General features: G+C 41.6%; 6 protein-coding genes across 6 annotated transcripts in view; 5 read left to right on the top strand and 1 right to left on the bottom strand.

Annotated features, from left to right (window-relative positions):
- Positions 1-3,033, bottom strand: part of mks1 (MKS transition zone complex subunit 1) — a gene marked incomplete at its 5' end in the record, with an annotated part of 8,822 nt that extends 5,789 nt beyond the window's left edge. Inside the window, 2 exons of the mRNA XM_079214120.1 lie at positions 125-246; positions 2,957-3,033. Coding sequence (XP_079070246.1) covers positions 125-246; positions 2,957-3,033 — 199 coding nt within the window. The remainder of the gene's footprint in view (positions 1-124; positions 247-2,956) is intronic.
- Positions 3,034-6,266: 3,233 nt separating this feature from the next.
- On the top strand, positions 6,267-13,637 carry zw10 (zw10 kinetochore protein). Its single transcript, XM_079237637.1, has 16 exons — positions 6,267-6,380; positions 7,598-7,732; positions 7,857-7,958; positions 8,279-8,356; positions 8,652-8,811; positions 9,288-9,440; positions 9,762-9,959; positions 10,053-10,189; positions 10,281-10,463; positions 10,774-10,997; positions 11,151-11,222; positions 11,314-11,483; positions 11,730-11,860; positions 12,041-12,172; positions 12,313-12,515; positions 12,948-13,637. The coding sequence occupies exons 1-16, from the start codon at positions 6,276-6,278 to the stop codon at positions 13,066-13,068; spliced, it is 2,304 nt and encodes a 767-aa protein (XP_079093763.1). The 5' UTR covers positions 6,267-6,275; the 3' UTR covers positions 13,069-13,637.
- Positions 13,638-16,812: 3,175 nt separating this feature from the next.
- LOC306753301 (G protein-activated inward rectifier potassium channel 3-like) lies at positions 16,813-20,043 on the top strand (the record flags this gene model as incomplete). Its single annotated transcript, XM_079237173.1, has 3 exons — positions 16,813-17,007; positions 17,570-18,767; positions 19,841-20,043. The coding sequence occupies 3 exons, from the start codon at positions 16,813-16,815 to the stop codon at positions 20,041-20,043; spliced, it is 1,596 nt and encodes a 531-aa protein (XP_079093299.1).
- Positions 20,044-22,986: 2,943 nt separating this feature from the next.
- Positions 22,987-31,634, top strand: pom121 (POM121 transmembrane nucleoporin; the record flags this gene model as incomplete). The annotated part of the gene is made up of 13 exons (XM_079235108.1): positions 22,987-23,555; positions 23,926-24,135; positions 24,421-24,570; positions 25,279-25,359; positions 25,468-25,639; positions 25,729-25,817; positions 25,894-25,973; positions 26,880-27,001; positions 27,110-27,209; positions 27,568-27,840; positions 28,131-29,936; positions 30,603-30,710; positions 31,520-31,634. The coding sequence occupies 13 exons, from the start codon at positions 22,987-22,989 to the stop codon at positions 31,618-31,620; spliced, it is 3,861 nt and encodes a 1,286-aa protein (XP_079091234.1). The 3' UTR covers positions 31,621-31,634.
- A 4,276-nt stretch (positions 31,635-35,910) lies between these two features.
- tbl2 (transducin beta like 2) lies at positions 35,911-38,810 on the top strand. Its single transcript, XM_079214052.1, has 5 exons — positions 35,911-36,026; positions 36,402-36,553; positions 37,284-37,410; positions 37,838-37,990; positions 38,234-38,810. The coding sequence occupies exons 2-5, from the start codon at positions 36,451-36,453 to the stop codon at positions 38,691-38,693; spliced, it is 843 nt and encodes a 280-aa protein (XP_079070178.1). The 5' UTR covers positions 35,911-36,026; positions 36,402-36,450; the 3' UTR covers positions 38,694-38,810.
- Positions 38,811-40,027: 1,217 nt separating this feature from the next.
- mybbp1a (MYB binding protein (P160) 1a) lies at positions 40,028-55,327 on the top strand (the record flags this gene model as incomplete). The annotated part of the gene is made up of 27 exons (XM_079237061.1): positions 40,028-40,204; positions 40,966-41,061; positions 42,263-42,346; positions 42,435-42,509; positions 42,640-42,747; positions 42,947-43,137; positions 43,255-43,422; positions 43,561-43,678; positions 44,353-44,642; positions 44,721-44,831; positions 44,915-45,040; positions 45,577-45,777; positions 45,923-46,031; positions 46,157-46,250; positions 46,556-46,716; positions 46,944-47,048; positions 47,330-47,503; positions 47,821-47,994; positions 48,196-48,353; positions 48,621-48,755; positions 49,078-49,168; positions 49,906-50,037; positions 50,118-50,186; positions 50,280-50,393; positions 53,051-53,152; positions 53,242-53,366; positions 54,753-55,327. 27 exons carry the CDS (start codon positions 40,028-40,030, stop codon positions 55,078-55,080), a joined length of 3,816 nt encoding a protein of 1,271 aa, XP_079093187.1. The 3' UTR covers positions 55,081-55,327.
- Positions 55,328-71,196: the final 15,869 nt, after the last annotated feature.

The following is a 71,196-nucleotide window of genomic DNA, read 5'->3' on the forward strand; positions in this document are numbered from 1 at the left end:
GGTTTTGAATAAGATCAAGCAAAGGAGGCGAGACAAAATAATGTGTTAATGTGGACAAGTGGACTGTCCAGACAGACCATCAATTTCACCATCAGTCCTTCTACCAGAATAAAAATATTTGTACCCATCTGGCCTTGTGAGGTGAGGGTTTCCAGTTCAATGGCTCCTCTGTCTTGCTGGGACAGAACTTGCTGCTGCAGGTGCTTAGAGAGGGCTGATGTGGAGGTCACCCTCTCTAGACGCACTCTAAAAGGGGGGAGGGAGACAAATAGATACCATGTTGAAAACCAGTGTCTTGAAGCTGGGAAAACTCACCAACATTATAACATTATATATGTGTTTTTTTTGGATTACTACTACTGCTGCATTAATGTGGATGTTGCATGTTATTGCTGAAGGTTGTGCTAAATATGAACTACTAAAGATACTGCTGGGTAGTTTAATCTACAGCAATGCATAGTCTATAAGATAATCATTTGTGTGAAGCGTCACTGTCCTGTGAGGACCATGTATCTCTCAAATGTCAACTTTTCACGAGATCTGAAAAACATAAATAGTTTATTTATTATTATTATGTATTTATTTACAACACATTTAGTCACAATACCAGAGTATTAAGGTTACACATCATGCACACAGTATTACAGGTGTTTCGGTTTTTTAAGCGACCCTGTCTCCAGGTAGGAGATTTTCAGCCGAGCGCGTCTGTGGTTGTCAGTTACTACAGCTGTTGAAAGTTAGCTGTCCTTTAGCTCTCGTAACTATGACAACCACAGACGCGTTCGCCTGAAAGGTCTCCAGGGAACATGGTCGCTTGATAAACCAAAACACCGGTGTTACGGTTTAACAGGCGACCATGTTAACTGGCGACTTTCGGCCGAAAGCGTCTCCTGTTGTCGTCGTTACAGCAGATGTTGAGAATAGCAAGAGAACACGTAGCTGTCCTCGTGAATGCCGCATTGTTTAATTCTGCAGTTCAATGTCTAACCTTCTCGTCTAAAGTCTCTGGTCAAAACATACCGGACTAGACGTTGTTGAGTCTTTTCAGGGAAATAATCCACGCGAGTGGAAACGTCGCTTGTTGTTTATGTGTTGAAACAGGAAGTCAGCAAATTGCCTTTCCTTTGAAATAAAGTTGTTACAAATAACACATAATGACTGTTGAGTCTGTTTTGTGAAAATATCTGTCACGTAAATTAGCTCTATAGTACACGAAAAAAAAGAAGAGAAAAAAGATATACGTTTAATTAACGGGATTCGAACTCATATCATTGGGTAGAAAAGGATCACAGGTCAGTGGCATTACCACTACACCAGGATAGACATAGTACATTTTCTTGTGGAGTTACAATCAAATCATCTACAACACAGTCAGCAGTCACATTTAAACGGCAGAGAGCCACCAGATCAACTTGCGACCAACTGCGACTCCATGGAGCATGTTGACGTGACCTGCGGAGCGCTTTACAATATCGCTGCTTTCTCAAACTAATAGACAGCTGTTTAATATCAGACCATTCAAAACGTCTTTGTAGAACTAAAAATTAATGAGGCAGATCTTTGTGGTGTTGTTATGAGGTGAAAATACACAATGTGGACAATAACGCAAAGGAGGGAACAAGAAAAGCAGAGCCATAAAATTAAGAATTCAACCAGCCAAGAACACAGATGTAAAACAGTTGAGTTCACTTGAATTTAATAAGGGACACCTAAACCATGTGAATATATGACAAAGTCAATGTGGTCAAACACATTATGATGTGTATCATAAATTATATATGGTCATAAGTGTATGAATACCCAAACATTACACCCATATGTGATCGTTTACCATCTGTTCAAAGATGGGCATTGGCCATATTAAGTTTGTCATATTCACATATTAAGTGGTATAAATCACAGCCTTACAACTAACAAGAATGAAAAAAAAATGAACTATTTGTATTAAATATTATTCGTTCACCTTGAGTGTGCACCATGTTTACATATTGTGTTGTGATAATGTATTTCTCTTCAATTCAAGTGAACTCAACTGTTTCACTTCTGTGTTCTTGGCTGGTTGAATTCTTAGTTTTATGGCTCTGCTTTTCTTGTTCCCTCCTTTGCGTTATTGTCCACATTGTGTATTTTCACCTCATAACAACACCACAAAGATCTGCCTCATTAATTTTTAGTTCTACAAAGACGTTTTGAATGGTCTGATATTAAACAGCTGTCTATTAGTTTGAGAAAGCAGCGATATTGTAAAGCGCTCCGCAGGTCACGTCAACATGCTCCATGGAGTCGCAGTTGGTCGCAAGTTGATCTGGTGGCTCTCTGCCGTTTAAATGTGACTGCTGACTGTGTTGTAGATGATTTGATTGTAACTCCACCAGAAAATATACTATGTCTATCCTGGTGTAGTGGTAATGCCACTGACCTGTGATCCTTTTCTACCCAATGATATGAGTTCGAATCCCGTTAATTAAACGTATATCTTTTTTCTCTTCTTTTTTCGTGTACTATAGAGCTAATTTACGTGACAGATATTTGCGCAAAACAGACTCCACAGTCATTATGTGTTATTTCTAACAACTTTATTTCAAAGGAAAGGCAATTTGCTGACTTCCTGTCTCAACACATAAACAACAAGCGACGTTTCCACTCGCGTGGATTATTTCCCTGAAAAGACTCAACAACGTCTAGTCCGGTATGTTTTGACCAGATACTTTAGACGAGAAGGTTAGACATTGAAGTGCAGAATTAAACAATGCGGCATTCACGAGGACAGCTACGTGTTCTCTTGCTATTCTCAACATCTGCTGTAACGACGACAACAGGAGACGCTTTCGGCCGAAAGTCGCCAGTTAACATGGTCGCCTGTTAAACCGTAACACCGGCTTCCACTTGATAGCAGCGACCATCAACATGAAGATTGACACATCAGAGTTTTTGCAGGTAAACCAAAGTTTCTTACCGTATTCTCAAGTTCTTGACAGCATCCCGGGACCTATACACAGCTTCACCGGTATCTGTGTTCCAACTGTCTGCCATTAAGCTGATATTTAGCCCGTAAACATTAGAGAAACGCGACTGGTTTGATTTTAGCGAAGCAGGTTGCTCAACTACAATGTTTGTTTAAGCACACAACTACTTTTTGTTTTGTGTTGTCCGTACACACAACCACATACTATATATTAGCTTACTTGCAGAGTTTGCACATGTAAACGACAAGAACAACGGTTAAGAAACCCTTTTCTTCTTCTTCTTCTTTAACTTAATGGCGGACTATAAACCAACATTTAAGGTGCATGCTGCCACCTACTGCATGCTGCCACCCACTGCACCTCTTTCTATCATCATGGCTTCATAACATTTTTGTATATTTAAATTGCTTATAATATTAAGCATGCTTTAAATACTAGTGACTAAGGATGTTCCATAACTTAAGTTGGGAGAATAAAGAACACACTTCCTTTCAAAAGGCAATTTCCTGTCCAAGCCTACTGTGTATGTGTGTCAACCCTTTCTCCTTTGTCTTTTTCTCCCCCTCTCCCTGTCTCTCTCTTTCCAAGAACCATTCAAATGAGACAACTCTCTTACCCTGCACCCTGAGTCTCAACACCCTGGATTTTGCAAGCTTTTCCCAGTAACTTTTCTAAAGAAATAAACGCAATAATTATCATCCCATTGGTGTTATCTGTTTATGTTTTTAATCATAACTTTATGTTGTGGCCAGTAACCTTTGAGTCTCGTTAATATTTTTCTTAGAGTCCTAAGGTACATATGAACCTATCCTAAGTCACATCCAGTTGCTTCATTTACTCAGAAACATTAAGGATTTAATATGGAACAGAAAAACACGTGGAATTAGAGGAATTGAAGCAAAAACTATATAACACAGATTTATTCATCAAACATTCCATTGTTGCCATTGAAGCTGGTTTTGACAAAAACGAGTAAATAGATTATTTGAAATGACCTCTCAGAGCTTGAAATACGTTTTAATAAAGGAGTAAAACGTAAAAATAAATACCCACAATTGTGTATATATATTATGTATATATGTAATATATCTTGTTTTACTTCATGGTGAAGCGATAGTTACAGCAAAGCACTGTCCCACAATTGCACATGTACAATTTCATAAATTGTCAATAAGAAATGCCAAAGTACATTTAAATACATATAAACTAGCATGTCAGGAGGGCAACTGCAGAGAATAAAAAATAGACAGAAAAACAGCATTACATACAATTTTAAAAAGGGGACACTAAAGCACAAGCTCTGATTCTATAATTACAAACACATATAATAGGCAATGCATGCCATTCATATTAGGCTCGTTCGTTAGAGCTGCGCCTCGCCTGGAATCCAGACGAGAGCAGGCGGCCGCAGCAGGAGGCGTTGACAATTAACTGCGATCAAGTCGAACAGTTTTCAGCTGCCTTCAAAGTAGACACAGGAAGTCACAGAAAAAATGACTTCCTGTTAGTTCCGAACTTTTGTCTACTTGTAGTTTACAGATCACGTTTGGATTCATTCATGTGTTTGTAAATATATATTTATGTAGAAATGTGTGTGTTGCTGCATCCTTTGGTCTTTTGATGTCTGCCTGTGAAATACATTACTAGTAGTTTTGATGTGTGTTGTATAAATACGATTTTGTATTAACAACCACACAATAAATGTTTTTAGATCAAACATGAGACTAATAGTCAATACTCCAGTGTTAAGTATTCCAACTACACATAAAATAAGGATTTTCTACAACACGTGGTGTTTGCTGTCAGATCTAAGAGCCAATCAGCTCTCTGATGTGGCGACAACCAGGCGTTACCCATCATGCACTGGGCCACGCAGTCGTTGGAAAGCAACTGGGCGGCTGACTCTGAAATCGACGGCGACTTGATCTTGTGAGAGTATCGTTGACCACGTGTGCATGACATCAGAGCAAGTCGGGAGCAAGTCGGACACAAATCTAACCGGCATGCATTGCGCGCCGATCAACGGCGATCGATTCTGCGCAGAACTGGCTCATCTCGAACGAGCCTATTTACACCAAGGCCATTTCTCAATACCTAAGTACACAAGTCCTGACTTGATACGCATATCACTGTATATATATTGTGTTTATAAATATGTATTTTATATAAATACTTATATAGATACACATATAATTGTAGATATAATATGTTTATAAATGTGTTTTATATATATATATATATATATATATATATATATATATATATATGTATATATATACTTATATATTTATATAGATACACATATAATTGTATATATTATGTCTATAAATATGTATTATATATATATTTATATACACATATAATTGCAAACAATTCGGTCAAAAGTAATAAGACACCGCTGTAGTTCAAAGTACAAGTTAAATTAAAATCTTAAGTTATAAACCTTAACCTTTCCCTCAGTCAAACTGATTTAATGTGACTGTGAATAAATAATAATGATTGCTTGTTAAATCCTCGAAACTGAATTATAACTCATGTTTAATCGATACGGAGACATCGGAGCCAGCGGATCATTTCAAAAAGTCCAGCCGAGATCAGGCTGCTGTCGGCGGGCAGCAGAGCGCGGACGGCCCGGTGCTGCGGGGCTCACGGTCCCGCGAGCAGGACCTCAACTCGTCGGCGTATCTTTTTAAGTCGGCCGATTCTTGAGAAAGCGACCACAGATTTGATGCTTAAACAACTAACTTCTCGCCTGAAAACATCCTAAAATTAAATTGTGTGACTCAACAATGGTAGTATTCATAGAATGTCAACTTTCAGTTATGAGTTTTCTCATCCGCCATTGTTCCCCGTTTGCTGGTCCGAAATGCATTCTGGGATATTGGCTCTCTCAAGTACGCTCAAGTCTGCTCTGATGCATCCCCGGTAAAATGGGCGGATCAAGTCACATCCGGGCATTTTCACCGTTCTTGGCGAGAAGCGGACTTTTGAATTGGAACAGTACTTGGGCCGCGACTGATGACGTTTCACGAGTCCACGAGAACACAAGTACAGAGAAGAACGCTGATTGAGAAACGGCCCATGTATCTCACACACTTTACCAGGTGACGAGGTTTTTATATTGGACCTGGAATTGGTCCTACGTGAATCACGTGACAATCAACTTCCGCTGACTCGACTCTGGGCGGAGGAGAATCCGGTCACCGTCACCTCGGAACCAATCAGGCCACCTGGCGGGTTTTGGCTTGTTGTGGTGCCAATCTGTCTCACTTTCGTCTGCCGTTAATAACGGTACCGCGTTGTCGCAGTATGGCGTCGTTTGTGACCGAGGTGCTCGCCAGCTCCGGCAAACTGGAGAAGGAGGACCTGTCCAGTAAAATTAGCAAAATGTCGCGCAAGGTGGAAGATACGAAGGTAATCTACAAGCTAGCATAGCGTTAGCTGCGTCAAGCTAAAGGAAAGTTTTGAACCAACGTCAGCAGTTGCTTCAAAACTTCTCTGATGTTTAGACCATCGGTTACTCCGTGAAAATAACACGCAGCTGCAAGTGAATATTGACGCCAGTAAGTGAATATTGACGCCAGTTCTCCCCAGATTTAATTACCTGCTACTATTCAGCTAGTTTAATTTAGTGCATTTTCATGAGCACGCCTGTTAGCATATGCGGTGGAGACGTCGGACTACGTGGCTCTATTATGTTCAGCAAAACTTTGTGATTTGAATCCATGAGAAAATAACATGTACTCGTTACTCGTGTAACGTTATTGTACTGAAGTACATATTAGAGGTTAGTTACTTGTAACCTTAGTTTGTTTAGGTTAAGTCATGCTTCAACTTCTGACTTACTTTACTAAATCTCAAAGGGAAGTAAGTATTGTGGGGAAGAAATCATGTTTTATGATTTATCTGGCAACTTTAATTACTTAACAAACTAAGATTTTTAAACACAAAACACCCGGGGAGCGTATACAACGAAAGTGTTTTACATTGTGTTATTAGTACTTTTGCGTAAATAATAGGTTGGAGTACTTTCCCCAGCGTTTTGTACACAAATGCACGTTGTCAAAGTGAACTTTTGTTTAGGGTCTTTATGAATTTTATAATAATTATGTACCGGAGTTGTAGTGCTGAAGTGACCCATCAATCTCTAATCTCAAATGCAATGTTGTGTTGCTTTTCTTACAAAAAAATATTATTATTACATTATTGTAAATGGAATATCCTGATCCTGGAATCCACCTAATTTAGCTGTGGTTTATCGTTGTTAAAATTATATTTTGCCTCTGTTTTCTGTTGTTGAGGCTGTTCCATAAACTGAATCAGTCATAATATTTAGCATGAAAGCATGTATTCATTTATAATAAAGACAGTATATGAGTATAATGACTGTATGTTCTCATAATTATTATTCAGGCTTTTTTAAGCGATTGTGTGTAAAGACCACTTTTTCAGTTATATTTACATCATATACTGTTTTATTGGTTGTTGAGAGTCCTGCTATGCTTTCAGCTATTCACTAATGGTTGGAAACAAACTGCAAACACGAATGCTCTCAGCTTGAAGGAAAATGTCTATCTTGCTACTATTTATCTTTTAACTTTGTTTGCTTCATGTTTTTTTATTTTTTATAGGAAGAAGTATGTGACATGATGAACAAGCGGTATAGTGAATTCCTCCCGAGTCTTCAAGGATCTGAGGAGCTAATGGTACAGGTTGATGAGGTCTCCAAAGAAATGGATGGCCTTAAAAACTGCATTGAGACTGAGGTATGTCAGAAACTGTTTTACATTATAGCCAGATTCAATTGAAGAGCAGAACAAGCCCACTTCTTCTCAATGTGGATTTACAGGAGCCATGGCTTTCAACCGCTGTTTGTTTATGTGGACACAGGTGCAGCAGAACGTCCACGTGGCTGTGGCTGAGTATGCAAAGCTGAAGCAGCAGCTAGAGAAAAATACTATCGTCATAACAATGCTTGGACATCTAAAAGAGGTACAACAATGCATGACAATTTGTAAAATATGATTTAATATGCAGTCAATTTAATGTGATTAAATTAATATTATTTAGAATAGAGTTTCCATATGCTCCATTAGCCAGGTTGTGGCTATCATTTTCTATTAATTTATTTCTCTAATGAGCTCATAATAAGTTATTAAATGCATTGTCCCGGTAGGGCTTTTTGTTAGCTATTCATTCATTACAAGTCTAGCTCTCAGAATTACATGAGCAGAGAAATAGTGGTGTGTTGAGCATCTATCATTTACCTGTTTGAATGTTTCTGTGGCTGTAATATCTTCTGTGTGTTTCAGTTTCACAGTGCAATGGAGGAGTTCAACAAAGCTTTGCTGGAAAAGAAGTATGTTGATGCAGCAAACCAGTTGGAAAGGGTAAGAGCTGCTTATTTCTGAAAAGAAAACATTGTGACAGCACTTTTTCACCCTGCAGTTATATTGTGATATAAATTATCAGGAGTGGCCAGTCTAAAGCCCAGGTGAGCCTGAAACGTGGTTTTAGTGCCTAGTTCACAATATCATTTTAGCCTTGATTTTTCAACTTTTTGGAGCAGCTGCTCGACATATGAATTCCAGATATCTAGCATGCTAAATATCTATTTATTTGTGATATTGGGCTATATAAATATCATTACCGTGACTATCCTGATTGATACTGATATTTTTTTAGGCAAGGGCCAGTGTGGATTCACTGAAGGGCTGGAAGACTTCCCAGCTGCTGCTGCTCAGTGCTCTCGGCTCTGAGTTGACGGTGCAGAGAGAGAACTTAATTTACCACCTGGGAGACGAATGGAAGCGCCTCGTCATCTGGAGATTACCATCCTCAAAAGGTCAGACTTTTCTCAGAAACCCCTTTCAATACGTGTCTCAGATATGGGTCTCATGCAACAATATTAAGTATGCTCTGTTCCATACTTGGCTGAGTTTTAACTTTTGGCTATAAAAGGTAGTTTCATCAAACAAAAATTAGCCAAACTTTACAAATGTAGCAGAATTTAGTGTTGTCTTAAATTTGCAGGAATTTTTTCTTCGATGCAATGGCTACATGTCGGCATATATTCAGTTTTTTGCATGTTACTGGTCATTCAGGGGATTGTGTAGACTGCAAAACAATACTCACTGGCTCTAACTCAATTACTACACATATTGTCTCAAACAATCTCCCAATCAGCTTGTACAAAAGTGATACATTTTTTAAATGACTCTTTTACTTGTTAGCATTTCTTGTTCCGCTCATTTAAAAAACATTACATCAAACCCATCTGAGCATGATGCATTAGTAGTGACAGTTGGATGTGTACACCAGAGCATGCAGGTCTGAAGTCCTTCCTGAAGGTGGAGCTGAACCTGAGCCATGCGTGCAATAAGGACAGTGAAGCGAAGCCACCGGCTCTGCTGTGTTGCGTCCTGCAAGCTCTGGCTATCCAGGGAGACCTTCAGCACAAGATCAAACTCTTCAGTAAGAGCATTGTTAAATATGCAGTCCTGTAATAATCTATTAAAATTATGTTTTCATACCTTCTAGACACTTTTTTCCAGTTCATTTTATATTTGCACCACGTCAACATATGTACAGAGTGGGATATGTTAAAGTTATAACTGTAACTCGTCAGTAGTCTCTGGTGAACAGTGTTTCTGAGCATATCTTTGGCATTTCTGCACTTTAGATAGTGTAATTTAACAGCTGATGTGGCCCAGCTAATCCATTGATCTAGCTCTGAAGCACAATGTATCCAGGGTCAGAACCTACCCAGTGCTGATTACTGTTGTTGTTGATCAGGTCAGGTGCTGTTGAAGACCATGTTGAAGCCTTTGGTGATGTACCCTTCGCTGTCGGTGGTGGTGACAGAGCAGCAGGGTGAGGGAACCATCATGGCCTTACAGTGTTTGAAGGAGAACCAGGATGAGAAATCCACTCCCTCACAAGTCTACAGCAAACTGCTCCTGGTGCTCAGGACGCTGCACTCACACCTACTAGGTACAGTATGGCTGGGTCCATGTAGAAATGTAGAAAATATATTAATGATATATATTGCTTAATGTCACTGTTTTAATTATTGTTATTTTCCAGATGTGTCCATTGGCGATAAAACGCTCTCGGCTATCTTGGGGGAGTTGATTTGGGAGGAAATTTCCCAGTGCATCATCCATGAGTGTCTGCTATACTCCATCCCCACCAACAACAGTCAGCTGGAGAAATACAGCACTGTATGGACCTAACAGACGTTTGTTTAGTACAATGATGTTGTAACATACAGTGATTACATTTTTTTGTTTTTTTGCATGCATGCATTTTAAGGTGATTAAGGAAACGGAGGAGTTTGAGAAGTCTCTGAAGGAGATGGAGTATCTGCATGGCGATTCCACCGAGCTGCTCAAATATGCCAGGGATGTCAATTGCCACTTTGCCAGCAAGAAGTGCAAGGATGTCATTGTGGCGGCCCGCAAACTCATGACCTCCAAGATGCACAACACAGTCAAAGTATGCATGAGCGAGGGCTTAATGTCAACATTAATTAACTGGTGACTGTATATAGATTATGTTGCTGTAGCCTGAAATGAAAAACAGGAGCAATTATACATTCATGTAGTTTTCTTAACAAGTTTTCGAGGCGATTGTATGTGGGTAATTTGTGTAGTTACACGTTTCAACTTGTTTAGATTGCATTTTTGTTATTTGGTGGTTCATGCTCTTGCATAGTCTGACAAGCTATTGCACTCTTTTGTACTTCCGTTGCTAAACTTTTCTTTGTCTTATCAGATGCATATTTTTTCGAATCTTCCTCCGTTAGATCACACCAGACTACAAGCTGCGTCTGCCCAAGCTGCCTGCTCCAGCTTCAGAGCTGAAGGTGAAGCAAGAGACCACAAAGGATGAGATGACAATGGAGAACACAAAGCAGCTGTCTGCGTGGAGTCTGTCCCTGCCGTCCTGTCGCATCAGCGAGTCAGTGCAGCAGCTGATGGAGCTGGCCCTCAACACCCTGTGTGAAGCTGTTGGAAGTTCCACACAATGGTATGTTTCAATGCTTGGAGACCTGACTGTCTTCTGTAGTAGTCCAATGTTTCTAAATGGAAACAAACAGGTACCCCCTGAGTAATTTAATTTCCTGTAAAGTATTGCCATCTTGTAGAGCGGCTCATATCAAGTGTTCCTGTTTCTTTTCAGTGCATTACAACTCTTCTTTACCGTGAGAAACATCTTCCAGCTGTTCTACGACGTCGTACCGACATACCACAAGTAAGGATGTTTCCATCATTTAACATAAAGCATGAAATCCAACACATTTCTCCTGAAGGTGTGAATGGTTGCCTGCTTTTACTCCACCCAGGGAGAACCTGCTCAAGTTCCCTCACCTGGCTGCCATCCAGCACAACAACTGCATGTACTTGGCCCACCACCTGCTCACCCTGGGCCACCATTTCAGAGCTCGCCTGCCACAGCCCCTCAGCGAGGGCGTTGCAACATTTGTTGACATGGTGCCCGGATTCAGGAAACTTGGTAAACAAATAGTTTGACAACTGTTGACCAAATTGCCATGGAATTTAATGCATAAATTCATCTCCAAAACCATTGTTCTCGGACATTGGTGGTCCACGAACAACAAGACACCATTTCGTTTGTTGGCCACCATCGGGCCAAAATTCGCACTTTTGCATACAAGATATCAACAACTAATGTGCAGATTTGTATATATACTGTATATATTAGAAATATGCTGAGCTCCCTTTCCTAATTTTCCTCCAGGTGCCCAGTGCTTCTTGGCACAGATGAATGTCCAGAGAGCCGAGCTGTTGGAGAGACTTTCCACCGCTCACAATTTCAGCAACCTGGATGATGAAGACAACTACATTGCAGCCAGCAAAGCAGTAAGACAGGTGAGAGGAAAGGCCTTGAAAATGAAATGTAGCTGTGTTTTAATGTGTATCACAAGTGTTTCAGCTCTTGAATTTGTGAGGCTGCATTGTATTTCAACGTTCAGGCTTTGATGGGCTCAATTCATACTTCCATCTATGCACTGCTTCTCACTCACACAGTGATCATCTGCTTGATTGTAGGTCATCCATCAGTTGAGGCAGTTGGGCACAGTGTGGCAGGATGTCCTTCCAGTCAGCATCTATTGTAAGGCCATGGGCAACCTCCTCAACACAGCCATCACAGAAGTCATCGCCAAAATCATGATGCTGGAGGTTTGTTCATAAAATACATTTTTTTTAAAAATGCTAGTCCCAGCGACGGCTGACTCCATCGCTGGTTGTGGGTTCGCATGATCAACTGTATAATCACAGCGTTACACAATTGATGATCAACAAGGATTTTATTTCTGCAGGATATTTCCTCCGAGGATGGGGAGCACCTCCACACTCTGTGCCAAACTATTATCGAGGAGGGGCCGCTGGTCTTCATCCCTCTGGCCGAGGAGAACAAGAACAAGAAGTATCAGGAGGAAGTGCCTCTGTATGTGAGGAAGTGGAGTACCTTCAAGGAGCTCCTCATTGTGCTGCGGGCCAACCTGCAGGAGATAGTCGACAGGTCGGAGGGAAACTTCACAATTAATTTTTAATGGGGTTAAAGTGAATGAAAGCAAGTTATTTGATTGGTTATTTAATTTTTTTTTCAGTTTATATTTGGCCTTTTTTTCTACTCAATTGCCTCCAGATTCAGGACCTTAATTAACTATTGTCTGTGAGTAATCTCCCGGTATGCCACTTGTTCTGTTTTATAGTTACATTAGCTTTTATATTTTTCCCCCTCGAGCCTTAAAGTTGCACTGTGCAACTGTACAATATTGCAATCAGCAATCAGTCAAACCCCAAAAAGCACTGCCATAGAGGACGTGATGTTTTTTCATGCTTTGTGCGAGTGCCTCTTCAGTGTTGGACGAAGTGCTTCTGGTTACCATATACTGTATTTTTCTTCTAATGTGTGTGATTGTGCTGACTGTTCTGTGATTCCTCTCCACAGGTGGACTGACGCTAAAGGTCCGCTGGCGTTGGAGTTTTCCAGTTCGGAGGTGAAGAATCTCATCCGAGCCTTGTTTCAGAATACAGAGAGGAGAGCTGCAGCTTTGACCAAAATCAAATAGACACTTGGAGCAAAAGAAGATACTACAGCACTTTTTCCTGTGAGGAAAATATGATTCATGCCTTCCTTTATTAATTTCCGTTGTCTGTTGCATTAACATGTGCATTTCCATGTGAGGTTGAACAGTTTGTCAGAGTCACAGTTGCCCTGTCTGATGGAGGTCTAAGCTTTATTTAATCAATCTGTGGGATATGTTCCTTCTCAGAATTCAGACTGCAATTAGTCCTGTGGAGATTAGACATAGGCTTCTTTACATCAGCGACCTCAGTCATATAGCTTTGGGGGTTTACCATAACAAAGCCAACTGATGTTGCGTAACCAGCGATCTACCATCTGTTAACATGTGGTGTCGTATCCAGCATTAACTTTGCCGCACATTGTTAATCAAACCCCATCTGTAGGTCGTCTCAGTTTTTCTGTACTGATGTCAATTCAGGAGAAAGTTTGTTTGAACCTTAACGCCTCTAAACAGCCACTTGGTTCTGACAAAGATGCCCTTGACCTCGCATCTCTAGCCATTAAACTGAACACTTCTGTTGTGTATTTATTACTTGTCCAAATAAACCAAAAAGAAACCAAAAGAATCTTTTCCAAACTTTGTTTTTAATGAATGTGCTGTTGTTATTCGGAAGAAGTTGTAACTGCCTATACTTTTTTCAGTAGCCGTGTAATCGTCTTGCTAGCAAGTTATGAATCTTTATGTTTTTAAGGGACTTTTAACCTTGTCTTTGCACCAGTAAGCCAATATTTCCCCTTAAACAAAAGGGACACAAATGTAATGGGGAGAGCACAGTCATGCTCCTGAGAGGATGAACAGTTTCCACTTTGGACACCTCTTGAGGATAAGAAACTTTCGTGCTTCCCAGGAGGAACGTCAACTTATACACAAGTTTGGGATCATACACGGAGAATGATGATTTAAAACGTGTGTGCTGTTTTAGTAAAGTTTTTTTTTTTACACTTTATAAAAGTAATTGTACTGTCTGGAGCTGCAGCCGCCCCAACATGCATCATTTTGGGTTGTTCTTTGTCAGTATTTGCTTTGTGAATGACGCTGGGGGAGGAGACAAACAACTGGACGTCGCAGCAGCACCTCCTCACTCACTCATGCCTCCTTCATCGGATCAAACCTGATGACTCCAACAAGGAGGTTGAGTTCTGGCAGCAGCTGCGGTCCTCTTAAGCTATACACTACAGGTATGTTGTTTTTCTCTATTTTTGTAGGCATCTATTTGGCAGATTAATCAGGAAAAAAACATGGATATTGGAAGAGTGTGTATGTAAATATGTTTATTTCCAGTGTACATCTGTTAACAGTTACATAACCAACACTTTTAATATGGACATACTAGATTTTCTTTTGCAATGTAAACTTCTGTATAGATCAGGAGTGTAGTTTTCTGATCTTTCAACATTTATTTAATTGTAACCTTTTACGTATTAAGTATCTAAATTAAGTTCTGTATATGTTGTAATTAAGATAATGATTCACTGCGGTATTTAATGTATTTTTGGTATTGCTTTATTTTACGGGTTTGTAATTTCTGAATAATAATTGTTAGGCTTTGAGTCACATTTTGTTTCCATTATTTTATTTATTTTCTCCATCAGTTGATTTATTGTTTAGTTTATATAACATCAGAAAATAGTTAAAAGGAAATTCCAACTTCCCACCTTGCATGGGTGTTAATGGATGAAGGACATGTTGTGTGAAAGCGATTTGAGTGGTCGACTAGAACACTAGAAAGTGGAAGACTAGAAAATAGCTATACAAGTTTACGAATTTCCATTATTACGCCAGCAGTTATTTTTTCTCAGTTTGTCTTTTGCATAGTAATATGAATAACTGTTGATGTGTGTCTTTTAAGCCTGTGTAATTAAAGGTAATTTTAGTTGTACAGAGGAGCCTGTTGTGTGTTTTACGTCTTCTGTCTGTGTTTGTTTTGATTTTTGAAAGTTTACACCGGTATTTAAAAGCATGTAAATTACTGTAAGTATATTTGTACATCATAGCATTAAAAGTATAGCATTTTTCATTTTTCTTATAAATTATTTTTGAATAATTAGGAAGGATGTCTGATGTTTCTGTAGACTTCTGTAGAAGTTTTTCTTTCTTGCCAGTTGTGTTTATGTATGGATAAAACATATTCCATCATCCATACGTCAGGAGATACACAATCAAAAAGAATCACAGCACCTGGACATGATCCAGGAATTTGTAGCTAAAAGCAGTCCAGCAACTAGATTTAGAAAATACTTTTCTATGTCTTTTTCTGTCTGTTTGAGAGGATAGATTCTCCAGCAGCAAATCCAGGCCAGCTGATTGGCTGCACCGATTCAGAAACTTGACAATTTGTGTATGTTTGTTATTGTTGTGATAATCGCAGCACTGTTAAAACAGAGACAAGCAAATTTACCGCAGTACAACACAGCTAGGCAATTCTTTCTCTGCGCCTTCTGGCAAATTCTTGTAATCTTTTTCAAATCCGTGATGTTCCTTGGAGTTTCTCAGATTAATTTTGAGGATTAGTGATAATCCCTGCCCACTTCAGACAGATGAGACCTCATGTTATGGTGATGAGGAAGTAAAGCAACACTTGCTTTTGGCACGTCATCATACATCATCACAGCAAAGGCTCATGTATAAGTGTATCTAGGGTGATCTCAGGGATTTGTTGGACAGCAAAAAAAAGTTTAATTAAAGATAATGAATTGGAGGTTGAAGAATGATTGACATCTCAAAAGCTCTTGAGTGCTGTCACCAATGTCTGAATGATCATTATTGTATTCTATACATTTCCACAAAACCGTTGTTATTCATAGAACTATGAGAAAAAAAGACAGACTAAGACTGAGAAAGAATAACTGCTGGAGTTATAATGGTAATTGGTAAACTTGTGGGCGTCGCGGACCCGTTTTCAGTGGGTCGCAGGCCTTTGCCGAAAAAAAAAAAAGATTAGATATTCTTTTATTTTTTAGTTAGTTTTAGTTAGGTCATTTGAGTCTTTTTGAAACTTCTTAGTTGCTGGAACTTTTTGTTTGTGCATGAAAGCTGTTGAGTCTGTTTAAAAATGGCTGAAGATTCTGAATTGTTATGTATGGTGTAATACCTCGTGTCCTGAAGATGCACTTTTTGGTTTTTAATTAAAATGCAGCTAATTGAGTGTAAAAGGGAATAGTTCCCTCTCTAGCATTGCCACCAGCTGCTCGTTTTAGTTTATCATTAAACTTGTTTTTGTGTTGGCATACTCTGTACTATCTCAGGTTAAAACGGCACGATCTTTTCATTAAATTAATTTGAGAAGTTGAAAATGTTCCTCGATTTGGGTCGCGGCTTGTCATTGAGGTGTGATGGTGGGACCCGGAGCCAGACCAGTTGAGAACCACTGTTCTAGTCATCACTCAAATCGCTTTTACACAACATCTCATTCATCCATTCACACCCATGCAAGGTTAGAAATTGGAGTTTGCTTTTTTCTCCTCACTATTTTCAGATTTTTATAAACTAAAAATCAATTAGTTAATGTAGAACATTCAATAATGACAACAAAATGTGGCACAAAGCGTTAAAATTATTATTCCGAAATTACAAACCCGTAAAATAAATGAAGCAATACGAAAAATACATATAGAAGCAGCACTGACAAGAGAGTTTTTAAAAACTGACGATTGACGTTATTCGCTTTAATTTTATTGCCCAAACGGACGAAAAACCTGAAGATAAATCAACATCTGGACCTCAGCAATGATCTCCACTGTGATGTGCAGCAGAGAGACGCTACAGAACTTCCAGTGCAACAGTCACATCAGGAGCCCGGTCAGGACCGAGCCTCGCAGGAACTCCATCCCCCCAACGCAGACTCTCACTGCGAAACATCTGATGGCATACCTGCCCCGACCACTGTCAGAATCTATCCGTTACACTCCTTGCACTAACAAAGTACAGCTTTCTATAGTTATATGATGTCCCACTCCCAACACAAAATTGTGTTTGACTTACTTTTACTTTACTTGCCCTTTACTGTGCAGAAAGACGTATCTGCTGATTTCACATTCATCTGCTAAAGATTACACTTTTTTGTTGTGCTCACCTCAAACCTGTTTAATGCACAAGATGGTTTTGAACTAGTTTGTAAACCACACACTGTGGTCCAGTAGCAGCTTAAGAAAAGAGGAGTTTGTGTGATTTGTTATATTTTATATGTTAATTAAACTTTTATTTGTGAAATATCATATCAGACATAGATTCTTATGGCACCAGTCCTCACTTTTAGATCAGATCATGGCCCCCGGCCTCACAGACTCCAGAGCAAGTGAATTTTTGGATCCATAAAAGATACACTTGGGGTGTCTTCCAGTTTCATCACCAGTGTTTACAGCCACATTTCCCTACTGCGTTCTGAGGACGCTTTAGAATAGGACAATAGGACAAATCTTATAAATCTACTGCTTTTGTACTTTTTTATTTTGTGAATATTCTGCATTGTCTTCCTTCCTTTCAGGCTACAGCTAAGTCCACTGTTGCTTCCATGATGAGCACTAAAAGAACCTCTCTCATCCACAACTTGAACTATGCTAAGTGCTCATCACTCCCACCATCCCAGGAGGCCTCCCCCTCCCTGAGTTCCTGCAGCCAGTCGTCTCATGTTCTGACTTCGCCTGAGCAAGAGCCCCAACCACATGCTATCCAAGCAGCTCCTCTGGAACCAGTAGAGGAGACGTCAAAAACTCAGCGTTTTCATCGCAGTAAAGGCCTCAAGCGTTTCAGCTCTAGGTGGCAATCAAGAGGCTCCACAGGCAGCGGCAACTTCCCTGTGTCTGCAATCGATAAGCTGCATGGTGCAAAGAGTCACAAGAAGCGCTGCAAGCTCCTGGGTGATGAGCACTCACTGCAGGTCACTGCCAGCAATCTACGCCAACGTTACGTCACCAAGGATGGCAAGTGCAGGGTCAATCTGGGACCCTGTGACAAGAGTCGCTTTATCTCGGATATCTTCACCACATTAGTTGACCTCAAGTTTTGCTGGTTCCTTCTCGTTTTCACTATGTGCTACATTCTCACATGGGTGGCCTTTGGTGGAATCTACTTCTTCGGTGCCTGGTTGCGTGACGACATTGCACATGTTCATGACCCACAATGGAAGGCATGTTTCCAAAATGTTGACAGTTTCCTTGCCGCCCTGCTGCTGTCATTGGAGAGCCAGAGGACTATTGGGTACGGCTCCAGAATGGTGACAGCCAACTGTTCCGAGGGTACGGTGATCCTGATGGTCCAGTCCCTCCTTGGCTCCATTATCGATGCTCTGATGGTGGGCTGCATGTTTGTTAAAATCTCCCGGCCACAGCAAAGAGCCCAGACGCTGATCTTCAGCAAGCACTGCGTCATATGTGAACGTGACGAGAAGCTGTGCATGCTCTTCCGCATTGGTGATCTGAGAGTGAGCCACATGGTGGATGCCAAAATCCGAGCCAAGCTGATCAAATCCAGACAGACCAAGGAGGGCGAGTTCATCCCACTGGAGCAGTCGGAAATCAACCTGGGCTACGACACCGGGGGGGACAGGTTGCTCCTGGTGGAACCCCAGACCATCACCCATGTCATCAATGAAAGCAGCCCCTTCTGGGAGTTTGGGTCTGAGCGTTTGAAGAGGGAGACCTTTGAGATCATTGTCATCCTGGAGGGTATCGTGGAAGCATCAGGTTTGTAGAAGTGTTTTAAGTCTCATGCTGTCTTCTCCAACTAAGGTCATGTCCATCCAGCAGGTACATTTCAGAACTTTGCATTTTTAGATCTTTTTCAGCCTGGAAAGAAGAGTTTTCGAAAAGTTAAACCAACCACATCGACTAGATGCGGTTGGATGGGAAGACCATGGCCTGTTGCTTGAACTTCAAGATACAGATGTGTTCTGTCTACTCTGACTCTCTCTGATCACTGATGTGTTTCAGTATCACTGAACACACAACACGCCTGCTGTCCTTCACATAGCTTTGTTTCTGCATGACTTGCTGCTATATGTAACTGAGGATAATTTGTGCGACGCTATGAGTCAGATCCTCTATTGAATGACTACTTTATACGCAGGCAATGGTCTGAAAAGCACAAGCAGTTTAAAAAAAAGTGTAATTTACATCAGTGTAAATAGTTAGTTTTGATCCTGGGCAACTGAAATGTCCTTTATCTCGTGCAGAAATGAGGAATAGCTATGGCGCAGAGAGATGTCAATTTATTGCATACTTTGTATTCTGAGCAATCAATCACCGGGAAGCTTGACAGCAGAAGGCGTCTTAACATTGCTGCAAGCGGAAGTACTTTGGCATGTTTGACTGGTTGAGAACCTGAAAACAGTTGAGGGGCTGTCAGACAGCGAGTGGTTTCCACCTACAATGTTTTCAACTTGAACCATGTAAACCAATGTAAGCCAGAGCTAACGGGACAGGGATCCGGTATTAACTGGTATCTTATGTCATAAACAAAACATTCTACACCATATCATATTGCTGACTACTTCCTACATTACATTGTGTGTAGGATCTCATATAGACATTAGCTATGGTGGTGGAGTTGTAGTGCCAGACAGCAAACCCAGTGGTTACTGCTCACCATACCTTAAATTATTTCTTCTTTTTAAAATGACTATGTGATGATATGTGCAGACTCCACGCATATGTGTTACATAATGTCCTGATGCAAATACTGTTCTTAATTTATTTGTCAGGTCTCATTCCAATAAAGTGACATTTAGCTTACCCTCTGATGCTTTCTTGTGTTGCAGGTATGACATGCCAGGCGAGGACCTCCTACACGGAGGACGAGGTCCTCTGGGGCCACCGCTTTGAGTCGTGCATTTCCTTGGAGAAAGGGGCTTTTCGTGTTGACTGCAGTGCATTTGACAAAACCTTTGAAGTCCAAATGTCCTCACTCAGCGCAAGAGACAGCAAACCAGCAGGAGGTTGTGTTTTAGAAAATGTTGGCTAAAATAATAGTTCTTGAGTTTGTACATTAAAGTGGCAATCTCAAAGATTTTCCTTTAGATTAATGTCTGTTAAATCAGTAAGTGATTGAGCTTATGGTTAACTGATGAAAGTATTGCAATATTTACTGTATATATCTGCAGTATTATCTGTGGCTATATTCCCCGAAAACAAGAAGTTTATACAGTATATAAATGCTCCAGACTGTTGCACTCTGAGCACAGTTTAATTGCTTTTATGTTGATAAAAATTCTAAATCAACAAGGATTGAAATCTTTAGGATTTCCCATTTAGCAAAGCATATAATGAGTGACTTCAAGTGATATTCCCTGATAAATATTATAACAATCATACTACATGAGTATTAATCTCAGGTCAGCCATACATTTATGTTGCTTTGTCATGTGTATAATACAGTTTGCACTGTGTTTTTTTTTTTAACTATGAGATATATTTATGTTGTGTTTAATTCAAAATAAACATCCTGTTGAACCCAATTGTCTGTGATCATTTCTGGGCAAATAAAAACAAATTGAAATAAAAAGATCTAAACTAAAACGTTCACATACATCTTGGCTTTTTCTGGACCTTTCAACAACAGTTTGTTCAACTCCATGGTCTTTATTCAGCAAATGGAACGGTGGTTAAACTCAGCAAAATTGTCCCCATCACTGCTTTTTTAAGTCATGTTTCATAATTTAATGATTACTACTGAAATGCAGAATTGCATTGCTGGACGAGGTATAGCTCATTTAATGTTTATCGATCACATATCAGATAATCAGCTTGATCATGTGTTGTTGTTTTTTTGCAAATAACTAAAGCTGTTAGATAAATGTAGATGAGTCGACGTATAAAGTAGCATAAAATGAAAACTCTCAAATAAATTACAAATACTTTAAGACCCCCCATAATAATAAAATGTGTTGATACCAAATGAGCTCTCGCCGTGAGAAGTGAGCAAACTCCATATGGGGACTAAAACTCTCAAAAAAAGATGAATATGCTCAGAAAAAAGTCAGCAGTGCCTTCTTTGTCTGAAGAAGTTAAGTTTGATGTTGACTTTGTTTTATAGATAAACCCTCTAATTTTTCTTCGAAATTACAATAGAAAATACTATCAGCTTGACCACCCAACCAAGTTGTATCTTGTTTTCAACTCATAACTTGATAACTCATAACTACTCTATGTTTTCCCTTTTTGTTGTATGTTGCATGTCTTATGTCATTACTGTTTTCACTGCCACACAACTGATGACCTCTCTGAGGACTAATGCAGTTCTACTGTTAATATGTTTGTTCAGTAAATGGCATAAAAATAATATACCATTGTTATTAATGCTTTTTTTTTCATGCACAATGGCAGATGCTCAACCATTTTGCAATAACATATCAAACATATAACTGCCTGTGAACTAATAAATCTCAAACAAATATTATGATTAAGTTTGGCAGACTTTATTCTCCATCCATCCATCCATTATCAGCCGCTTATCCGGGGTCGGGTCGCGGTGGCAGCAGGTTCAGCAGGCCGACCCAGGCTTCCCTCTCACCCTTTCCAGCTCATTCGGGGGGATCCCGAGGCGTTCCAAGGCCAGCCAGGAGATATAATCCCTCCAGCGTGTCCTTGGTCTTCCCCGGGGTCTCCTACCAGTTGGACGTGCCTGGAAAACCTCTAATGGGAGGCGTCCAGGAGGCATCCTGACTAGATGCCCGAACCACCTCAGCTGACTCCTTTCGACACGAAGGAGCAGCGACTCGACTCCAAGCTCCCCCCTGATGTCCGAGCTCCTTACCCTATCTCTAAGGGTGAGCCCGGCCACCCTGCGGAGGAAGCTCATTTCGGCCGCTTGTATCCGAGATCTCGTTCTTTCGGTCACGACCCAGAGTTCGTGACCATAGGTGAGGGTTGGAACGTAGGCCGACCAGTAAATGGAGAGCTTTGCCTTCCGGCTCAGCTCCCTCTTCACCAGGACGGACCGGTACAGCGCCTGTTTTACTGCTGCAGCCGCACCGATCCGCCTGTCGATCTCCCGCTCCACCTTCCTAACTCTCATCCCTGCCGCTTCACACTCGGCTGCAAAACGCCCCAGTGAATGCTGGAGGTCACGGTCCGAGGAGGCAAACAGGACCACATCATCCGCGAACAGCAGAGAGACGATCCCGAGACTCCCGAACCGGATCCTCTCCGCCCCCTGACTGCGCCTAGATATCCTGTCCGTGAAGGTCACGAACAGAACTGGTGATAAAGGGCAGCCCTGGCGGAGGCCAACACCCACCGGGAACGTGTCTGACTTATTACCGAGGATACGAACACAGCTCCTACTGCAGGCGTACAGAGACCGGATGGCCCGTGCCAACGAGTCCGGCACCCCATACTCCCGCAGCACCCCCCACAAAAAACCCCGAGGGACCCGGTCGAAAGCCTTCTCCAAGTCTACAAAGCACATGTAGACTGGTTGGGTAAACTCCAAGGACCCCTCCAGTAATCTTGCGAGGGTAAAGAGCTGGTCCACTGTTCCACGACCGGGACGGAATCCGCACTGCTCGTCTTGAATCTGAGGTTCGACAAGCGGTCGGAGCCTCCTTTCCAGCACTCTGGCATAAGCTTTTCCCGGGAGGCTGAGCAGTGTGATGCCACGATAGTTCGAGCACACTCTCCTGTCCCCCTTCTTGAAGATGGGAACCACCACCTCGGTCTGCCAGTCCATGAGCACTGTGGTAATGAGAATTTATTTTCATGAGAATTTATTCTCATTACCACTTATATTAAAGCAATTATCGCATTAAAACAAATCTCATTCCAATCAGTCTCACTGTCTTTTTTTAATAATGTATCTTAACTGTGATTCAACTCCAGCTCGGTATGTGGCGCCGCAGCAGCAACCCGTCCATCGCCCGTAAAACCACAGAAGAAGAAGTAGAGTCAGAAGAGCACATGATGGGATATGAGAATCCTCCGGCGGCGCGGTGCCGCCATGTCACCTAGAGAGAAGCATTTAGCGATTCTCCTAGCTCTAGGCGTAGTTATTATCGGTCTTTGTTTTATTCCTACATTTTTTTTTGTGACTTTAATTCTCGTAGTGTTTTGTATTGTGTGTTACTATCTCAGCGGAGAACGGTTTCCCGCCAGGTTAGGCCTCAAGCCGCGAGCTGGGGTGAGCCTCCCGTCCGTACTCCGGCGCTGGTTGGGGGGTTGGAGGGTGACCGGCGTGCCGTTGGCCGCACGAGGGGGAACGAAGAGCGGCAGGAACAAAACCGAGCTCCGGGACGCAGGGGGCAACTTCAGAGAAAGGCTCGTTGAAACTGGGATTTATCGGAGGGAACCCTTGGCAAGTGACTCTTTTTTCAGTCCTCGGGATTTACTCATGGGGAGCTACATCGGGAAACCCGAGAGTCCAACCGCCGACTCGGCGAGGCCGAGAGCCGTGAGAAATCCCCGAGAACAGCTGCGGGAAAAACTGGCCCGACCCAACTATGCTGTCTATACCCCAAACAGGAGGCTGTCTTTCGCTGGGTAAGTCCATAACCAAACCACGCTACCGTCCGGAGGTGGTGGCGTCCAGAAGATAACTGTTCAATTTCTTGGCGGTTTTTTTTACGTTAATTATTAACGTCAAGGGTACTTTTAAGCAAGTATCCTTGTCAGCTCAAACGTTCACTCAAAAAAGCAAAAATGTAGTTAGTCGCTGCCTCTATAAAGAATATTGGATATAGACAGAGACAATTCGAGACAATAGCAATATTGTCAATGTGTGAACCAGAATAATGGCTTCTAGTTCATAAAGTAGACATCTGTGGGATCACAAAAATATCTTTGAAGATGTGTTATTGGTTTCAGCTAGCATGCATATACTCTTGCATTATATTGTTTCTTCCTTTTTCAGGGAGCCGCCGGGAACAATGGGAAGATTCAACATCACCCCCCAGCGTCACTATCCCTTGCAGCAGCAAGGTGTCTCGTCAGTTGGAGTCCTACCTCCTGTCAAATGGGAGGGCTTCAGGAAGAAAAACATCCTCAGCCCCCGTAACTCCACGGCTGTCCTCAGCCCGGTTACTGTGAAGATCGCCCGGCCGAACCACCACAGCTCCCCCAGGTCTCTACATTCACTTAGTCTGCCATCATACCAGTGTTTTTATGATTTTTGTTCATTGAGAAATTAACAACATATTGTGCAGTGCATTGTTCCATCACATTACTGTGTACCATTTTCAAAGTATGCTTTCAGAACGCGTTATTAGTTTCCATATCCTGCCTTTAAGCTGTCAGAATTTAGCTGCCATTTAGTCAGCTAAATCCAGATTTGTTGGTTGTGTTGCTGTGGCTTTGCTGTTTGAATGTTAACTCTGACCAGAGCTTTTTTGTTTACTTTTGTTTTTAGTTTTGAGTATTTGAGTTGTGCAGGGCTCCCCAGTGCCCCTGTGGATCCCTGCTCCAGAGAAAGTGTGCTCAAAGTGCTGAAGGAAAGCCGCAAGAGAGAAGTAGAGGATGAGGACAAAAGCTTCACAACTGAGCAGAAAAGCAAAAGAAGGTACAGAGCTGAAAGAAGACTCTGGTGTTATCAAACTGATTACCTACTTAAAGTATCAGTGATATCGGTCTGGTAAGCAAGGCTACAGGAAAGTAGTCTGCGTTTGTCTCATGACCCTCACCTTGCACATTGTAGTCATCCCACAAGAGTTTCTCTCTTTGACCTGGGATAATGTAACCAGATACAGCTTGCATGTTAACATCGGGTGTAAATGTAGTTCATTGTCCAAAATGAACATTGAGTCTAAACAACAGTTTTCAACTACAGTGCACATGGCCAATACACTGCAACGCCACACGGAGCAAACAAAACAAGCATTAAAGGTCTGTTGGGGGTTTATATAGACTTATCCAGCAAAATAGCCCCTTTCAGACATGCACCCTTAGTCTGATGGCAATTTCTGAATGGTTTTCATGGCACAAGTCTGAATTGAACAGTGTCAGATTATCATAAAGCTGCAGGAGGTGGAGGTGGAGGTGGAGGAGGAGGAGGAGGAGGAGGAGGAGGAGGAGGATCACCTATAATAAAAGAACATACAGTATATCTGAATGACCATCAATGTAACAGACTGATGAATCCTGAAATTTTAAATTTTTCTGCTTTCCTGTTATATCACACATCAATATATTCCAACTAAGTGCTCTTCAGGACCTTGTTTGTACATTCAGTCAGTTGGAGTGTAATGCTTGTTTGTAATCCTTTCCCCAGGCGTAATGACAGCGGTGGAAGTGCACACTCTGCTGTTGAGTCTCTTCTGCCCAACGGGGCACCGTCACAGCTGGTCCCTAAGTGAGTTTAACTTTTCAAAAGTGACTGCAGTTTTACCGCTGTTAAGCACAGTAAGAAGTATAGTTTGACTGTAGGTGGAAATGCTTTTCTTTCTTTCCCATCCTCCAGACCAGGAAATATGAAAAGAGGGCTAACCTCACTGGCGGAAGACTCCATCATGAAGAGGTCCCGCACGTCCTCCATCAGCTCTGGCAGTGGTGTCCATACCCCGAGAGGAACCCCAGGCACACGGAGAAACCCTATCCAGAGCTCCTACAGTTCTTCAATAGGCCTCAGCCAGGTAACAAGTTCATGCTGCATTACAGTGCACATGGCCCTGCACAGATGGAGTGGAGTTGTTAAGCTTTATCTCCATGTTTACAATTGCAGTGGAAGAAGCGCTCAGCACCCAGCTCTACTCTCTCCAGTCCCGGATCATCTCGTTCTCAGACTCCAGAGGGAGCCTCCAAAAGACCAAGGTATGGCTCTGCTGGTTTCTTGTTGGTCAGGTTTAATCTAATATTACAGTTTGTAACTTGTGGTTTTATTTTCCAGAGAAGACAACGGGCTGTCTCCGAGCTCCACATCCTCAGCGAGGCCAGACCAGACAGCCTTAGACAAGGCACCGGTTACTTGTGAGTCCCATTTATCTCTAATGCAAACAAATGACTTCCTCGTGCTGAATTCAATTCAGTTTATTTTATATAACCCAACATCACAAATACAAGTTTGCCTCGGAGGGCTTTAACATCGGTACACATGACATCCCTGTCCCGGGACCTCACATCGGATCAGGAAAAACTCCCCCAATAAAGTAAAAACCCTTTCACAGGGAAAAAAGGGGAAGAAACCTGAGGGAGAGCAACAGAGGAGGATCCCTCTCCCCGGATGGACAGAAGCAATAGATGTCATGTGGCCAGAATGAATAACGTAACGGAGTTACAGCACATTCAATGAATATGACAGAAATTATTCATATGAGTCGTAGGCATGGTCCATGATCCAGATAGCCACGATCCATAAAGCAGAAGGAGGTAGAGAGGAGGGACATCAGCCCCTCCTCTCTACCTCCTTCTGCTTTTCATAGTTAGGTTTGGAAAGGCACACGGTGAAGATGGATCAAGGCTCCAGCTGTGAGCTTTACAGCACCCTGGATCGTTGTATGTCTTATGATTAAATTGTTTTCAAGAGCACAACGTTCTTTATAGACATAGACTTTTAATTTGCTTTCAAAGGGCACCAGATTGATGCGTTTCACTTAAAAAATGTATAAAAATTTTTCTTCAGAGGAAGTATCCACCTTCCACTGTCACAAAATCGGGTTGGAAACCAGCCTTGTTATATTTATCTTTTAAATATAAATCCAGTATCGTGACAACACTAGATGTTAACTACTTCATGCCTGGAGATACTGATCCCCCATATCGGATCAGTGTATCCCTACCCAAAACTGTGATTTGGTTTGTTTAGAAGTAGACGCTATGTTATGTCTTTAAGTTGGATTTAGTTTCATTGTCCTTTTTAACTCTACAATGTTGCAGCCAAACTGACTCCAGTCCCCAAGGTCCCAGTCACTACCTCAACAGACTCTACTGGTAGTGGTGGAAAGAGAAAACGCAAGATCCAGCTGGTGTCCAGCAACCGGGATGATCACATCTCTCTGGTAAGGAGTCTTACATCAGACTTCTCACCCTCAAGAATTCCTTGTTTAGTGTTGTGTTACAGTTACCTAGATTTATTTTCTTAACTCCTGGTTTTTGCTGATTTGCAGCCCCCACCTCCAGAACTGGGCTACACTATCACTGTGAAAGACATAGATGAAGAGAAAAGAGCTGCCCTAAGCAAGATCCAGAAGGTCCTGGAGATGCCCGGTGAGTGGAAGCAGCCACAGGAATGCACCATTATATCATCTTCTTTGACTTAGTTATGTTTCAATGTTACCATCCAATTCACACATACAGACTCAAACACTGGAAAAATGATAGGCTGTCATGAATTGGTCTTTCTGCTGCCCACAGCAACTCAACTCAAAAGTGTAATTTATTTAGTGTTGCAACTGTGTAATGGATTTATTCTTCCTACTAGTAAAGCAATTTTTCACTTCTGCTTGTTTCGAAGACGATAAAGCAATTTGTTTGTACTGGTGTCAGGCCTGTTAGACTAGACTAGACGTATGTGGCTGCAAGCCACCAGCCTGACTGACCTCCCTGTCGATTTGTCCTTGTTCAGCTCCAGAGCCGGAGAAGTCTGCCTCTCCCCCAGCCACCATTACCACCCAGCTTGGCACCTCTTTCAGCTCCACCAACACCACCACCCTGAGCAGCCTTCTAGCAGCTCCTCTGTCCACAGCCTCCAGCTCTGCCATCCCAGTCATCAACCTGGATCCCAGTCCAGGCCGCAGCGTCAGCACGGCACCTGCGACCTCTAACCCACTGCTGGAGGCTCTGAAGATGAAGATCAGTATTCCTTCTAGCTCCACATCTGCTGCCAACACGGCTACAGGTACAATCATCTATGCAATATGAACAGCCTCTGTAAAGTCACTTTATAGAAGATGTGACTTTCTTGCCATTTGTAATACAGCATTAGACACATTTGAATTCATGTTTTTGTTTCTAACCTCAAGATAAAGCTCAAAACTACTGAGCAATAGTTTTCTTTCGTTCCTTATATTATACATTATATAGCATGTTAAAAAGGGCAAACACCAACGAATACAGCAAACATTTTCACTTAGTCCCATACGTGACATGTACTGTTTGATTCTGACATGCTCTTTTGTTTTTTTTTAGTGTCTGCATCAACCACACTGCTACAATCCAGTGGTTTAACCCTGAAGGCGCCGACTACAGTAGTTATCCCACAGCTCCCTCCTGCCTCCCAGTCTCATTCCTCCTCTGCAGGTGTGGAGCAGCCCTCTCCATTTTCTCATGTCCTGGGTCAGGTCTCCAAGGCTTCCAGCAGCACTCCACCTGTTGCAGGAACAGGCCTGTTTGGATTGGCAAGTCAGATCAGCACCCCCGCTGCTTCTTCAGCTTCTTACCCTGTCACTGCTACTGCTCCAGCCAGCAGCTCAGCTTCAGTCATTAATGCCAACCCTCTGCTGGCTTCAGGGTTCAAGCCCATTTTTTCAGTCACCACCAACTCCACCTCCGCACCTACATCAGCCACTGAGAGCAAACCTCCTGCCCAAAATTTCAAGCCCATCTTTGGAGTTGCCCCTGCAGGTGCTGGGTTTGGACAGCCTCCACCCTACACATCTACAAACCCAGCTTCTACAGTTTCTTTAAGTAGTACATCCTCTATGTTTGGTGGATCTACAAGCAGCACCATGGTTACCCCATCTGGTTTCCCTGGCATGACCAATGTCCCCACTTGCACGGTCTCCACTGGCTCCATCACCACCACACAGCCTGCAGCCCAGTCAGCTGGGAAATCCCTTTTTGGAAACTGGTCAGCACCATCCACAACAAGTACCAGCTCAGCCCCTGCACAGGCGCCTAATACAGGGAGCACATTTCAGTTTGGAACTGCTGGCACCACTGCTGCAGCTGCTCCCGCTGTTGCTGTTACTACAACCTCTAGCAACGGCGGCTTCGCTTTTGGTGCCACACAGCCAGACACTCAAGCAGCAAACCAGAAGGTATTTGGCTTTGGCCAGGCAGCTCCCGTCCAGAACACAACCACTGCTTCATTTGGAGGTTTTGCCATGACCAACACGGTCTCCACCACTGCTGCCGCTGCCACCACCCAGTCCAATTTTACCTTTGGAAAGTCGTCGTTTCAAGCACCGGCAGCGCAGTCAACCTTTGGCTCCTCGGCGGCACCGGCAGCGCAGTCAACCTTTGGCTCCTCTGCGGCACCGGCAGCGCAGATGACCTTTGGCTCCTCTGCGGCACCGGCAGTGCAGTCGACCTTTGGCTCCTCTGCGGCACCGGCAGCGCAGATGACATTCGGCTCCTCTGCGGCACCGGCAGCGCAGTCGACCTTTGGCTCCTCGGCGGCACCGCCAGCGCAGATGACATTCGGCTCTTCTGGGGCACCAGCAGCGCAGTCAACCTTTGGCTCCTCGGTGGCACCGGCAGCGCAGATGACATTCGGCTCCTCGGCGACAGCTCAGCCGACCTTCGGCTCCTCGGTAGCAAAAGCGGCGCAGTCAACCTTTGGCTCCTCGGCGGCAAACTCAAAACCGTTTACCTTTGGAGGCAGTGGGGTCGCCTCATCCACACCTGCTTCTAACACTGCCCCTCCTCCTTTCCCTTTTGGGTCAACTGCTGTCACCACAGCAACCAGCTTTGGGACCCCAGCTAAATCAGCATTTGGAGCCAGCTCCACTGGTTTTGCTTTTGGTGGCACCACGACTCCCTCAGCTGCACCGACCTTTGGTGCAGCAACCCAGACTCAATCCACCTCCTTCTCATTTGGCAGTGCTGCTCCTCAGCAGGCTTCCTCTGGCCCTGCTCAGCCAACACCCAGTGGATTTAACTTCAGTGCTAGTATGCCATGCGCCCAGTTTGGTACCCCAGTCTCCAATAATCCTGCACCGCAGATGGGAAGCTTCAACTTTGGGGCTGCTGCTACTGACAAACCTGCTTTTGGTATGTTTTATTTTGTTGCTTGTTTATATTTTTAACCTGGGTACAGTGAGATTTCTAGAAGAAGCACAATCAGAAACACAAGTTTTACACAAAACTTATAAGTTATGACATTTGATTAATAATTGCGCATGGAATCTGATCTAGGTCTAATTTAGATTTTTTGTTTAGTTTCATTTGGAATAGATTTTCAAAGGTCTAAAGATGGCATCATCTTCTGGCTAACACCTGGCAACTATTCACTTATGTTTTTAATATGAAACATTAAAGGCAGTTCAGCAACCTGGTCTTCTTGATGAGGGTCAGAACAAGAAAAGCAGAGAAAGATTTGAGAGCGCACATCTTTTTAACATTAATATTTAGAAAACACTAGTATGTTTTGACTGAATGAGATTATTGGAATTATATGAATGATGACATTTCATTCAAAACAAACAGTAAAAGAGAATTTAAAATCCATCCTTATCCACAACGCTGTATAGGCACCGGTTTGCTACCTCATGTTTTAGTGTCTGGCTTGTGTGTAGTCTATTTCTACCCTCTTGGTCAGAAGAATATTTTGATATCGCTTCAAGGGCTGGTCTTCATTTGTTTCTGTCTCAGTAGAATGTAATGCTGTATCCACATTTATATTTGTTTTATTCAAGTTATGTACTTCTTTCGGTGCAGGGACGTCTACCCCATCTTTTGGCCAGAGTGCTGCTGCTTCTGCAGCAGGTCCAATTCCCTTTGGAAGCCCTGGAACTCCAGTCCAAAACTTCAACTCTGTTCCTTTTGGTAAGTCAATAAATCTTTTTGTTTTTGATAGAGATGGCCCTGAGCAACCACAACTGCACGGTAACAGAGCAAGGTAAAGGGCGTTGATGATTAGCAGGTGCATACCAGATTACATACAAAGTCAATGCACAAACACGATAGGTTGCGGGGAAAAATTTCCCCCGGGTGGCGTGATAGACGCGTTTTGAGGCGGCGCGAATTCGCGCAGGTTGAAATATTTCAACTCGGGCAAAAGAAATCTCATGCTGCAAAGTTGCGTCAGCCAATCGACGTCGAAGCGCCACCCGTCATCACCGCCGTCTTAGTGTTGCTGAATCAAACTGCTGCTGTAGTGGTGCTGGTAGCGGCCGTCATTCAGACACTGTTGTGGGACTACCAATAATATTATGAACCCAGACACCACAGAGTTTGATATTACGACATATGTGGAATTTACACAACAAGTATAAAGCAGAACTAGTCGTTATTTCCATGGTGGATGGCAGAAACGGCAACTGTTTTACGGAGGTAAGCCCGACTCAGTTCCTGGAGGCGTCGGTGAAATTCACCGAGCTGTGTGCGGCTACGGTTGGTGTTATGAATCCAAACACGAGGGTGTTTGACTCGAGTATTCGCGCCACCTTTGTTGTGAACACAGCTTTTATTGTTGACCGAGTAAACTGGCGCGGTAAACACGTTTGGTATGAACGCAGCATTAGTTAAAGAAGTCAACTAGAAACTGAAATTTATGTGAAAATGTTACTAGTAGTAGAAAGAAATGTTAATTTCGATCGTTAGAAATTAAATATCCTGTTTGTTTTTACCCACAGGGTCTCCAGCAGCACCCTCCTTCTCTATCGGAGCCGGATCAAAGCCAGCTGGATCTCGCCAGAGGCTGCAGGCGCGGAGGCTACACAACAGGAAGAAGTAACCTGTTGCATGCGTCCAGCGCCGCTTTTAGAGGACTTCGGCCGTTGATGCTGTCTCTGGTGTGGTTAATCGAGCAAACATCATTCTGTTCTAAGCCCAACACCCCCAACAACCAGGCCGACAACATGCCCTCTGCTTCTTTGCCCTTCTCCAGTGGGGCGTGCTCGTCCGAAAAAAACATTGTTTGCAGAGGAGTTAGAAAAAGCACACCGGCTATTTGAGTTAATGCTGCCTGGATGACTACATGACCCAGTGAGGGAATGTAGCAATGAGCAGACAGAATCCATAGCAATGTACTATACTTGAAGAGAGAAAAGACAATTCAATAGTTTGATTTTTAACAAAAGCATATCCAAAGTTCTTTTTTTCCTTAATAGTATGTGGACACACTTTGGTTCGTCTTAAGGAGAAAGTTGAGTCAGGCAAAGACATTTATTTTTTTAAGTGAAGCGCTCACTGGTATGTATGTTACAGAATATTTTGAGTGCATTATCTGAATGAGTCTGAATAGGGTGAAACGCACAGTTTGATTAAAATAAGGTACACAACACTGCAGTGTAAATGTAAAGTTATGAGACGTTTGATTTTTAAATTATTTTTTTAATTGGCTCTGACCCTGTAAATGTGTTTCTGCACTTGAAAGGGTGACTTAGTAAATGTCTTAATGTAGTTTTTTTTTGCAAACCCTTGTGGTGTTTTTTTTTTTTCATACTTTGTCATTGCAAGCATTCCCAGAGTCCTCTCATGGACGGCCTTCTTTTTTTAATAGTGATGGCCAACACTGATGTAATTACCAGGTCAGTATGTGATTAGGATGACTACTCTTAACTTGTGCTGACTAAACCAAAGCCAATTCTTCAACTTCATGCCTGAAAATAATTTGTGATCTTTATCTCCGCTTTAAATCCTGAGACGTTTGTTTGTGCCAGACTACCTCTATTTTCTTAAGGCACTGAATCTGTGTTACTTCACTGAAAAAGAAAAATCTGACCGGATCGACTTTGATTTTTACCTTTTACTACTGTTATTACAGATGTACTTTTTTTAATAAATATAGTGAGTTTTTAAACATCTGCAAAGCAACACATTATCCCCACTTCTGGAATATCTCTATTATAATAGATTACACCACTTTAACATAACATAATTTACTAAAAAATATAGCCTGTTAATTACACAAATTCTCACTGATCCAGGGATTTTTTTTGTCGTCTCTAATGTCACTCGCACCACGAATTGAAGAATATTGTCAAACAAACATGTCAGTAAACGCATTGTCGGCCGTCAAAGTTATTTTATCCAAACTATTTCTGTTCTTAAAAACCACCTCATGTGAAAAGTGAGCGGTATCTGTTTTTTTTAATGGTAAATTTTTAATGAATAAATAACAGATTTTTTTGGACATGGATATTCCAAAAAGAACAAAAAATCTTCACTGTCCCGTTCTTCTACTTTTCTCCTAGGATCACGTCATGTGACTTATATTCACCAACTATACTACATACTAATATTTGCAGTATATAGTTTTTTATAGTTTGTATATAAGAGACCCTCATAGTTTGACTTTTTAATACTTTTAAATGACAGATAAAAGTGCAATATGTCTGTTATACAAATTAAATTAAACTAAGACTTTAAAATACCGTTGTTAATAAACTTAAAGAAAGGTAAATCATTCTCCAGGAGCAGCGTTCTGAATCAACTGCAAACTGTCAAATGTATTTCTTTAAAGAGACATCTAAAGACCCAGTAGTGGAGTCTACTGAAGATAAAGACATGGTCTCCAAAACCTGCCGTGACATTGGTTCTTTAATCCTAGATATATTTTTAGGTGATAGACTAGACCTGACTGACTTGGTAATTGTCTTAATGTGGATATTCAGGTCTGAGTCAATGACTACACCTAAATATTTGGCCTGGTCTCCGGTTTTAACATTTACACTTGAAGCTGACTTTTAATCGTTTATTTTTGGCTCCAAAAACAACAACCTCAGTTTTGTCTTCATTTAATGCTATTTTGAATACTAATTCTGGTAATGAAAATGTCAAGGTATTAACTGCAGTTACTGCATAATTAGAAGGTAAAAACAATGGTTACTATAGATAATATTAAATTAAAGATAAATATGTTTACAATTACTAAATAGTGCACACAGCTAACATTGCAAGTAATGTACGTGCCTTGAGTACCTTTTAAAGCGCTATACAAACAAAATGTATTATTAATATTATTAACTGACTTGACTGACAGTCCGTTCATGTCTAGTTCTAGTCCACTTATATTCTACTTAAAGAATATAAGTGGACATTCAATCGATCAGGTACTGCTACATTCTGGTAGATATATGTAATCAAAAGAAGATTACTTCTTTCACCCGTCATAGTTAAAGAAACCGGTTTAGCAAAGATACAGTTGTGTGCTCACGCAGGGCTCCAATCCTCCAGTCCGTTACGTGGCGGTAAAGGCGGCTACCTTGGTTTGCCGGTAAACATTAAAATCGACGAAGAAGAATACAAGCCGCTACTGACGCAGGCGCAGTACCCTCAGTTGCGAATAGTAGCCAAGTAAGACGTTAGCAGTTTAAAATACGTGGCATACAACTTTAGACATGGAAGTAGCCGCGCTGTTCGCCGTAACCCTGTTACTGGGTGCACTGGTTGTTCTGGTTGCATTAGCGGTGGGCAGACGGAAAGAAGAAATAAGGGAAGAAATAGAGCAGGCGGCGGAATTTGCCGGTAAGAGACACTAACGTTAGCTAACGTAACTGTAGCCGACGCGGTGAGTCACCAACTCTGAATCTCACTATTTGTGTGGTGTTTGACACCTTGAAACACACACACAAATATACACAAACACACTCGTGCATTAATTCATAACGAGTGTGAACACCGGGAAGTGTAACGTTACCTGCTCGTTCACGCAAGCACGCGGACTTACGAAGCGAGAAACTAAAGCAACTTTAAGCGACAGTCACCTGTCGTGGGCCAATTGGCGAAGGTTACACTGACGGACCAATAGGATGTCTGCTTTTCGTCTGTCTGGTCATTAACTATTAGTTATGTTAACGTGAATGGAAATTGTATTATGATTGTATTTGATCGCTCTGAGCTTCACCAGGTTGGAGAAGGTCCTCCTTACAAATAGTGGTTTTCTGTGAAGGGTTTGTTTTGTACTTTGTTTTGAACAAAACGCTGCGCAATAGTTCAACCCGATTGACAACTGAAAGGGCAAAAAGAGACAAAGGTCCCTCTGAGCAACAGTTTAATAAGAGTAGAAGATCTCACCATTCATTAGGAAAATAAACTGGAAGCTTAGCCTCAAAATGTGAGAAGATTTAAATTGGAATATGTGTCAGTGCATCTGTGCAAAATAGTGCATCCTGGAATTAAAAGTCAAGGTGTTGCTTTAGGAAAAGCTAATCTTCATACTTTAGGGAATCAGGGAATATCAAGCAGCAAGATTATATACAATGTAAGTGTCTGATGTCATCATTATTACTACTTCAGAGGCTTGTTACCAGATGCTACAAGATCCAAAATCCATGTCATCGCTATGTCCGTTACCTCCTATGTGTCGGAGACCTTCTTCAACGGTGACAAGATTTTAGTTCAGTTCAGTAATCGTGTTAATTCAAATGCTTTTGTGTAATCTCACCCTGTGTTTTGTGTCTTTCAGCTGTAGGCAGCGTTGCGAAGTGCCCTGCATCCAAGAAACCAAAGCAGGAGAAGCAGCGCAGCCGAAAGGATAAACCTACACAGCACACTTTTAGTCATCAGTTGTTGGCGGCCTCACTGAAGGTACACACACACACACACACGCACACATGAACACCTCAGAGGTCCAAAGTGGCCTGAAAATAAATTGCACTATATATCCACTTCATCTAACATGCTTTACTTTCAAAATTGTGAGCTTTAATAATGTATCTATCTTATCGATCTTTATGCTTTTTAACTCGCAAAGAACTTTAACAGTCCACACAGACGTCGTGGCGTGTGTGTGTGACATAGCTACAATCATGCAACACGTGTACATTTGACTGGGGGCCGATCGATCTGTGCATCTCTAAGGAGAATAGCGTTTTGATGTTGTAATTTAACTCATTCATTGATGATGTTCATTTAAACAAAATGCAACGGGAACAAATGTCATTTTCCTTCAGACTCCTTCTTCAAAGTCATTCTTTTAAAGCATGTGTGTTTGTGTTGATGTACTTTTCAGAGCCACAGTGCAAACGTGACGTGCCTAGATTTCAGTAGTAACGGGAAGTACCTGGCGTCATGCGCTGAAGACCGCACCGTCCGCATCTGGAGCACCAAGGACTTCCTGGATCGGGAACACAAGTGCCTGAGGGCCAATGTGGAGCTGGATTACGCCACACTAGTCCGCTTCAGCCCGGACTCCAGGTCTCCCCCTCTCTCTTACTGTGCTTGTGCAGACCCATCCTTATTTACCTTCAAATTACCACTAATCATCAGAGCCACAATCCTACATTTAACCAACGTCAGCTGTTTAGATGGTTTGTCTTGATTTATTTGGGATTATTTCTTACAAACTCTTGACAACTACTCTCGAAGGGTTAGGGTTCGGGTCTCGAAATCAGGATCTTGTGTGTCGGCCTGCAACTTTCAAATGCAAACTCTGTTTTAATACACACCAGTAATATAGATAAATCCAGATCAGAATTCTGAGTTTGTTAAGCAAAAATGGCGTTTGTTCAATTTTAGGTACATTTTAGATAACCCACCACCTCCTTCACTGACTCACCTTTTTCACTGCAGGGCGTTTATCACTTGGTTGGCTAACGGAGATACCATCCGAATCTTCAAAATGATCAAAAAGGAGGATGGCACTTTTTCCTTCAAAGCTTCTTCAGAGGACTTCCCACAGAAGCACAAGGCCCCCATCCTCAACATTGGCATTGCAGAGACAGGTACATACAAAATGTCTTAAACGGATAGATTGGATTTGGAGGATTTCTTTCCCTGTGACATCACTGCGGGTGTAGTAGATTGCAGTTGTCACACTCCCAGTTTGGAGAAACGGACAGTATCAGCAAGGAAGGAAAGGATTGTACTGCTGTGGACGGTAGCAGCAAGGTAACGCAGGGAAAATATTCTAAATACAGCGAACACTTAAAGTGATGTTGATTCATTTTTTGGTGGCTAAATCTTGTTTTTCTGCTGCCCCCGTCAACAGCAGTACGTTGCTTTTATCCTGTGCTGGTATTCCTGCATGTTTCTCCGAACTAGGAGTGTATTATAGGCAATACATTATGGTATATATGATACTTGGTATACGTTATGGTTCCTCTTTAGTGTACAACCTTTCACCATATACGATTTAGTTTCTGTCATTCACTCGATTGCTCTCAGCTCGCTTCCACACATGACTAGCTGCCAGCTAACGTGATAGATTGGTTTTTCACATCAATAAACACAAAACTGCATGATTATAGTATGTTTTCCATAATGTGTTTTTAAATTGAAGCATGGAGATGTTCAACAAGAGGATGGAACATGTACATGTCACTAATTCCCCTTTGACTTGTAAACGCACATCAGTGAGCTAGTGCTGCAACGGTAGTTACTTCTACTCCTACTACACAAGTCTAAAACACGTGTAATGCCAAGATGACCTGATTATGTTTTTCCTCTTTACAGGCAAGTTCATAATGAGCGCCTCCACCGACACCAGCATCTACATCTGGGACCTGAAAGGAGACGTATTGGCCTCTATCAACACCAACCAGATAACCAATTCTTATGCTGCCGTCTCCCCATGTGGCAGGTCAGTCCTCAATTGCTGCAAATGAAAACGGATATCTACAAAGTGATACTTTCTAAGTCTCTGTTGGTTTTTCTCTTCAAGTATGATGTAGAAATGTAATTAGATCTAGTATTGGCATCAGTTGGTCACTTTTAGCCAACATACTTTTGCTTCAGGTGGTACTCAAGACTTATTAACTTTCTTTACATACTTTTTGAGTCATTGCCATCAGCAGACATGATTTATGAACCTTCGTTTTGGTTTGAGAACAGTTGGAATTGATACATTTTGCACAAAGCTGAATTTGGAAGGTTGTGATGACCTGAAGTTCTGACTGCATTTGTGATTATCAGTCTTCTTGAAAAACAGTTTAAAAATAAGAGGCTAGTTACAGTACATGCCTGTGACTTACGTGGAGCTGTAATTGTGTGCGCGTCTGTGCTCTCAGGTTTGTAGCATCGTGTGGCTTCACTCCTGACGTGAAGGTGTGGGAGGTTTGCTTCGGGAAAGGAGGAGAGTTCAAAGAGGTGGCGCGAGCTTTTGACCTGAAAGGTCACTCGGCAGGAGTTCACGCGTTCGCCTTCTCCAATGACTCTCGCAGGTAATGAAGGCTTTTCTGATTACAATACAAATATGGCTCACACTGTTGTGACATCAAAGGAATAATTCAGTATTTTGGGGTTTATTTTATTTCTTTCTAGTACTCACTCATGTCGTTACACTAAATATGACATTAGAGCCAGCCGACGAATAACTTAGTCTGGGAACGGGGAAACAAGAATCTCTATCCTCAGCATCTCTTGTTTTTAATATGCAACGTGTATCCTTTCCTTTTACTCATCAGAATGGTTACCGTCTCCAAAGATGGTACGTGGAAGCTTTGGGACACAGATGTGGAGTACAAAAAGCAGCAGGACCCCTACCTCCTGAAGACAGTCCCCTGTGTGTCGTCTGAAGGCAGCCTGGTGGCCTTGTCTCCAGACGGCCGGGTGGTGGCCATCAGTGACGGCTGTAACGTGGCCATGTACAGTGCCGCCACCGGCCAGCTGGAAGAGGAGCTGCACGGTGTCCACAGCGAGGAGATCAACGACCTAAGATTTGACATTAATGGGCGCTTCTTGGTGTGCAGCGGCGACAAAGCCATCCGAGTGTTTCACAACACCCCGGGCTACCGGGCAGCCATCAGAGACATGCGGGACATGCTGAAGAAGGCCCAGAACGAGGCCATGAAGCAGAGACTGCAGCAGCAGATCGGTGACGCTCAGAGCTCCCTGGACACTGTGCTGGCTGTTTCAGTCGACTAGAAGAGACCCAGAAAACTGCTCTCTGGTCGGGATTGTGTCTGACTCTGACTGCTGATCTTTTTTGCAACCTCAACTCACCCTCTGCCGCTCAATGATCTGGTTCGAGAATAATGGAATTTGCATGCTGTTTTAATAAAGATGATCTTTTTATGGAAAAATAAAATAGTTGTTCAGGTCTTTTTGTCCTGGTTCCTTCTTAAATAAGTGTGTCCTCTACTGTGTCATTTTTTTTATATTTGCCTTCTGCAACTTTCAGAATCAGAATTCAATTTTTCAAGTCTGACTCCACTCAATTATGTTTTGCCTCTTGTTAATTTAATTTAATTTATTCATTCTTACATGAGAAGAAATGTTCTCCAAGGAACTTGTAAACTTTAAGTACAGCCTACACTACACATAGTGGTTTTAACAATTGCCACTTTATTGTTAGCTACTAGCTAAATATACCATATACATATATAATGCATCGTTTTGTCCATACTAACAGAATAGCTGAGTGTATAACTTCTTTGTCTGTTGGAAAATAATAGCATTCATGACTGAAGAAACTACAAACAGCTTCATCCTTTTTTTAATTGTTGGAGAATATCTGTATGTACCCTTTAGGGTTCATGTTTAACTTGTCTAAATATATATTACATTATTTAAATTAGAATAGAATCAAACAAAATAGAACCAAATATATTAAAGTAGCATTAAAGGAAAGCTCAAGTACTGAATTTAAGAAACATTTTTGGCATAGTTGTAATCTATTTTAATTTAATATGTTGATGATTTTCTCCTACTTTTTTACTTCTACTGCACCCTCAGAGAGAAAACTTTATTTTTTTAACGCCACTACAGCTGTTCTTTTACAAAAACAACATATATGTTTATATCATGTGAGGCAGTATTATGCTGACTAGTATATACCCAGGAGTACATAAAGTATCTAAAAGTGGGTCTACACTGACACATTACAACATTTAAATGCTCTTTTATGTATTTGTTCGTAATAAGAACATATATGAAATTATATAACACACTGTGAAAGGAGGCTTTTACTTTTGAAACTTCAAGTACATTACTGTACTTTTATTTAGAATTCAGGAATTTTTCTCGATTTTTTTTTTCAGATGGTAGTATTTTTACTTGTACTGATTATTATTATATATATTTGTTATATTGTCCCAGTTTTCTGTAACGCTTCTGTTTTTATGTTTTGCATTCTTCAATAAAGTTTTTTGGAGGAGTGTGAAAAAAAATGGGTTGACCCGGAAGTAGTAGCCGCGCAGTGAGACGCACGTGTTTCCCTGCTGCAGCTGCATGGACTGAGGTTGAGGCGTTGTGAGGACATGTCTACAGAGATGGTGGCGCTCTCCGTGACAGTACCGGAGCCGGTCAAACCGGCCGGAATCCTGCAGCAGAACCGGGTCTTTCTCGACTTCTTCTGGGACTTGGCCAAACCGGATCAGGAGGTCCGACTCAAGGCGGTGGAAAACCTTATTCAGTACCTGAAAACCAACAACAAGGTGAGGCAGACCACCGAGGAGCTGTGCGTGAACCCAGCGTGGTCATCCGTTGAAGTAGTAACTGTAGTAGTTAGTAGTACTTACTGTTGTAACGTCAGCAGTGGTACTACTCTCCTAAAAGTAGTTGTCCTACATTGTAGAAATACTCGAGAAAGTCTTGCGTTCAGACTTACGGGGTAAAAGCAAAAAATAGTACTAGCATCACCATATACTAAAACTACTAGGAGTAATAACTTTACTAATTATGATATATTGGCTATATATATATATATATATATATATATATATATATATATATATATATATACACATTATATTTTGCCTACCTTTTGAGACGGAGTGGAGTAGTAAAAGTCCTCATAATTGTACTTAAGTATAGTACTTAAGTAAATGTATTTGGTGACATTATGCTACAATACTATGACTGGTTTTTTATTATTACGTTTTATCCCTCTCAAATACATGAGTATTTTCATGTTGTAGTTTGTCAATGTAAAGTTCAGTTTAGAAAATGTGTGTACTACTGGGTAGATTAGTAGTATAGTAGCTAGCTACTACTTCATATCATATAAACATAGATATCATGTTTATTTATGTAAAATGTAACTAGTGGAGCGCACCTAGCACGAAGTAATTTTCTATGAATGATAAATTAGCAGAAAGTGTAAATTCTCCTGTACAATATGGTGTATTATAACATAACCTGGAAGTTATTCTACTATAAACTATCTGAACCGTGTTTCTCTGTCTGTGTGCTGCAGGCGAATGAGTTAGAATACACCTGTAAAAGGCTGGTGGATGGACTGGCTCACACTCGAGAGGCGGCGAGACCTGGATTCAGCCTGGCTCTGGGACAGGTGAGTGGAGACGACTACCAAAACCAGTTTAATTCATCTGCCAAAAGTTATGTTTCAGCCTGACTTGTCTTTTCAGATATTGGAAATGTATGTGGGAAATAATCTTAAATCTAAGTACCACTTACTCAACACTTTCACCCACGACTCCCTAATCTTTATCTGTAGGGCGAAACGTGCTAGCGGTTTTCCCCCTGTTTCCCGTCTTTGAGCTGAGCTAAGCTAACCAGGATGGCTGTAGCTTCATATTTACTATACTACATTACATTTCATTTAGCTGATGCTTTCATCCAAAGCGACTTACAATAAGTGCAATTCAACCATGAGTACAAACTCAGAACAACAAGAATCAAGAAAGTAGAATTTTTCAATAAAGTTAAACCACAAAGTGCTGTCAGTAAGTGTCATTAAAGTGCTACTACGGTGCTACCCTCCTTCTTCAAGTAGTGTAGTTGAAAAAGATGTGTTTTTAGTTTGCAACGGAAAATGTAGAGACTTTCTGCTGTCCTGATGTCAATGGGGATGAGCGAAGAATTCATTATTTCATCCAACTCTTGACAATAATGTAAATATGCGTTTTCCCCAAAATATAGAACCATTCCTGCTAACATTTTATGATACGAGTATACATCTATCATGAATTGCTGATGCTCCCCATCAATATAAGTCACTATGACTTTATGTGATTCGTTAAGACTTAATCAGTTACAATTAATGTTGATTCCCAGTTACTTCATACATTAAAAAGTATGATATGTAACTTTTCTGAAATAAAATGTCTATAAACTAACAGTACTCAATGTGTACATACATCATCCTAATTATTTCCAGCAATTTACCAAACCCAGAGAAAAGTGTTATTTTAATCAAGGAAATCAAAAATCCTTTCTGACTGGTATTAACAAACTTGCAACATCATTTTCTAGCCAGAACTAAAGTTCAGTACACCTTTTTAAGATACGGCACTTTGTTTGTCATAAGATTGATCACTTGCACTGGATGGTTACTGAGAGTTTAGTACGTTATGTTTTGTATACTAATATGATGTGAAATTAATGTGAGGCGTTGCATTGGATTACGACCTGCAAACCACAAGTGATGCATATAGGCTGAAGCGGTGACCATTCGTGTTTAAGAAAATGCTCGAAGCAGGAAGTAATGGAACATGTGTTGGCCAAGCGTGACATGAGTTTTTGTTTTTCAGGTCTTAAGTGCATTTGAAGACGTATCATTGCAGAGTGTACTGGACAAAATCAATGTAAAGCATAATTTGCAGATGGTGAATAAGGTGAGTGCTTTAATTTGTACTCCGTGGGCTTCAAAAGCTTCATGAATGGGCTCTTGATGTCGAGGTCTTCGCTTTGTTTTTTCCCCAGAAACTTTTAAGAAATGCTATGTTCGGGAACTTGTTTGGGGTCCTCGCCCTTCATCAGTCCAGCCGCATCTCTAAAGTAAGTAGCCTTTTTTTCGAATAGAAATGTTTGCAGGATGAAAAGCATGCCTGAATCAAAACCGACATGTTTTGTGGACCAATTAATCTCGAGCTGCGGACTCTAATGTGTGTGACGGTTGTTTTGGTAGGAGCCGCAGGTGGTGTTGGGATGTGTTCAGCTCCTGCAGAGCCTCACCCAACACAGACAACACCTGAAGGACCTGCCCACTAAGACCATGACGGACATCCTCAGTGAGGTGATACATGGTTTAGATTTGATCTTCTCCTTAGCCACTACAAGGAACTTTTAACTGGGTTATGAAACTCAGTTTAATACGGAGGCCTCTGTTTGACTTACTTAATTTCTCCTCTTATGGTTTGGTTCTTAATTTCTGCAAACTAAAAGAACACATCCGTTCTTATCTCAAAAACTGATATGTGTATCCGGTCCATCAGATTCCAGAGGAGGTGTTTGAGGAGGTTCTGCTGAGCGCCCTGCAAACTGACCTGGCATCAGCCTTCAACACTCCGGAGCAGCTGCAGCTGCTGCTGGTAGCACTGCAGCGCTTTCCACAAACGCTCAGACCCAAGAAACTCAAGAAGCTGCTGGGCTCCTCAACCATCATCAACGCAGATAACATCCCCAAGTAAGAACGCTGTGATTGTTTCGTGTTTTGTTACGTAGGAAAACCAAAGGTATTCGTGTCTGGGTTCACAACTTAATTTAGAGGCAAATCTAAGCAATGTGTGATGTTATCTGGCAGGTTGACAGAGGTGTTGAAGATGGCAGCGCGCTCGACGAAGAAGGAATGTGTCCTCCCAGCGGTGGCCCAGGACCTCCTGAAGCTCTCTCTGAAGGAAGACAGCTTTCAGCTCTTCTGGAATAACGCCATCATCAACGGCATGTTAAAGGAGCAGTCTGGGCCAGCTCAGTGAGTGCAACAAGAGACTAAGACGCATTGATCATAACATCCAGAACTCAGGGCAATTCTCAACTACAGAGAATATCTACTGCCTGTGTTTCCTTTTAACAGGTCCCCAACATGTTACCTTGCTCTGTTTGTGTCCAGGTACTTGAGCTTCCGTCTGCTGGGCAGCGCCCTGCCTCTCCTATCGACCGCTCAGCTGAAGGAAGTGTTGTCTGGAGAGGTGATGATCCAGTACGGGGAGCATTTGGTGTCTTCTCAGGTCAGTGGGCTCAGCGGCACCGGGATAAGTTGAGGCGAACATACAACAAATTGTGTTTTGTGATGGGATCCATGTCAAATCCTAAGAGAAAGCACCATACTAAATAATATTGTCCTCATGGCAGACGGAACCAGCCATTTATTTAGTTTTTATTTTGCCAAGTTAATGGAAACTTAAAATGTCCTCCATGTTTGTTGTCTGTTTTCAAAGCAGTAATCCCGCCTGTATTGCTAGAAAATTGTCAAGCGACTGTGAATGAAAACACTTCTTCCCGTATTTTTATGTTAAAAGTCGTTGCAATAACCGCAATATTGCAATACCTATTGAATAAAATCAGGATAGATGAGGTAATTTAAAAAATATATATATATATATATTTTAATTATCGCCGCTGAAGAAATTCCCTTACCAACACAACCCTAATTAAAAGTCTTGGAACCGTCCCTTTACAGGATGTCTTTTAATCGAAAGAAATAGTTTTGACGATGGTAGCTTAGTATTGGTCAGGAGTACTTCAAAGAATAAATTATTCTCATAATTAAATTGAGTATAAAGACATTATTTCTGGTGAAAATATGAACTCTGAGCAGCAGGTGGTGAATAGGACACAAATTCAACCATAACGTATTAAATGACAACTAATATAAATCTCGTCCCTAATTTTTCTCTCCCAGAAACCGGACCGCTTCAAGCTGGCCCCAGAGATGGAAACCTATGTGTCGGACTTCTTGCAGGGCTGTCAGGACGCCGACAAACAGCTGGCAGTGATGGTGGGCTTCTCCTCGCTGTCCAACCAGGGCAACCCAGTGGTGCCGTCGGTGTGGAGGGTGGTGCAGCACCTCCAGCCCGCGGCTCTGCAGCAGTACGTGGAGTGGCTGAAGAACATGTTCCTGCAGCCTCAGCAGGACAAGCTGCTGGAGTTCAGCACTCGCAAGAAGAAGGACAATCGGGAAGGAACGGAACAGTGAGTGTATTCAGCTGTTGTGTAGTTTAGCAGCGTGTTTATCTGTCTGGGTGTAACTGTTGCTTTTCCATCCTTCAGGAAGGAGAACTCCATAATCCGCCTGAGGAGGTGGATTGTTTCTCGGCTCGCCTCGATCATTGACAACTACCAAGTGAAGAAGGAGGAGGATCTCATCATGGGTGTGGCTAGGTGAGACCCACTATTTGAGCAAAGTCAAGGTCTCTGTGTTGGATGAAGAGAAGGCCGTCAGCTGGTGTTCATTTCTTTTCCAGGTTTGTCTTTTTCCACGCATTCTTCAGTACCAAGAAGGCCTCGCCCAGCATCGAAGAGACGATGGGGAAGCTGTCTGCCCCACTTGATGATAAAACCAAAGAAATGCTTGTCAGTTCTTTCTTCGGGTGAGAGATGAAATACTCTATTCTGTTCCTGGACAGCTGTCTATATATACATATATATTTTAGACTGCAAATTGACTACATCTTATGAATAATGACAAGAGTCATGTCAAGAGTCCCCTAGGAACCAGGTCTCGGTCTGGTTGTTCAGCCCATTCCAAGGTTCCATCGACAGCACCAACATTATTAAGTCACCAATGCCAGTTTTCTGTCTAGAAACGGTATCGTTCACATCTTCACTTGCAAACCACTTGACATGGGGTGACAGAGACTTCAAACGCACTTTTTCAGAACTGCTTTTAATGTGATTGTGTGTTCTATGATCTTTATTGTAGAGCTCTTTTATGATGATTTTAATGTTTGTAAAGTGTCTTTGTATAGTATTTTTAAAAGCGCTATATAAATCTAAATTATTATTTTTATTATTACAAAAATAAAAAAATAGTAACCCTGTTTTGTCCAAAGACCAAAATTCTGTCCATGTGACTTGTGGTGTCACTGCTGCCTCACTGACTTTATGTCTGTCCGCCCTGCTCCAGACTCCTAATGTCCATGCACCACCTGCCTCTTGCCGAGGACCCGGCCGAAGGCGCAGCAGTCAACCAAAAGCGTGTGGTTGGCGTCAGAGCCGACGGCACCATGTGGATCTACCACCTGGTCCAGTACGCTGGACTGCTGCTTAGCCAGCCGAAGTTGGTCAACCAGCCCCTCAGCCCTGAGCAGAGAAAGGCCTGGGACAGGTAGGACCACCACCACAACAACGGGATGCTAATTCTCCCAGAATATCACTGCCACCCTCAAGAATGTAGTCACACAGGTGCCACTCGTGCTACTTAAGAGAGTAACGTGTTTGATAGCTCTGGCTCTACACGTGTGTTCTTGCAGCATGTTGGAGTCGGTGGCAAACCTAAAGAAAAAAGCAAAGAAAGGCCCGGCGGCAGGGAACGGCGCTTTCCAGCAGCTCTTCCTCTTGGTCGGCATGCACCTCTTCAAGGTACGGCATACTACCAGAGCCAGGACTATAGTACTACTGTTGCTATTGCAGCCTTAATGATCTACCGCCGGCAATTGCCAAGCAACAAAACACCGTTCGCTGACACAAAAACGTTCTCCTCTAAGGCCCCAGAAGAGCTGCTGGACATCATGAGGGACCTGCAGAGCTGCGTGGACATGGCTCTGGAGAAGAAGGCCAAGAAAAAGAAGAAGAAACAAGGTGAGGCCTCGTGCGCAATGGTGATGCAGCAGCTGCCTGTCACATTTTTTTGTATAAGATTTCTTATTCACATGCTTATATTACAAGCATGCCATCTCCACCAACTGAGATCCAAGTCTTTGCTTCTGTTTAGATTTAAAGCAGCTTTAGGTTGCATGCTTCTTTTTTTTTCCTGCTGTTTTGGTCCGCTCTCACATATGTTTTGTAATAAAAATCTTAATGAGTTACTATGTACTTAGTTACATTCCACCACTAGTTTATAGCTTGTTGAACAATTACAAATACTGCTTTTTCCTTTGGCGCAGCCACCGAGCAGGAGGAGGAGCCCGAGTGGGTGGAGGTGATGGTGGACATCCTACTGTCCCTGCTGTCCCAGTCGAGTCGACATATCAGACATGTCTGCAAAACGGTCTTCTCCTCCATCTGCCCCCATGTCACTGCAGCGGCCCTCACCTCCATCTTAGAAGTAAGTAGCGCATACAAGCTCAACACCTGACGTCACCAATATTTCTAAAAGTGTTTTTGGAAGACTGTTTGGTATAAGAATTTGGCCCAATCACATGGGGAAATGACTTGTATTTTTCTTCCTGCTGCCTCTACGAACTGAACCAGGTAACTGTCTTAAAATAGACAGATGGGCAATGTCTTGCTTGCTAAAAGTGGAAGCTTTTTAAGTGATGGTAATGTGTTTAGGTCCTGGACCCAGAGAAGGATGACGAGGAGGGCGGTGCTGTGGTCGTCACTGACGACAACAAAGCCCAGAAGACGAACCCAAATGAGGAAGATGAGGAGATGGAGGTCAGTTCCTCTCTCGCTTATTCACAATTTGTGCTGCCTGTCTTGACCAGTACTCTCTTAAAAACAGGGTTATTTAATCTCAATGGGACATATTCTATTTGAACGAATATTACATAAAGTTAAAAAATAAATACATTTTATTTTGTCATGTCAATAACGTATATATCTTAGTCTCATTTCTTCTATGGTATTATGATGGATTTGTTTATTACACTTTAAAAAAAATACTAATTTAGAAAATACATTTGCAATCCTAAAATGTGTGGTTATGGCTCCGATAGGATGACAAGTCTGACGGATCGGATGATGACGATGAAGGTGATGATGCAATGGAGGATGATGATGATGATGATGATGATGAAGAAGAAGAAGAGGGGGAGGAGGAGGTGGTGGGAGACGTGGACCAAAGTTTCCGCATGGAGCTGATGAAGGTTTTGCAGCAGCAGAATGCTCTGGTGGGTTTTCAGGCGTGGTCTCCATGTGGTTTCTGTGATATGCACATATTTAGGCTCCGGAGCTTAGTACAGTTATAGCCCAGCATAACTGTCTGGCACTGTTTTCCCTTTGTTTTTAAATCTTCGGCCTAAATTCTATGTTTGTTTTGGGCATGTCATCAATTGAACTGAGTGCCATTTACTGCAGCAACTTGTATGTATGTGTGTGTATGTATATGTGTGTGTGTGTATATATATATATATATATATATATATATATATATATATATATTCCAGTTTACGTTCTGTTCAAATCCTTTCTCGTGTCGTATATTCAGGCCACAGAGGAGGACGGGAGCAGTGACGAAGATCTGGATGATGACGCCATGTTGGAGCTGGATAAGGGCCTGGCGGCGCTGTTCTCGGAGCAGAAGAAAAAGAGCCAGGCCAAGAAGGATCAAAAAACTAAAATACAGAAAGAGAAGATGCTGGTCCGAGACTTTAAGATCAAGGTAACTCATCTAGGACTTGTAAACACTTCCAACTATCTGTTTCATCTGTGTTCAGTACAGAGAAATCTCCAGGACATGTTTAGCCTAGCTTAGCACAAAGATGAGGGGCAAACTGCTGGTCTAGCTCCATCAAAAGTGGCGTAAATACACATTCCATAAGCCCCAAAGCTGCATCTCCCTCACCCATTTGGCTTGTTGTAGGTTTTGGACCTGGTTGAAGTGTTCGTGGCCCGGCAGGCTGGCAGTCCGCTTGTTCTGGGTTTGGTAGAACCTCTGCTCACTATCATCGACCGAGGAATGAGCTCCGACAGCGACCAGCAGGAGCAGGACTTCCTCCGCCGAGCTGCAGATATCTTCAGGTAACGCACGTCAGCTGAGCACTGAGGTGATTCACAGCGTCTGTCAGTCACTCATTTAATGTTCGTTTCCCTCCATTTATTGTTTCTTTTTGTTTGTTATTCTCGGCTAAATCTGTAATTCTGAGATATCAGGAATCTGAGGTGGTGACGATATCTCCCACTTGGCGATATAAACAACTGGCAACATAGGCTCAACGTCTCTTCGTTGGCAGTTTCATTTAAATATAATCAAAATGAATGACTTTTTTTTCATTTTTCTTTTTTCAGGAACCAGCTGTGTAGGTCCAAGGTTTACTGCAGGACCGCCAGTGACAGACAGGGGGAGCTCCATGAACTGCTGGAAAAACTGATGACTAAAACCCAGAAACTGTCTGACTCCTCAGTCTGTCTCTACTACTTCAGGTACAACTTACTGTTTTCTTGACGGCTCTGAGTAGTACATTTGGGCTCATATATGTTTTGTAGTTTGTCCCAAATTAAAGGATAAACAACAACAAAACCTACACAAGCTTGGCTAAACAATCTCAACTTAAGATCCACTTTCTGGCCTTTTCTAAATTTTTGGATACATCACGCAGTACTCGTGAGCGGATTGGCCTGACTTGCCGGTGTTGAACTTTCTTCCACTGAAAAGTTTGGAATCAGCAGTTTTAATCTCCAGGCGGTACACATAATTGGTTTCTCAGGTGATTTGTGTTTTACTAATGTCGATCTGTCCTCGCAGTGCATCTCTGTACGTGGTGAAAGTGCTGCGAGGAGCTCTGCCTGCTGGAGCCAAAGAGGAGCAGAGCGCCGACGGGGCTGCAGCAAGTGACGTATGTTTCCCCACACAGATTAATTTGTTTTGTTCATTCATTGCTTGTTTTCTCTCGTCTAAACTCCCTTGCAGCGGGGTGCTGCTGTGTTTAGATTGTTGGATCATCATTGTTGCCGGTGCATTTACATCTAATATTATGTCCAGCTTTGCACCAGGAAAATTCCACGTCATTTTTTGGGTCAGGAAGAGGGTCCTCCTCACAAGATTTCCTGTGTGCTTTGTGCAGCAATAAATCATATTTAAGATCATTTCTAAGTTGTCCAAGTCACTGTAAACTGAATATATTTAAATTTAAAACTGTTCATTGGACAAAATGAGTCATCTGAAGACCAAACAAAAGATAAGAATTGCCCGATTCATGCATGATTTTCTGTCAAAAAGTGATCCCAAAAGTCCCCTCTGTTCAGATATCTCGCACATATTTTCACAGCATTTTGCAATCAGATGTTTCAGTTTTGAGGGTTATGAATTAGAGTTTTGTACGGATTCAAATATTGACCTGATCATGGTGCTGCTTGTAAAGTTAAGGAACCACCAAGATTATTACAAGTCATCCTGAGGGGGAAATGCACCTTATTTGAATAGTTGTCTCAACCTCTTGGTGGCGCTAGAGGAAAAAGCAGGATTTCACCAAAGTCGGTCATGTTTTATTTACTACTACTTCAATCACCTGTCAGAAAGAAAATCTGACTCCTGGTGTGTTTTCTCTTTCATTGCATGTGTGTTTGTGTGCAGTTGAGTTTCATGGGCAACGTGGATTTGGATCGGGTCTCCGGCATCTTCAGGGACGCCCTGAGCTCCTTCATGGGCCGGAGGAAGAGCCCTCTGACCGCTCAGATGTTCACAGACTTGTTCTCCAGATTCCCTGTGAGTACAGCGACGCATCTCAGAAATTAATTCACGTCTAACAAGTGATCACTAATGCAACTTGTGTGTTGTATTGACAGGTTTTGTGTGTGAAGCTGTTGGATACACTTGTGCAGCACATCACATCTGGAGTCCGAGTTCACCAACGGGTATAGGAGACCCTCCTCTTATTTATTACCAGTTCGTTGAACTGTTTAGTAAATTTGTACGTTCCTGTTGATGGACATTGTCTGTATGTTTAGGGCCAAGCATGTGGTTTGGTGTTGCGGGCGATGCAGAGCAGGGAGATTCAGCAGCTGCTGAGCGGAGCGCCGTGGACGGAGCTCTGTGCGACGGTCTCGGGTCAGCTGACAACGGTAAGTCAACACAATACATCAAAGCCTGGGATACATCATCATCACCATAAAATTATGTATGTATTATCAGCAAAATAGTACATTTTGCTGATAATACATACATAATACATATTACAACATACATAATTTTACGGAAGTAAGTCGTTGAATGCAGTACTTACTAGTAGTGGAATATTGTCAGTGTAGTATTTCAACTTTATCACAAGTAAAGAATCTGAATACTTTTCCACTACTGACTATACGGCACTAAAATAACCTGAACAAAGTATTGATGGATTTCTTTTATGTGGGCAGCAGCACATCTATCTGCATCTGACATAACTATATAATGTGACAAACTTGTGAGCAAACAGTTGCCTAATTCCACCTCCAGACAAGGAACAACATTAGCATTGATGCAGTGTATACGTGACTTCTAGCCATGGCTAATTTACAGTCCTTCTCCCTGGTCAGGCTCTTAAGAGATAAAACGTATTATATAACACTCTAATTCCCAGTCAAATAAATGAATAAAACAATTACACCCAGGAACTGAGGAAATGTGATTAGTTGTTATGGTAATGTCTGAATTTTCAAGAAGGTTACAGCAACCTTATAACAGCTTGAACAAAGTGTTTTTATTCGTCCGGCTGCCGTCGAAACACTGTAAAACTCTACATGAATAAAAGGCTTTATGATTATGTAAGTTATTTAAAAATAGGGAGGAAAAAAATGAATAGTTGATAAACCAACTGCTAACATTTTCCTTCTACAGTTTGGTAGTATAATCCACAGCAAAGCATCATATTCTATAAAATCATCATGTTTATAGCGTCAAGTATTCTGTAAACCTCAGAACTGATTACAATATTTTTTCTATGCGTAATCTAACATGAGGCCAGCGTAGAACATTTACATCTCTTTTAGGGGGCAATTTTTTCCCCCACCAACTGAAATCCAGGGGCATTTCAATAAAAATTGGGGGCACTTTTTGAAACTTGTGAAATAACATTTAACCTTTGTTCAAAATAATAAATATACCTATTTAGGCTTCAAGTATATGAGCAATAGTCATCAAATGGCAACAATAAGACTATTAGGCAGTAGTCTACAGATTCAAAGTGTTTTCTTAGATTTTTTGAACAAACGGAAAACATAAATTAGACAATCATATTCAATGTTATTCTTATTTCTTTGTGGTAATTCATTGTTATTACATTTTTTTTAATTGACTATTAACAATTATAACTTTTTTAAATTCTTTTTTTATAATTAAAAATTGCATTTATTGATTTTTTTGTTTTTTTGTTGTTACCTTAATCACGTTGTTCCTACTAGGGGTGGGAATCACCAGAGGTCCCACGATTCTATTTCATCCTGCGATATATATTGCGATTTATTCCCTTTTTTCCACCGCAAATTGTCCCCCAAAGGAAAACCTCGTCAACATATTGTATCTAAGAAGATCAAGTTTTATCTCACTTCAATCATTTTTAGTGTAGCAAAATGTGATTGTTGATTTAAACGCAGACGGCGCATTTCTAAGTTCATTACATTTCTAAGTTCATTAAATTATCATAATTATTAGAGGAAGTTGTGAGGGCATTTTTTGCCCCTCTCCTAGTGATATCAGGGGCAAAATTATATTTCTTAGGGGCAGTTTTGCCCTTGTGTATTTCCGACGCTGCATGAGGCCATAACTACCACCATCAATCCTTCACTTGAATTGGAGACATTTACACAAAAACATTCTTCAGGCTTGTGGGTTAGGCTTAGTTTATTATTATATTGTTCTCGAAGGTTTATGAAATTGCATCATGTCGTGATAAACTATGATTAGAGCTGCACTCGCTGACGTGGTGTCCCTAGGACAGCTGAGGTGCATAATTTCCTGCTTCTGCAAAGCTTCACCAAACCATCCTTGCCTCTGTGTTGACCCATCTTTTTCCCCTGAGACCAAAACAGATCAACCAAACAACATAACTAATCCATAATTTGTTTTTATACCAACTAATGTGTTGCTAATAAGATGTAACGTCAGTCCTCATTGTCTGAGATTCTCTACTTTATTGAGATGTGTTAAACATGTAATACATTTATCATTAGAAAAATCCTCAAAATATTGATTAATTGATTTAGTCTTTTTTTTTTTATTTAATAAAACTTTGAATTTTTATATTTAACATCATTCTGGAGTTAATTTAAAAATATTTGGATCACACTACTGGAGAGAAACTACGCCGTTTCCGCTGGAGTCTATTAATATTAATGTAGCCTGATCTTTATGTGTAACAGTGCAGAAATACTGGGTATAAAAATAAAAAGGGGTGGCACAGCTTATGAATGTTAAATAGGAGGTCTTAAACATGAAGCGGCTGCACAAAATGTCGACATCTAGTTTTAGAAAAACTGTATGAAGTATAATTAAAAAAATTTAAACATTTGCTTAGTAGAAAATATCCACTTCCATTTTATCAGTAAAGACCAATCACGGCCTTCCCGTTAATGTTTTTTTATTGTGGTGGCCGAGGGGTCAAAAACGCTCACAAGCATCACTGTAACCATGTGTCAAACTGTATCATATCTGTCAAGTAAGAGGTGGATGGCAATTACTTGATCAGCTGAGCATAAGGCCAATATGGATAACGGTCTAACCCCAGTGTCTCTTTTCCTCTCAGAGTCTTCAGCAGGTCGGTCCAACAGAGAGCAAGGTGGTGAAGGAGAATGTGGTGAAAACCCTGGAGCTCTGTCAGTTCCTGGTCAAGCACGTCCACCATCAGGTAGGTGTGGTCTGCAAGTGTGAGACTGAAGTGAACTCATGAGAGGGATGTGGTTTTAAGTCTTTGTTTCTGCTGCTTGCACTTTGTAGAAGTTGTCTGTGGACCTGGCGCCCCTTCAGAAGGTCCTGGAGTCCCTGACCAGCACCATCACTTTCAAGAAGACCGGCAAGCTGGAGGACAACTACTGGGCCGTGGTGAAACACTTTGGAGTCATGTGAGTTATTGTGGTGTGAGCTTGAGGGTCAGTGGGAGAAATGAGGTTACGCAGGTAAGTCAGATTTTCTGTAAGCTCCTCAGATACATGACCTGACCTGCCAGATGGTTTGTTACAAGGCAGGCACTTTCACTTAATACCTGGCAGCTGATTGGATTAATCATCTGTCAATCAAGCAGCAGACGCCAGTTTCCATTGCGAAAAGCCATTATAGAAATACTCCTGTTCCGATGCTTTTACAGCATAGCATCTACCTTAACCTCATCAGGAGCAGCCATTGTTGTTTTGAACGAACAGTTGCCTCTTTGTGCCGCGTCACACATAAGCCACGCCCACAGCTGCCTATAGCTCCTCACAGGATGCTGATAGGTCCTTGCTCTGGTTAACCGGACACAAACGCATTAATTGATGCCAGACAAGATATTCAGATACATGCAGCAGGTCAGTAATCAGATTCCCTCCCCAACTCATCACATAATTTCAGGACCATAGCTCACTTAATTTAAAGGTATGTGCGTGACAGAACTTCAAAATCAATACACAAGACAATTTGAAAAGTCTGCACACTGACTTATGCAGAAAATATTGCAGCACAGTTAACAAGCTGGTTTCGGCTGAAGCATCCGTGCATTAAATCACATTCTCGTCACAAGTCACGGTGTGCCGGCTTTTCAGTTTGTATTCAACTGTATTGCAATACATGATTCTATTGTATTTTCCTTTTTATGTGTTGGTCCATTTGGGCTGTCGTTGCAGTTACAGGGCAGCTTCTATAATGAGAGCACAGTTTTCTGTGTTTTACTGCAGGCAATGATCAGTTTTTATTTTTATTTAGACTTTAAATTTAAGTATTTTGAATACAAGGATGCATTTCTATTGTCATGCATAAATGTAAAAAGCCGCTTATAAACCCTGTTATGTGTATACATGGCTAGGAAATGAACGTTCTCAAGGAGAAATCTCACTGGGGAAATCGGGCTTCTCTAATCCTCTAACCAAGATTATGTAAACCAGGTTTCTCATTTACGTTACAAATGTGAGTTCTGCAGAAAGTTGATAGTAAACCTTAAAGTTATTTCATGGACCTCATGCAAAAACATTGTATTTTCATTTTGTTAAGAGAAAATTGGTGAATACGGCAGGATCTCCAAATCCCCCGTACAAGCTACTTAAGAACAAATCTACTTGTACAGTCCATTGTCTCCTAATTATATAACGTCATTGTACAGCAGTAATTCTTTTTAAATCATTACCTCAATTAACTGTGCAAAAATAATATAACCAAAAAATAAACTACTCAATACAAAAGGTTAAAGGAGATGGCTTCAGCACGTGATGTGTGTAATGGAGCCAGTATGTTGACCTCGCGTGTGTTCATGTTCACAGAAAACCAAAGGTCGAAAAGACTAAGCCTGAGAAGGAGGCCACCGAACAGAAAGTTCCCAACAAGAAGAAGGGTTTTCTGCCAGAAACAAAAAAGCGTAAAAAGCGCGACATACCGATTTTAGAGCCGGCGGCGGCGGTGGCAGACAAAGGACAAGTCAAAAAGAAACATGACAAGAAAACAAAACAGAAGCGACCAGCCGATGGCGCGGTGGCTTCTCAGCCAAGCCTGGCCAAGAAGAGCAAGACGACGCCGTCTGAGAACAAGACGGCCAAGACAAAGAAGAAGAAACCCAAACAGAAGAAAGAGGGAGGAGGAGTGCAAATGTAAAGTGAACACTGCTATTAATGTTGATTTATTTTTAAAGAGGCTATGTTTTCGTCTGTTAATTTTTCTACTTACTCGGCTGTCAGTTCAGTGTGGACAATATGTCGGTATGTTTCAATATGAGATATTGTTATACATATTGAATACTTGTGTGGCACGTGAATTTAGATGGATTATTTTTCTACTGAGTGACAGCCATTGATTAGAAAAACAAATGTCTTGTACAATAAATTCATTCCTCTTCCTTGGATTTATGAGTTTTATCAGCTTTGTTATTCAACATTAATATGAAAGAAATGTTGATTTAAGCATTACAACTTCAAACCATTTGATGTTTTTAAAGGGGAATATTATGGTTTTCTTAATTAAGGTTGATAAATCAACGGTCATAGCAGAAATTCAAAATAGTTTGAATCTGTTGCAAATACCTCCCAAATTCACAGAAAAAAAATGTCCTTTGAGTCACTTTAAACATGATCTAAATATGTTATAACACTTTCCATCTGCTACAGGCCAAAGAAAAGGTCAAATGTTCAGTGTAGCTTTTTGCTAACGTAGCAAACTGCTACAAACCTGCTATACTTTCCACAGACGACTTCTTAGCAAACGGTTGCTTAATTCCACGTCCAGCAGTTCCAGAGCAACATGATTATTCCTGAGTGTTTTTTTGTGTCTGCCTAATAAAGTCCAAAATTAACATTCTTGTTGGTCTCCAAAAACTCCTGAGGGGAAAATGTGTCTCTTTAGCGCCACTTCACCAGCAAATCTATAATTGTGTCTGGCGTTTGCTGCTGAGCAGGAAGTATATGCCGCCAGGACGATAAAGTTGTTTGCTGCACAGATAAACAATGAGCTGAAACTCACCATTAAGCTGAGAGCTGCACATTCAGCTGATCATTCGCTGTAGCTCAGTATATGGTATGATACTGCGAGTTAAAAAGTATGAACCATATTGTACTTTAAAAAGTTACAAACAGACCAAAAAACCTGTCTGACTTCCCAACTCTGTCTCTTGCACTCAGAATATAGTCAGACCTTTCCTTTAAGTGAGACTTTTCTTTTGTCTTGTGTGTGTGTGTGTGTATATATATATATACACACATATATACACACACACACACACTCTGACCTAAAGGATTATTAGGAACACCATACTAATACTGTGTTTGACCTAGTGATGGCGAGATGAAGCTTCCTGAAGCATTGAAGCTTTCCATCCAATTGGTTCGCTCATGTACCGGAGCTTCATGGAGCTTCATTTGCTCTACTGCGCCACCAAGTGGACAATAGATGTAAAACAGGCAGAGTGATCATAACAACACCATGGCTTTGGTGTGTGAAGCTTTAAATGGAATAAATTATGTTTGTGACGCCAATACATCAATTATTAACTTATTAATATTGTGTCTATCTTTATGATATATTGGCGGGGTCAAAATCAAAACTCGAAACAAATTGGGAGAGGGTTGTGATGTGACTGTGGGTCAGTGGTTAGAATATCTGACTTTCAGTCAGAGGATCGGTGTTTCAAGCCTCAGCTCCGCTTGTTGATGTGTCCAATTTTTTAAAATTAAAAATAAGAACTTTTCCACTGTGCTGGGCTTTTTGAGACTATTTCGGCTGCTTTATAAAATACCCTTTCACAGGCACACATGAAGCTGGGTACAGAGAGGAAGGGGGGAAATCCATTGAGTTTCTCTGCCTCTTATATTTCAAATCGCACGGCAAACCCACAAACTATTTTCTGAATCAGTCACGTGGTACGGCCGGCTCGCGAGGCTTCGAACGTCACCGCATACGTCATCGACACAAGCCTCGATACGCGCTTCACCAAAATCTATCTGGATTACTCGACACGCGCATCGAAGCCTCGACACGAAAGGACACATCACTAGTTTGACCCCCTTTCGCCTTCAGAACTGCCTTAATTCTACGTGGCATTGATTCAACAAGGTGCTGAAAACATTCTTTAGAAATGTTGGCCCATATTGATAGGATAGCATCTTGCAGTTGATGGAGATTTGTGGGATGCACATCCAGGGCACGAAGCTCCCGGTCCACCACATCCCAAAGATGCTCTATTGGGTTGAGATCTGGTGACTGTGGGGGCCATTTTAGTACAGTGAACTCATTGTCATGTTCAAGAAACCAATTAGAAATGATTCGAGCTTTGTGACATGGTGCATTATCCTGCTGGAAGTAACCATCAGAGGATGGGTACATAGTGGCCATAAAGGGATGGACATGGTCAGAAACAATGCTCAGGTAGGCCGTGGCATTTAAACGATGCCCAATTGGCACTAAGGGGCCTAAAGTGTGCCAATAAAACATCCCCCACACCATTACTCCACCACCACCAGCCTTCACAGTGGTAACAAGGCATGATGGATCCATGTTCTCATTCTGTTTACGCCAAATTCTGACTCTACCATCTGAATGTCTCAGCAGAAATTGAGACTCATCAGACCAGGCAACATTTTTCCAGTCTTCAAATGTCCAATTTTGGTGAGCTCTTGCAAATTGTAGCCTCTTTTTCCTATTTGTAGTGGAGATGAGTGGTACCCGGTGGGCTGTTGTAGCCCATCCGCCTCAAGGTTGTGCGTGTTGTGGCTTCACAAATGCTTTGCTGCATACCTCGGTTGTAACGAGTGGTTATTTCAGTCAAAGTTGCTCTTCTAGCAGCTTGAATCAGTCGGCCCATTCTCCTCTGACCTCTAGCATCAACAAGGCGTTTTCGCCCACAGGACTGCCGCATACTGGATGTTTTTCCCTTTTCACACCATTCTTTGTAAATCCTAGAAATGGTTGTGCGTGAAAATCCCAGTAACTGAGCAGATTGTGAAATACTCAGACCGGCCCGTCTGGCACCAACAACCATGCCACGCTCAAAATTGCTTAAATCACCTTTCTTTCCCATTCTGACATTCAGTTTGGAGTTCAGGAGATTGTCTTGACGAGGACCACACCCCTAAATGCATTGAAGCAACTGCCATGTGATTGGTTGATTAGATAAGTGCATTAATGAGAAATTGAACAGGTGTTCCTAATAATCCTTTAGGTGAGTGTGTATATATATATATATATATATATTTTTTTTTTTTAATTAGTGTGAACCAAAAATGTCATTTGTCACTGACCAAAAAAAACAGGTTTTCTAAGCCTGACAAACTTATTCTTTGTTACAACTGAGCCTAAAAAACATTACTGAAAGATATGGGAGGTTGCTGTCAGAATGTTTTTTTTTTGTCACAGGTGTGTACTGATAGAAAGGTAACCCCATTACATCACGTTCTTATTAGAAAGAACATCACTGGCCTCTGCACAAGATTGGATATTGCAAGCCTTTGTGCTATAAACTAAGGTGAGAAATTGCACATAACCCTAATTCAAGTGTCAGAAAAATGATGCAGTGCACCACAAATGGATTACTATATAGGACATAGAGCCATGCTGCCATAAATCCACAGGAGTGCCAGGTAGGTGGCAGCCCCATCCATCAGTTTATCTCATCTTTAAGCCTCTCTCCACTTCAGGAACCTCCAGTGGTGGATCTCAGGAGCCATTTTATATCCAGCCTGTTTGGTGCTGTACTCACAGTAGTACATATACATGCATGGTGGAGTATTACCTTTTGTGTCAAAACAGTTTGATTATGTAAGAAATTCTGGCTCTAATCAATATGTTTTGAATCTTAAAGCTACCCTCATCAATATTTTGTTTGTTTTACTTCTTTATATATTTTAATCATATGTTAATCGGATCATAATACTACTTGTATGTGAAAGGGGTTGCTTCTGACAATCCTAATCCTCATGTTTGCAGAGCATTTTGGCTTCATTCAGCTCTTTGTTTAGTTTTTTTTAGACCCACTTTTGAAGTCTCACTGCACTCCTCAACTTTATTTCCAGCAACAACAGGCAGGTGTTACGAGTGAAAAAACACCAAACAGCAGACAGCCATAGTTAGCGACGATGGTAAACATTTTGGAACATTAAGTATTTAAAGATGGTCGAGACCAAAATAAACGTAGAAAAATATGGTAATTATTGGACTTATTCGTGAGTGACCACAAACACCAAATGAAGACAGATATTACTGATAGAAATGAGCATTGCACAATTTTCTTTTGTGTGCCTTTTTGTCTAAAAAAAGTACCAGTTATGATCCAAGTCTAAATTAGGTCTGTATGAACGACAGTAGAAAAACGGTCTATGTCAGGAAGTCAGGAAGCTTTTAAAGTTAAGATTACTATATGGAGAACTGATGCAAGCTTTAAACGGGGCTGATCTTCATGTTTTTATTCCATTTCTGGACTATAGAGCAGTAGTGGAAGTACTTCACTAAGTTCCTGGCACTCTCACAGCCACAGCATGAACCTGCAGTACAAACAGACACTGGTGGTGACAAATCATCCACCTCGAACCCCGACAGCATGGGTGACAATGGGAGCAGCGGTGTCCTCTCTTCCTGACAGTGAACTCTCATTTGTCATTGCTGCGAGTTGAAATATAGAGAGCAGAACCAATTTGCTAATGTAGCTCCGAGGATTAATCGGAGTGGGCTGTAAAGTTGAGGAGAAAGTCTCATCAATATGAGTAAGCTCTAACTGAATGCAGGCCTGACTCACCCCCTCGCTTTGTGAAATATTTTGTACTCACCCATGTTGTTTTTGTGAAAGTGTGGTCCTTTGGAGTCTGATGCTCCACCGTATGCAGGTTGGCAGGCTGCTGGCAGGGTGTTAGTTCTATATTGAGTGCAACCTGAAACCCATTAATTGGTGCACCCGGTACTTTTCTTGCCAGGCCTTGTAGAAACAACCTGAGTTGAGTTGTATTGTTATTGGATGAGGCCCAAATAAGCCTCTCACAGTCTCTTGTTCAACACCTGCTGTGCAGAAATCTGCCTGTTCCCGTAATTCCGAGGAACATATCTGTTTCGTTTCACTGTCTACAAAACTCATACTGGATATTTCATGACCAAAGCAATCAAGAACAAGTTTGATTGTGAACCACACCAAGGATTGCAGACTCGAACAAATTTCAAGTGTCTGCAAGTTGATATATTTATATTTATCAGAAATGAAAGGAAATCAATGGTTCCCTGGAGGACTTAAAAAAACACTTTTAAAGGAAAGAAAAGAGAGAAAAAAGTGATAATGTGTGTGTTCAACTGATTTGATAAAATAAATATTCAACAACTGAGAAAGTCCAAACCATGTCTCAAAAACCAAGTTATAGCCAATCAATTCAACACCATCCCTCACCAATAGTGGGACTTAAAATGAAAACTTTGTCCTGGGGTGGCACTGGGGAAAGACTTGATGTGCCAATAAATACAAGTAAAGCCTAGTTTATGGTTCTCCAACTTGGTCGCCATTGTTTACTGTGAACGGAATTCGGCTATAACCCCTGAAACCACACAGCCACACCCCCTGGCGGCATGGCGGTTAATTGCAGAGCAACGCGGTCCCTCGACGCAGAACTTCGAATGCTCAACGACGGCGTCACGTGACGGAGAACCATAAACTAGGCTTTAGGATTTTTTGGAGGTGCGCGTCAGGCTACGGCGTAGGGGTCTGTGTCAACCATAAATTAGGCTTTAAGGTTGTTAAGTAAAGCTTTATTTATATATCACTTTTTAAAACCAGGGCTTTGTTCACTTGGGATCGCAAATGCTCAAATTGTACTTACTGTATCACGGTTTCCTGAGGCGACACCCACATTTCACAAAACCATAATAATACTATAATAAACAGCCTCAGAGGACCTAATCTACTCACTGGCTACCCAACGTCCCTTGCACAGTCTTTCTGCAGAACCCTGTGGGACAACAAAACCCTGAACTGGCCTCATTAATTCAAAATGAGGACACAATAACTAGGTTATTCCCAAAGCAAACTGAAGTCCCACAAAAGTCTTTATCACCTTTGTTTCTCTCTTTCTAATGCAGATTTATGTGTGACAATAAATAACTGCAGTATTACTTAATCTTTCAACAACTAATGACCTCTGTCATCTTATCCATTCCCAACCACTGACCTCTGGGTCACAGGATCACAGGACTCAATGACTGCAGGCCCGTCGCCCTGACCTCTGTGGTCATGAAGTCTTTTGAGCGCCTGGTCCTGTTCCACCTCCAAACCCTGACTGACTCACTCCTGGACCCTCTGCAGTTCGCCTACAGGGCCAACAGGTCTGTAGACAATGCTGTTAACATGGGCCTCCACTACATCCTCCAGCATCTGGACTCCCCAGGAACCTACGCCAGGATCCTGTTTGTGGACTTCAGCTCTGCTTTCAACACCATCATCCCGTCTTTGCTGCAGGACAAGCTCTCCCAGCTACATATGCCCGACTCCACCTGCAGGTGGATCACAGACTTCCTGACTGACAGGAAGCAGCATGTGAAGCTGGGGAAGCACGTCTCAGGCTCTCGGACCATCAGCCCCGGTTCCCCCCAAGGCTGCGTTCTTTCCCCTCTGCTCTTCTCCCTGTACACCAACAGTTGCACCTCCAGTCACCAGTCTGTCAAGCTCCTGAAGTTCGCGGATGACACCACCCTCATTTGACTCATCGCTGGTGGGGACGAGTCCGACCTACAGGTGGGAGACTGACCACCTGGAGACCCGGTGTAGCCAGAAAAATCTGGAGCTCAAGACAGTGGAGATGGTTGTGGACTTCAGAAAGAATGCAGCCCCACCCGCCCCTCTCATCCTGTGTGACTCCCCCGTCGACGCTGTGGAGTCCTTCCGCTTCCTGGGCTCCATCATTTCCCAGGACCTCAAGTGGGAGCTGAACATCAGCTCCATCACAAAGAAGGCCCAGCAGAGGATGTTCTTCCTGAGGCAGCTGAGGAAATTCAACCTACACCTACACCAACAGTTTTTACCCGTCGGCAGTCGGGCTCATCAACAGAGCCTGGGTCCCCCACTTACTGATTCTGTCTGTGATTTCTATATTTTTCGGACAATTTTTCCACCCCCAGGACAATTTTTCAGACTATTTTTCTTTCTTTTCTTTCTTCTTACCGGTCACTCCACTGCACACTTCATATTTAAACACTCATGCCACTTAACATACACTTTTTAACTTAAACAGACATGTCACTTAAACATACACTTACATTAACGTTATCTGTTTGTCTGAGCACTTTATCTTATACTTGATTTAAATATCATTACACTGTTGTTGTCGTTGACTGTTGATTGTTGTTTGTCTCGTCTAATGTAATCACCTTACGCCTAGCAAAATTTCTCGTTTTTTGTAAACATTCCTGGCAATAAATGGTTTCTGATTCTGATTCTGATCTTCATCATTCCTACGGACATTTACTGACTTACAGCCACCGACCTCCAGTGATTCCTAACTCACCTCAATCATCCCAGCAACTGATCACCACTGACACCCATTCACTAGCTGACCTCTATCCATTCTCAATCATGGAGCATTGATTCCTAGCCACTGACCTTGATCCTCTCCTTGTGACCGACCTCCACCACAAACCCTTTTCCATTCCTTCCTCCATTCCTAGCCACTGACCACCTTCCATACTTAGCTACTGACCACCAATCGTTGCCACATACCTCAATCCATCCCTACCCCCCGAACCTTATACAATCCTAACCATCGACCTTCATACATTCCTAACAAATGACCTTCATACATTCCTAACAAATGACCTTCATACATTCCTAACCACTGGCTTCTTTCCATTCCTAGCTACAGGGCTCCCTGATGCCATCATCAAGCTCCACCTTTAGCAGATTGAAAAGTGTCTCAGCCAGGTCATATGAAGATATGTGTATTCCCACTAGTTGGTTGGAATACAAAAATATAATAGCAATTATATCTGGTCAGGACTACTGCATACGGTCTCAGTTGCTTTGAATTACATAATTTACAAGAAATACATGTCTCATTATTACAGAATGCTGTTCCAAAAAAATCTCCTAATTCATTCAGTGAAAACACTTAAAATGTTACGGATCCTAATCTATAATTGTTCTGGAGAAAACATACGTTTGAATATAGAATGCATTAGTCATCTCGCGTTGACTTGCTTCCAATTTCCCCGCGAAGATAAATGGTTTCATTTTGTTGCACTTATGCCAACGAGATAAGACAGACGGGCAGTTTGTCATTGCATCTTTCAGGGCTGGAGCCTTGCCAAAGACTGCTTGATATTCCCAGGCCTTTTCCCTTGCTGGAGACAATTAAGAACATGGTGTCCTGGTACCTGGCCGACACACAGACTGATGCTGATTCACTGCCACTGCCTTCCAACTAGACAGGCTGTGGTGCCATCACGTGGCAGCTGTTAGGATTAAGGGTGATACTTCTATGGATAACCTTCATGCCAATAAATCCCACTGAAAGATTGATAATATGGTCGACGTTCTATATGCAGTGGATCTGATTCTGTATTCGAAAGACATGCTTCTACAGTCGGCCTATATGTTTAAATGTTCCTGTATGGCATAGAAATTGTGTAAGCAGTGATTCTTTGGTAGCGTGGTATGCAAATTCTATGGATCTTCCTGAGGAAGGTCATTTGTCGAGTAAATTGGGTGACGTAATGAAAATCCACCCAAACGTTTCCATATATCTGATAAGGACCGTATGCAGTATTACATTCGGGACATTTTTACCAGTCAATTTGATATAGCCAACTGAGTAGTAACATTCACGTTTCTTAGACAATGGTCCACAGTCGACAAGAGTTTAGGCTTACTGACACATTTTGAACGCTTAACATAACGTATGTATTTATTTATAAACTTAGAATATTACATATTTCCTTTGATAAGGCAGATTATATGAACTCCAGAAAGATGATGTTACTGTAAAACATTCCAGCTCTCGTAATGACATACATTTACAGTGAATTCATATAATAAATTACACAGAATTTCTCTTTGACCCACCATGATACAACATGAAGCATAAAAAATAAATAGACAGGCTTAAAATGAAACCTTCTGTTGGAAGGATTCTCAATTTATTACATGTCAGAGAATACATTATAGCCTAAATACTCAAAAATGTAAATACTGTATTAGCGCTAAAACTTACTATCTGACACATTAAAAAAAACATTATGTGCATTACTACAGCAAACAATCTTGCAGCCTGTCAGGCTAACTAGAGCTACCTACAGATGTCTTACAGACATTGGAGGACAGTACTTTAGGCAAATATGCTAAGTCACTTAATTGAAGGAAAAAATACTACCAAACAAATAAGCCATAGTCTACAGCCTATATGCAGCTTTGCACTGCCTAACAGCACCACAACATCCATTATAGTCTAACTACATACTGGTAGTGTGTCAGAGAGACATGCCAAGGAAGATCAGCGAGCCAATATGGTCTGTGTTGTGTCACCAAACTCTAAATAATTTAACACAATCGTGTGTCACATCTCAGGAAGAATTTAAAGTTTAAACATCTCTGAGGTTTAAACAACGTTTTAGGCTGGGAAAGAGGAAGAGGTCCAGAAGTTAAAGCAGGCAAATACTTTATACAGTCCCATAAGGAATTACCGGTTGGCTAAATACTAATGTATAAGGAAGGTGTTTGGCCACATAGCTATCCTATGTGTCACTGTAGTACTACCTCTAGGCCGACTATTCTGCTTAGTATTCTGCATTTTTTTAAAGTCATCTACAATCAGCAGAGATGGGTGTGGGAGTTCTTTGTGCCTTATTGCTTTTCCTGTTTATTCCACAGTCTCATTCCCTGAAGTTGCACTAAGTTAACAGTCGAGAGGAACTGTCTCGTGCATTGCCCGTTCGCCCTCCATCGCTTCGGTGGCGTCCCCAATCTCTGCGTCCTTGCACGAGAGGGGCTCCTCGCATCTCACCGGTCGGGCGATGACGCACGGCCTCGCGGGCTCCCCACTCGCTCCGGTGCCGCGCGCGGGGTTGCGACTGTCGCGCTCGTATTCGTCCTGAGCGCGCTGGATCTTCCTCTTCCGAAGCCTCCTCTTATGGAAATGGAACGTTGCCAGTGAAACGAGGACGATCCCCACGAGCACGGCCACCAGCACGAGGAGCGCGAGGGTGGAGGAGAACGGCGGAAAAAAGCTGAGCTGCTCCGCACAGGTGCCGTTATTGGCCTGGAAACCCCCGTGACAGCGGTGCAGCGGCACCGACAGTCCGGAGGCCTCAGAGGTTCTGGCTGTCATCCGGTCCACCTTTCCCGGCCACTCTTGTCTCTCTGACCCAGTACCCTTCTTGCTCTGCGGGCTCAGCGCGGTGACACCGGCCCGCGCATGTGGTTACCTGCACCGAAAAGAAGACACATGAGATCCGCTCATCCAGCACCAGAGTAGACTACCTATCAGAACAATCAGAAACCCGCCCACCCACTAATGAACTGGTCCAGCTTCATCAGTAAGACACATCTCAAACAATGTCCATGGCCAGTGCGCACCGTTTGACAATACATCACAATGTTAGATAAAACCTGACTGCCAGCCTTTAGAGCATGCTCATTATCATTGTGAAAAAAAGAGGTCGCAATGTAAGAACAATACATCATCTATTGTGATGTGTAGGCCTACAAGATTTAGCCAAACAGAAGCAATTCTTTCACGCACCCCACACAGCAGCCTTTTAGGACACTAATGTCAGAGGATAATGTTGCATCTATACATTTAAAGGAAAGGAAATCTTACCTGATGAAATTGTCAGTACGGGGTACAGTCCGTGAGTGGAGAGCCGATGTGTGTAAATGGGAGAACAGGATCACGGTGACGCATTTCATGCAATGAGATGCTGCTGCTGAGCTCCGATCACTGGACGCTTTGATTGCCGCAATCCGCTCAGTCTGCAACCATGAGAGCACTGGCCCAGCTAAACACTGTATGTATCGCAGGGAAATCCCTCAGTATGCATCAAAATGCGTTTTTAAAAACGTGAAAAGAGCCGTGGTCTGGTTTTCCCCTATAAAAACGTCCCCTCCTCCGACCATCCGCTGCTCCACTCAGCATCTAAATGAAGAGCTGCAGCTGCATTGAGGGTCCCGTATCGTCAGCTGGCAGAGCTGTTTTTTTCTCTCTCTTCAAATGTAGTCCATGTATTGCCAACACCTGAGTGATTATGTTCCCCTCTGATCACTATATGAATACATTCGTATTCACGTCATACTTTATTCAAATAATGAATAATGTAAATTCGTTTTACTATTAGACCCTGATCAGTAACCACTGTCATTCCTAAGGGTGTGGCCAGTCAAATGCTGCATGAATTGAAGCGTTTAAGCCCCATTATGAGGGGTTTGAATACTGTCCAGCTGTCGTGCATTCATTTGAACCTGACTAAGGTAGGAGTCAGTTATTAGCTTTTTCACAGAATTTTAGACAAGTAAAATTAATACGTATCACAACTTTACATCAGAAAAATGCTTTAACATCAGTTTGCTGTTAATTTCAAACTATAGCAGATTGGTATGTAACTCAATTCTAAAAGTCTTAATTCCTAATTATAATTACGAGGACACTTCAGACCCCCCTTAATATGTTTCCCTCCCAAACGCCCTTTAAATAGCATTAATCTCCATGGATTTAATGTAGTCATGGATTCAGTATGGAATTATGGAAATTATCTAAATAAGAGGCTTAATATAACTGTTCAGCAATTGATTCAACATTAACATATTCTTGAATAATATAGTTACAACTGTACTTTTACTTTTGGTAACGAGATTACATCTTTTACTAAAAAAGTCACAATTACAAAACCGCTAATTTAGATTTCCATGGAGCTCAGCTCCTCCCTGACTGGAAGATTGCTGCAGGCTGTGTGACATGGATTCCAAATATAGAAGTATGGGCATTGAAGAGACATATCTATGAGGCTACCCCTTGACCTACCTTAACATATTGTGAGAACATATTGTATGTTTCTTCACTTTCCCATGCAACAATCAATATTTTCCATTTTGTGTTTTTATGACTGATCATATCTGCAGTATAAATTTCTTGGCTCATATGTAGATGATCTGCATCCCAGTTCCACATACTAATTCTAAGCTTGGTTTGAGTATGTAGTGTGTTGACACAGTAAAAGTGGTAAAGTATGCATACTAATAAAGGCATTTTTTTTAAGGTGGTGCTGATTGATGACTCACAAGGAAACAGGAAGCTCACAACTGTGAAACATTAAAACACAATTTGGACGGAAGGAAAACAGCTTTTAGACACAGCACAGAACAGCATCAGACAAACGATTAAATCGTTGCAGTGTCTATTTGTGAAGTTTAATTGGCAATAACTTTGTAACTCATGTGATCCTGAGTCAGTAACCGCCCAGCAGTGTGTTAACTAATCGTGCCAACTGACATTTCATGCATTTTGCAACTTGAACATTTTTTTCTGATGGCTGGTACAATAACCTTCCAAATCAATTAAATCATTCTTCATGATGTTATAAACCACACATGTTTTGGGGTCCTTCAATCTTTCAAATTCACAAATCTGTCACTCAAACTGAACTTCCAGGATTGTGTGGCATTACTCAGTGGGCAATTTTAAGGGGGATGTCCTAATTTCTTCCCTAATTTCCCAATAGTCAGTTTGCCCCATGTGCTGGGCCGGAGGGGCTGTTTAGTTTAATATTTGTCTGCCTGACTAATTGTTCCTTTTTGTGACTTTGGTTTGTGTATTTTAGAAACTATGGCTCCCACTGAAATATCAGTATCCTAACTGTGCTGTGTATTGATAAATCAATGGCGCTGTTTGTGGTGCTGAAGTAGCAGACAGATTTGTAATTGCGATTTTTTTCTCCTGCCGTTGCATTAGTTTTGTCTTGGATCTATATTATTCTCTCAACTATATAGCTTGCAGATAAATCAGGTACTAGTCCATCACCTACTAATTTAATCATACTTGAAACAACACCGTCCCATAAACGCAGCCCCTTGCATAGAACATCAACTAAGTTTTCGCCAAACTCAGCGGGATTCATCCTCTGGGAACATGAAGGGCTGTAGCAAATTCCAATCAAATACTGTAGTTACTGAGATATTTCAGTCCGGAGGCCACTGTGAGGAAGGTGGTGTGGTTCATTCAGAAAAGCATGAGGAAGTGTGAGGTATTGTCAATGATGCTCTGCAGCTTGAACAGTACTCTCCTCTTGGACAGCTCCAACAGAGATTCAAGCTATACCTCACAACCCGCAGGTCACAGCCAGCATCCTGATGTTGATGTTTTTCAATTCTGTTGATGTCAGCTGCTGCCACAGCACAGAAGAAGGCACTGACCACCACCAAATAATAAACTCTATCGCTAGACAAGAACGTCGATATTGAACAATTCTGCAAAACCCTGGATTTCGTTCAATAAGCCCTTTTTAAGTCTAACTCTCTACAATACATGTGCATGGCAACTATCGAATGGTTAAGTTTCAAGAAAGGCTCTCGCTGTCGTGTTTGGTTTGTCCTTTCTGGGCTGCCATAGAAACATGCCAGTGCAACACGGCGGACTTGGTGAAGAGGACCCGCTCCCTATCTGGATATGAAGGTCCCGTTCTGAGCTTCTTAATTTCTTAATTCTTAATTTCAGGTGAGTATACACTAATGAAAACATAGTTAGGAATATTATATTCAATTCATAGATCCCCTAAAATGCTACGCACTGGCCCTTGAACAAACCCAAAACGACATTCTGTGGCAATAAGAACTCGGACTCACCACACGCCCATCCACCACCTCACTTTCCACCTCGAGACATACAGGATAGTGTATGACATTAATGTGACAACTTTTATTGATTTGTTTGTAATGTAAAATTGCAGACTTTTCTATTTCAGATATTCTTTGTTCAGTATTTATGATATGTTTACTTTAAGTCTTGAATTTATATTTATATATCTATGCAGTGTTGTTGAAATTATGTCTCGTGGCGGGTTAAATCATGCATAATACAAACACTGTGTATTAATAACAGATAAAAGAGGAACATTTAATCAGATAAAAGTCTGTGTGTTGGTACCACGAAGCGTTTATGATTCTCACAGTAATTTCCCTGTCCTACTTGTGGCCTGCTCCATCAGCAGCGGGGCTCCATGAAAAATGAATGGCCTCGGAGGAAGAGAGGCTCCCTGGATGATGAACTCACTGAAGATGAGTGCATACTGAAAGATTCATATAACTATTCAGGCACAGTTTAAAGCCTGGCACATGTTTCAGGACTGTTAAATGGAGAGTGATTATTGCACTTATTTTAATATTCATACAGGTTGGCTCAGTTTTCTAGGTCAAACTGACCCACATTAGACCACCTGCTGTCATGGTTTGGGTTCTTGGGGTTTCCTGTTTTATTGTGAAGCCCTTGTCGTGTGTGTCCTCTGTGTTTCTGCACTTCCTCTCCTGTGATTGCCGTGATTGTCTGTCTGCCCTGTCTCCTGATTGCTCATTCCCTTCACCTGCCCTCATGGTTTCCTCCTGTGTCTAATCACCCACACCTTCCCCTTGTGCTTAAGCCCTGTGTGTCTTCTGTTCCCTTGTCAGATTGTACTGTGTGTTACCTGTTGTTCCTGTGCCCTTTATGGATTCCTGTTTTGGATGTTCGATCCTTTGTTTTTGGAAATAAATGTACTTTACCTCTTTGTCGCCGTTTGGTTCCTAACTGCAGCCACCATGTAACACCTGCAGCTGTGGCAGGAAACCCTTGGAGTAGCAGTGTAGAAAGAGCCAAGGCCTTTTTTTAACCTTTTAAAATCCAATCCCCCTTTTAGGGGGGGAAGACTGAGTGATTGTTATATGAAACTGTAAATCATAGCTTGTTTTATGAAAAAATGCCTAAAACTGCTGTATTTGGATGTATAAAACACCATAAGTAATATATAAGTGAAATATATGGTTTGGTACATGAAATAATTCAAATGTCACAGATGTGCGCAAATGTGCCACAATGCAAATGTTGGAGACCTCGCCTGAATTCCCTTTGTACTAAACCCTCTCTAACTTTGTTCTGCTTCACTTTATCAAAGTCAACCTTTGTAGAGAGAATTTTCACAGATTGTGCTATGATTTGGGTTAAAGTTAGACCTTACAGCTGCATCATTTTACAGAAATCATCTTGAAAGTGATTTTTTTCTAGGTGGACCTGAAACCTTTGCATTTTTTTTCAGTGTCATCTTCATTTGCTCTTAACCAGTAACATATAGACAGCTATTTACACATCTGAAGAAAATCTCACTTGTTTAGCCTTTTATTATAACCAAAATTATTCAAATACCCCTAGTGGTTACAGAGATACACCCTTTTTAGTTTGGGTATGCAATTTTCGAGGAAAGGGCCTAAAAATAGGTGGGTTTTTAAAAGGTTTTAAACAGATTAAGTCGCACAAAGTGTCTTACAGCGCTGTATCTTTGTAGCTCCTGATTAATCGTACAAATGGAGATAATGGTGCACACATTCAGACAGTTTCTCCTTGAAGGTCCTCGTGGTGTTGCCCTCTAGTTGTACACACAAAACGTGACAAAGTAGTTGTGTGAAGAATGAAAAAAGGGCTTGACAGAGAAGTTTAAAGCCTGTCCAATTTCATACCTCGGAACACTGTGTGCTACGTGCCCATCACCGAACAGCAGTTGTTTTTTTCTGTGCTTGTTTTAAGCCTGGTTGAGGAAAAAGTGAACCACAATGTTGAAGCTGAGCTGAATGATGTTGAAACACTCTGTAGAGCTGCAGGGAATAATGCTCTTTGGGTTTGTTACACTTAGTCATTTGATCGAATATAACATTTTCTATTTTAGCAGCTGTAAATGTTTTTTATGGATCTCTATGAATATTATAAGTTTCCAGTAGTGAAGACATTCTCAGATCTTTATAATAAGTAAAAGTAGCAACATTTTTAGAGAAAGTGCAAAAGTGTTACTATATCTTTGAAACATACGGAATGTGCCAAAAGGAAAAGTACTCATTATGCGGAATGGCCCATTTCTGAATAATATATATTATATTATTGGATTATAATAATTGATGCAATATTGGGTAATCATTTTAATAATGTAGCTGGTGAACGTGGAGCAAATTTACTTTACACGTAGACTACTTTATACTGCAAAAAGTATACAATTTCCCTCTAAATTGTTGAGTATAAAGTAGTACCTCCAAAT

Source organism: Taurulus bubalis (assembly GCF_910589615.1).
Source record: "Taurulus bubalis genome assembly, chromosome: 2".
Classification (NCBI taxonomy): Eukaryota; Metazoa; Chordata; class Actinopteri; order Perciformes; family Cottidae; genus Taurulus; species Taurulus bubalis.

What these genes read in the sequence shown, in the direction of transcription:
- tbl2 (XM_079214052.1), top strand. Translation starts at nt 36,451, where the DNA reads ATGATCAAAAAGGAGGATGGCACTTTTTCCTTCAAAGCTTCTTCAGAG. An exon ending in CATTGGCATTGCAGAGACAG is followed by an intron (nt 36,554 to 37,283) that starts GTACATACAAAA and finishes TCCTCTTTACAG; the next exon opens with GCAAGTTCATAATGAGCGCC. An exon ending in TTCTCCAATGACTCTCGCAG is followed by an intron (nt 37,991 to 38,233) that starts GTAATGAAGGCT and finishes TTTACTCATCAG; the next exon opens with AATGGTTACCGTCTCCAAAG.
- zw10 (XM_079237637.1), top strand. Translation starts at nt 6,276, where the DNA reads ATGGCGTCGTTTGTGACCGAGGTGCTCGCCAGCTCCGGCAAACTGGAG. An exon ending in CAGCAAACCAGTTGGAAAGG is followed by an intron (nt 8,357 to 8,651) that starts GTAAGAGCTGCT and finishes ATATTTTTTTAG; the next exon opens with GCAAGGGCCAGTGTGGATTC. An exon ending in GCTGCACTCACACCTACTAG is followed by an intron (nt 9,960 to 10,052) that starts GTACAGTATGGC and finishes GTTATTTTCCAG; the next exon opens with ATGTGTCCATTGGCGATAAA.